The sequence below is a fragment of the Gopherus flavomarginatus genome, chromosome 6 (assembly GCF_025201925.1).
Source record: "Gopherus flavomarginatus isolate rGopFla2 chromosome 6, rGopFla2.mat.asm, whole genome shotgun sequence".
NCBI classification, from domain to species: domain Eukaryota; kingdom Metazoa; phylum Chordata; order Testudines; family Testudinidae; genus Gopherus; species Gopherus flavomarginatus.
The window spans coordinates 137174879-137245871 of NC_066622.1; the positions used below are offsets into that span (position 1 = coordinate 137174879).

The 70993-nt window shown below is 51.1% G+C and overlaps 1 protein-coding gene across 1 annotated transcript; it reads left to right on the forward strand.

Annotated features, from left to right (window-relative positions):
- The first annotated feature begins 6560 nt into the window (after nucleotides 1–6560).
- On the forward strand, nucleotides 6561–21865 carry KAZALD1 (Kazal type serine peptidase inhibitor domain 1). The gene is made up of 4 exons (XM_050958209.1): nucleotides 6561–7165; nucleotides 16255–16415; nucleotides 20527–20674; nucleotides 21583–21865. Exons 1-4 carry the CDS (start codon nucleotides 6664–6666, stop codon nucleotides 21672–21674), a joined length of 903 nt encoding a protein of 300 aa, XP_050814166.1. The 5' UTR covers nucleotides 6561–6663; the 3' UTR covers nucleotides 21675–21865.
- The last annotated feature ends 49128 nt before the right edge of the window (nucleotides 21866–70993 follow it).

The window sequence follows — 70993 nt, forward strand, 5'->3', positions numbered from 1 at the left end:
GGCTTCTTTGGGCCAGGCCCAGAAAGAAAAGCAAACAAACAGGCAGCCCAGGGCGTCTCCCCAGCCGTGTAATTAGAGCTTTGTCGTCTGGGTTTAAGTGCAGGCTGTGGCTGTGGCTCCAAGGTGGGGGCGAGGGGGGCTATTTCTGTGTGTGCCCCCCCCCCGCCTGCTTCTGTCCAGCTGTTCTGAGCAAAGTGAGAGGCTCTCATGTCTGGCTCCCCCGTAGGCTCCACCTCCTGTCTCTCTCTGCTGCAGGAATATTGACCCCCTCGGGGCCCCATCTTGCTTCCCCCACCAGGAGCCTTCATGATTCAGGCCTCTGGTCCTGGCAGGTGTCGGATCCCGCCTGGGGACGTGTTCCTGTCTGCCTCGCCCGTGGACGTAGATTATATAAACCCTGCCCTCTCTCCACCCCCAATAGCTTGGGAGCGGGATCCTGGGCAGGGGGGTGCATGGTGCATTGGGATTAAAGACACTGGAAGGGTTAGTGATTTCTCTGAGCTGTGGCAAGAAAACAGCGTGTGATGGACGAAAGGCCACTGGCTGGGCAGGCTGCCTGGGTGCCGGAGCTCATGGAGATCATTCCCCTTTTATGCATTTATCAGTGAGGCCCAGAAAATCAGCTGCTGAGGTTGTCACCTGGGGGAATTATCTGAGATGCCATTTCCTTCAGAGACTGCTTTGGCTGAAGAGGAAAGCCAGACGTTCCTGTCCTCCCACATGCGCTTTCATCTGCTACCAAACTTTTTCTGCACGGCCGCTGCGGGAACGTCTAAAATCCTGCAGGCACTCCTAGCATGAGTTGCTTCTAGGATGAGAGCGCAGCACTGCCATGTGTATACAGAGCACCAGATGGCCCCATTGTACAGATGGGGAAGCTGAGGCACGGAAAGGGATTTGACTAGAGCCAGGACTTGAATCCAGGACTCATGACACCTAGTACCCTGCTCTACCCACTAAACCATGCTGCTGCCCTGCTGCCTGGTGTTACATTTTAGGGGTGCTGTCTTCAAGCCTCCCATTTGCCATTGCAGCCATCTGTGTTGCCAAACTGGGGGCCTCCTGTCCCATCTGACATTACAGCACCGGGTGGAGCTGCTCCAAGCGCACAGCATGCGGGGACAGGTCTGAGTCGAGCGTTCGCTACCCGTGCATCTCAAGGGAGGGTTGTGCTGAGTGCCCAAGGGACTGGGCTGTGTTTAGCCAGGGGGCCCTGAGCCCAGTGCAGTAACTAGAGCTTGGAGGCGGAATGCAAAGTGGGTGGAAAAACACCTTTGTGGCTGGTGGCTTTTGTGGGAATTTTGGCCAGAAACGCTGGGATCGGAAGGCTAAAACCCTTATATTTTCCATAAGAAACCACGTCTGAATTCTCAGCCTGACCGAGCAAACCCACGGGAACGGGGAAATGTGGAGTGGGAGTTGGAGAATCAGACCAGTGCAATAAAAGAAACTATGCGACTCATTTTCCAGAAACCCATTCCACTCTAGCTGAAATTATCTTGTGAGGTGAACCCTTGAACTCTCTCCTCTTGGTACCATGGCAGGTGGCAGCCGGCCTGTGATATGTACCCTCAGAGCAGCCGTAGTGCCCGGTTAATGCCCGAGTGAGCAGCCAAAGAATCAGAGGAGCTGGACAAATAATATCACAACTTAGAACTGTTTATCCCTCGATCCCAAAACACTTTACAAAGAAGGTGGAATTCATCAGCCCCATTTTACAGATGGGAAAACCGAGGGATGGAGCCATAACAGGACTTGCCCGCAGTCACGTGGTAGATCAGTGGCAGATCTGGGAGAAGACCCCAGGTCTCTTCAGGCCCTGCCTAATGTCCCATTGCAGGATTGCTCCTAATGGTCCTGTTTGAAATGTCCCTCTCCCTTGGCAGACTGTTCCACAGATCTTCAGATCAGGACCCTTCCCCCATCACTAGCCTACATGGCCCCTTTCCCAATGTCACCGCTAAGTTCTGGATAGACTGCCAGGTGTCCCCTGAAGCAAGGCCTGTCCGTCCTTGAAAACCTGGATCTGAACTGCCCCAGACACTGGGGGAATCAACTCTGCCTCATGCAGCTAACACCCATCCCCCCTGTGACTGCCCTTGTCCCCACCTCCGGACTTCTCAGGCCTCGTCTACATGGGAAAGTTGCACTGGTCCTTTGAAATGGTTTTAAAATCAGCTTCATTCAAACAGATCCTGCGGGCTGGCTGCTCTGGTTTCATTCAAGAGCTGCTTGTTTCCATTTAGCTTGAGCCAATTCCTGATTGACCTAAAGTGACGCAAGCTGATCTGAAACTGGCAAAAGAGCGTCCACACACAGGTGTACGCTAGTCTAACCAAACTGGTTTAAAATCCCACCTGCAAAGTGGCCTTATGCTACTTTCCTGGCCCTCATTACTGTAGCGCCTGAGCACCTCATAATCTAGATTTATCCACCCCACCCCCGCGAGGCAGGCCTGGACTCTGGCTCAGGTTTGAGCCCAAACCCTCTTTCTGTCCACACACAAACCAGTCTGACTCAGGTCAGCAAGCACTCAGGGCCTGGTCCTAGGACCCTGCTTGGGGTGGGGGGGAGGGGAGGGGAGGGTCCAGAGCCCAAGTCCCGCTGCGACTCAGGTCCGAGCCCCATCAGTTTGCCGTGTGGACGCATCTCAAGCGGCAGCCCTGAGTCAGACGGTCTGCGTGGTGCAGGCCAGCGTTAGCACAGCCCAGCCCGGGGGCCAGCAGCTGCACACCCAGGGTTAGGCTGCAGTGCCGATGCAGTGCCCAAGCCCAGGGCCCACAGCCCTGGGGAGGGGACATACCCACAGCTTGTCTGGGGCAGGGGGGGGCGAGCAGCTGTGGCCTGCCATGGGCTGGGGGGCAGACTGAAGGATCACCGTCCCTTCTGGCCTGAGCCCTATGCCAACGGGGCCAGAGCCCCAGCCCCTCTTTAGCTCTCATAACCTCTCCTGGCAGCTTCCCCCGGCCAGAGTCTCCCAGCCCCAGGGGCTGGGCAGGTCTCCCCAGCCAGGGGCCGCTTGGCTAGCGGGGTGTCCGGTTACAGCTGGCGGGGCTCCAGGCGAGCTGCTGAGCGCTCGGGCTCCGGCCGGGGAGTCACGTTTCACTCTGACATCAGCGGGGCGAGGAGCCCGCTGGAGAAGCCACTCGGCCGGCGGGCCCCCCCCAGGTAAGGACGCGGGCTGCTGCGCCCCACGCGGGAGCGGGGAGTCCGGGGCGCGCAGCTCCCCGCCCCACCACGGAGATACCCATCCCCTTCCTAGCCCTGGAGAGGGGCCGATCTCACCGCCCGGCCGAGCCGGGACCCAGCCGGGACCCGCTCCGCAGCCGGCCCAGACCCGTGCCTGGCTGCCTCTCCGCTCCGGGGCGCACGGGGCGGACGCGGCTCCGCGCTCTGCCTCCCCAGCATCCCCGGGCGGGGTAACGGGGCAGCGCCCGGGGGAGCAGCAGGGAGTTCGCCCCCGACGGCTCGGCTCCCAGCGGGGCTCTGGTCGGGCCGCTGGAAGGGGCCGTGTCCGGGGGCGGGGGGCGCACAGCTGTGGGGAGGCTTTGGAGACCCAGGGTGTTGTTTAGGGCCGGGGGGATGGGGGAGTGTTGATAGAACAGGGCCCCTCCCCAACCCCAGGCCTGCCACCTGCGGCTTTTCACTGCCCTGCCCGCAGGTGGTGTTACTCGGGCGGGGGGCTCAGGAGTTGTGAGCTCTGTGCCTGGCTCCTGGAGGGGAGCGTGACCTAGTCCCAGCAGGAGACTGAGAGCCAGGGGCAGGGGCTCTGTTCTCAGCCCCAGTAGGTAAGTGAGGTCAGAGCAGGGGCCTGGGAGCCAGGACTTCTGGGTTCGACACTCCCCGCTTTGGTCAAGTGGTCAGAGCAGGGGCCTGGGAGCCAGGATTCTTGGACTCTGTCCTTGATGTCATCTTGCTGTAGGGCCTGGCCTACCTCCTGCTCATTGCAGTTTGCCCCTCAAGGGGGGACAATAGCACTTCCCCGTTGGAGGTGGGTTAATCCATGAACGCTTGGAAAGGGCTTTGAGATCCTCCCGGAGGAGGTGCTAGAGGAAGGGAAAGAACAGGTACTCGCTGGGGAACAGGAGGAAGTTGCTGTCCAGCCTGGGCAAGAGGGACCATCTAGAGTCTAGCGAGAGAGAGTGATTCGCACTGAGAGTTTTTTCCCTCTGAAGCTCTGGGCTGGGGCAAGTCGCCAGGCAGGACAAAGCCACCAGCAGCAAAAGTGCCAAGCAAAGCACAGGGTAAAGTGTCTGCAGCATCACTCATGCTAGCAGGCCCAGGGATCAGCTGTGAGGATGGCACGGGGGGAGCATGTGGCTGGGGTGCTGCTGGCGGCGTTCTGGCGACCCCAGGAAAGGCATTCGGGGGGGGCTCTGCAGCTGGCCTGACTTCGGGTGCCTCAGGGCTTGTTCTGTCTCCACATGCTCAGCCTCAGCACCGTGGCAAATGTCTGAGTGCCTCAGAGGCGAAGGGAGCATTTCAGCGCGGTCATCTGGCCAGCTGTCCAGGGGGAAGCACCAAGGGAAACTGGGGCACAGTGAAGTCAGAGCACAGGGGACCTCAGAGAATGAAAAGCCTTGCTCAGCTGGGAGCAATGTTCTGGCTTTGCTCCTAGTAGCTGGTTTTGTCCAGAGATGAACCAGCTCCATCCCTGCAGGACCAGCTGGCTCCTCTGGGTATGTTTGGATGGGGACAGAGGAAATGGTCATCGATTCTTGCAAGATCAGCTGCTTGTGGTGGACAAAAGCTCAGTCTGGCTCTGAGGGGTGCATCTCCCCTTTGGGGCTCTCAGCTGCTGCCCAGCAAATGCAGAGATCTGGGTTAAAGATCTCACTGGGGTGGGGTGAGTGTCGCAGAGAGCGAGGTGGAGAGATCTGCTCTATGGTCAAGCCCACACAGGGGGCTTGGCCGCCCCACATGTAGCTAAACCCAGCTAAGGACCTGCCTTCTGAGCAGCGCTGAGCCCCCAAAAAACTCCCACTGAAGTAAATGGAAACAGATGCGTGGCTCTGGGGAACACCTCTCTGCTCCACTCCAAAAACCACAACAGAAGAGACAAATTTAAGGCACTCATCACTGGGGTGGCTGGGCACCCTCCCGTGTCTCTGTGATCCTGGGGGAGAAGGAATTGCTTGTCCAATTTGCCATGTCCCAGGCTGGCAACTGCCTCCACCTGAGTAGCTGGGTCCATTGATCCTAAGAGAACATTGCAGTTCCTGAGTGATCTCAAAGCAGGCTTCGAGCAGCAATGCATCCTGGACAGGAGGGAGGTGAAGTACCCATAGGTAGGGTGACCAGATGTCCTGATTTTATAGGGACAGTCCCAGTTTTTGGGTCTTTTTCTTATATAGGCTCCTATTACACCCCACCCCCATCCCGATTTTTCATGTTTGCTGTCTGGTCACCCTACCCATAGGTCGCATTATCTCCGTGTCACACATGGGCAATCTGAGGCTCAGCAGGGACAGGCCCAGGTTGCCAGTCACTTGCACTAACCATTAGACAACACTCCCCCAGCGCCACAAATCTCCATCTATTTAGCCTACTGAAGGGAAGATTAGGAGGCAACTTGATGCAGCCACCTGCCATGGGCAGGGGCAGAGGGAAGATGGATGATGGCAGAAGATGCTTTCATCTAGCGGAGATGATCCAATGTGCACGAGATGCACATTTCTAACAGGCAGGGGGATTAACTATTGGAACGGGGACATGGTAGATTCTCTGTGGCCTGGAGTCTTTCATTTGAGGTTGGCTGTTTTTCTAAAGGACAAGCTGGAGCTCAGGCAGCTGTTTCTGGGCTGGAGATAGGAACCACTAGCTGAAGCTGGCCTGTGCGAGGCAGACGTCAGGTCAAGTGATTGTAACGGGCCCTTCTGTCCTGAATCAAAATAAATCTAGGACTGAAGCCCGGGGGTGGCCCGCATTGCTAACGCTGGCTGCCCAAACCATTTCAAAGAATTTGAAAGCCCATCACCCGCCCAGAAAGGAAATACACTATTGGTGGTTTCCTGAGAATCACTGGAACTGTGCTCCTGCTACAAGATTGGGAATAAGACCCATTTCCTATCATTTCTGTCTTCCCACCCACCACACTTTCATTTGTCCTCCCGTCGGGGCCCTTCCTCCTTCCCTCTATCCTTCTGGAGAAGACCCATGGGACACCGTGGGATGCAGGGGCGGCTCCAGGTGCCAGCGCTCCAGGTATGTGTCTGGTGCGGCAAGCCATGAGGGGGTGTCCTGCCGGTCCCTGCAAGGGCGGCAGTCAGGCTGCCGCCGGTGGCGCTCCTGTGGGAGGTCTGCCGGTCCTGCGGATTCGGTGGCAATTCAGTGGTGGGTACGCCAGAGCCGCGGGACTGGGGACCTCCTGCAGGAACACCGCCAAAGGCAGCCTGCCTGCCGTGCTTGTGGCGGCAAAAAAGCTAGAGCCACCCCTGGCGGGATGCTGATCAGACCCAAATGTCTGAATGGTCAGAGATCTGCTCCTTGCATTGTGCCATCCCAGGCGGGAGCATCTCCCTGTGCTCTAGTAACCCAGTAACCTAGCTCGCTTTCCTTGCAGGCGTTAATGGCTTCTTGGCTTTGAAGAGGGAGAGGCTGCCCGGGGTCCAGTGTCTAAGTGATGGTGGCGACCAGGCTCCGAGACCCAGAGAGCCCTTGAGAATGTCCGAACCTGCCAACCCAGCCCCCTCTCAACTCTTCTCTCTGTTGCTGTGTTTGAGCTGGGCCCTGCCATGGCCCTGCGGGGCACTGCCCAATGCCCCGGACTACCTGCAGCGTGGCTGGCAAAGGCTGCTGGAAGAAGGAGAGAGCTGCTTGGACTGTAGCCCAGAGGAATGCCCCATGCCCCGAGGATGCCTGGCAGGCCTGGTGCGGGACCCGTGCGAGTGTTGCTGGGAGTGTGCCAACCTGGAGGGGCAGATCTGCGACCTGGACAACACTAATCACTTCTACGGGAAGTGTGGGGACCACCTGGAGTGCAAGCTGGACACGGGGGACCTCCGGAAGGGCGAGGTGCCTGAGCCTCAGTGCGCTTGCCTCTCCAGCCAGACCCTGTGTGGCTCTGATGGGAAGACCTATGCTCAGATCTGCAAGTTCCAGGAGGTGTTTCATGCCCATCCCGAGGCAAATCTCACCGTGGCCCATGAGGGACCCTGTGAATCAGGTAGTACCTGGGGTCAAACCCCCTTCCCCTCCAATGCCTTTCTTTCAGCCTTCCCCTGCATGCCAGCCAAAGATCCAGGGGTACATTCCATGCACCAGACCAGAAGTCCCAAAAACAATGGGAGCTGTAGGTCTCTGTCAGATGGGAAACCGAGGCACAGAGAGATGAAGTGACACACTCAAGGTCACGCTGGAAGCCTGTAGCAGAGTAGTGATTTAACCATCCTGCTTTTCCAGAGTAGCATAGCAAATAGTCCCCAGTGGAAATCTGCAGGGACCTTTGCCAGGTTCTTCCCAGAAATTCTGGGAAGATCTCGGGGGGTTTTCAGAAGCTAATACACTCAAAACACATATGAAAATTCCAGGGAGTTGTTAGTGAATTCTTGGTTTTATTACTGACTAGTTTTAACTCAAGCTGACTTATTTCACCCTCACTTGTCATTGCAAACAGAAATAGCTGCTGCACCCCTCCGTCTTCCTGGGATCTTCCCATTGCTCCTGGAAATGGGAATTTGGGCTGCTTTAATCTGGTTTTCTGGCTTATTTGAATTTACTTTTTAAAAGCCACCTCTAGTTTGTCAGGTAGGTTCTGGAAGGAGACTAGGAGAAATATCCACCATTCCACACTATAGCTTGAGGTTAGCACTGTTTTTAAATAATATTTCCAGTATTTTCTGTCGAATTTGCTTTCACTAAAAAAATCAACATTTCTATCCTTTTTTATTGTGAAGAAAAGCTCCATTGAACTATGGCCTGCCTGAGCCTGCAGACAGACCCTGAAACAATCCTGCTAAGAGAAAGATGGGTCTGCCCTCATTTGGTGTAGTGGGGTGTTCATTCTGAAACCTAATGTCAGCAGCTTACACCTCCAGCTATGCTAATTGCTTCACAGCTTATTCCTGTCACAGTAACCTCCCTCGAACGTGCTTTATCTTGTGAGATCTGATTTCTTGGCAAGGATTCTCCGTAGGAATGTGGCTGCATGAGCCAAACTAGGCAAATAACTGACTCCTCTTCCAGCTGCTTGCAGCTGTGTCAGTCCTCAGCATGTTTAGGGAGGTAGTTTGAGTTATAATAATACTAATAAAGGTGCCGATCTGAAATTGTGGGAGCCCCTGACACAGGCTACAAAAATAAACCAATACCAGCAGCTAACCCCCGCACCCCGGCAGGCGCTTCCGAAAACTGCCCTGCCCTGCCCTGCCCACGCCTCGGCCCTTCCCAGACCCCTCCCATCGTATGTGGGGTTGGTCCTGCTTTGAGCAGGGGGTTGGACTAGATACCTCCTGAGGTCCCTTCCAACCCTGAGATTCTATGATTCTATGTGGCAGAGACAGGGCTGCCCGGGGGGTGAGGGGGGCAAGTGGGGCAATTTGCCCTGGGCCCCGCGAGCCCTGGCCTGGTGGCAGTCCGGGTCTTCAGCAGCATTTTGGCAGCAGGGTGCCCTTCAGTGCTGCCAAAGATGTGGAGCAACTGAAGGGCCCCCTGCTGTTGAAATGCCACTGAATACCCAGACTGGTGTTGGGTGAGTACAAGCGCCGCAGCTCCGCCACTTTGCCCCAGGCCCCCTGAATCCTCTGGGCAGCCCTGGGCAGAGACAAGCCCCCAATCCTGGAGAGATGCAGCAACCCCACCCTCGCCCTTTGCAAGGTCGCCTGGAGAGCTAATAGCAAGTGCACACACTAGTGGGTTCCAGGGGCCTGGTATGAAAACTGGGCTGTGGCTAAACACGTAACCCTGAGAGTCTCAGTTCCCCCTTTCCTGTGCTTGGAGCAGGGACAGGAGTAGGGGCCACCTTTGTGCTTCCTGCATTCTAGAGCCTGCTCGGTCCTGGAAGTAAGTTAGAGGAGCCTCAGGGCTGCTCTAATTTACATCTCCTTCCCAGGGCCTGATGGAGCAGAGAAAAGCTGCAGTCGAGCATGCTCCAGTCATGCCCCCAACCTGCTCTCTATGCCCGGGTGCAAGCACCATGTGGGCTGGGGGATTCGCCCCTCCTTTAAGCAGCCGAAGTCGCATGAAGGAGCCTTGGCACATCTGAGAGCCTGCACGTTATTGATCTCTCTCACCCCCCGGAGAAGGAACTTGAATTGTCCCCTGAGGGCTAGGAGGTGCCACCAAGACACAATTCGCCCCATTGGCAGATGGAAGCGGCATGAGGTTATGGCAGAGGGGCCATGCCCCCCTCACTTCCCCTGAGATAGCTGCACTGAGAGGTTTCTGGGCTGGGCAGCCTGCTGGGCCCTTTACTCTGTGGTCAGCAGGATCCCGCAGGGGGCTAGGGGGCCAGGCTGGCGTTTAATGAGTTCGCTTTCCAAACCTTGTGGCTTTGGAAGAATGGTGCCCTTTGCTGGAGGGAGAAGTGACTGAGAAGCCCTAGGCTGCCGGGGCTGCTGCTGGGATGTTATTCTGCCTCCAAATTGGCCAGACAATTTTAAAAACAAACACACCAAAAAAGCATCCGTGGGCATGTCTTCCCCATTTCCTGGCAGGAGCTGTTCGTGGTTTGATGATCTCATTTCCCTGGAGAACTCACACTACTAGGCCAGGCGAGGATGGTAGCAAGTGTGCTGGTGTCATGGTTCAGTCGGGAATAACCTTGAAACCCCCCCTTCCCAACCCTAACATATTGGAAGGAGTCATAAGCCAACGCTGAATTTTGCAGCTGTATTTTCTGCTCAGACTCTGCATTTTCAGTCTCAGTCTGACTAGTGCTGGAGATTCAGCAAACCAACAGCGAGAAAGAACCAAAGCACCATCTCTTGCAGCGAGGCCGAGCCCGAAACAGCGGCTGTCTCTGTGAGCGGGCGGAGCCCCCAGGACTGGAAAGGTGCTGCCCACATTGAACAAAGGCGCTGCAGTCTCAGAGAGACCCCCTGCCACGATCTCAGACGAGCTGTCAGGAGGCAGGACGCTTCTCCCCCGGGGCCTCAACCCCTCAGGTCTGGTGATCAGTTGAGCTTCTGGTTAGGGTGGAAAACACAGGGCAAGAGCAGTTCTTTTTGGTGACGTTTTTCGCCACATTTTCCCCCCTATCGATGCTGTAGCCAGAAAGGCCACCCACAGGCTACTGCGACTGTTATCCTGTGTTATATGTAGGGTGGGAGCAGCTTTCAGATGTGCTTGGAAAGGTCCGTGCACACAGAATCACAGAAACGTCGGACTAGAAGGGACTTTGAGAGGTCGTCTAGTCCAGCCTCTGCACTGAGGTGAGACTAAGTAACCCTAGAACATCCCTGATTACCTCCCTGTGACTGGGTGAGAGTGTGGACTAGTGGACAGGGGACTGGGACTTAGGAGACCTGGGGTCGTCTCTTGCTTCTTCCATTGGTTTACCAGGTGTCCTCTCAATGCCTCAGTTTCCCCAGCTGTACAATGGGGATAATTCATAGATTCATAGACTCTAGGACTGGAAGGGACCTCGAGAGGTTATTGAGTCCAGTCCTCTGCCCTTATGGCAGGACCAAATACTGTCTAGACCATCCCTAATAGACATATATCTAACCTACTCTTAAATATCTCCAGAGATGGAGATTCCACAACTTCCCTAGGCAATCTATTCCAGTGTTTAACCACCCTGACAGTTAGGAACTTTTTCCTAATGTCCAACCTAAATCTCTCTTGCTGCAGTTTAAGCCCATTGCTTCTTGTTCTATCGTTAGAGGCTAAGGTGAACAAGTTTTCTCCCTCTTCCTGATGACACCCTTTTAGATACTGAAATCTGCTATCATGTCCCCTCTCAGTCTTTTTTTTTCCAAACTAAACAAACCCAATTCCTTCAGCCTTCCTTCATAGGTCATGTTCTCAAGACCTTTAATCATTCTTGTTGCTCTTCTCTGGACCCTCTCCAATTTCTCCACATCTTTCTTGAAATGTGCTGCCCAGAACTGGACACAATATTCCAGTTGAGGCCTAACCAGCGCAGAGTAAAGCGGAAGAATGACTTCTCGTGTCTTGTTTACAACACACCTGTTAATGCATCCCAGAATCACGTTTGCTTTTTTTGCAACAGTATCACACTGTTGACTCATATTTAGCTTATGATCCACTATGACCCCTAGATCCCTTTCTGTCATACTCCTTCCTAGACAGTCTCTTCCCATTCTGTATGTGTGAAACTGATTGTTCCTTCCTAAGTGGAGCACTTTACATTTATCTTTGTTAAACTTCATCCGGTTTACCTCAGACCATTTCTCCAATTTGTCCAGATCATTTTGAATTATGACCCTGTCCTCCAAAGCAGTTGCAATCCCTCCCAGTTTGGTATCATCCACAAACTTAATAAGCGTACTTTCCATGCCAACATCTAAGTCGTTGATGAAGATATTAAACAGAGCCGGTCCCAAAACAGACCCCTGTGGAACCCTGCTTGTTATACCTTTCCAGCAGGATTGGGAACCATTAATAACTACTCTCTGAGTATAGTTATCCAGCCAGTTATGCACCCACCTTATGGTGGCCCCATCTAAATTGTATTTACCTAGTTTATTGATAAGAATTTCATGCGAGACTGTATCAAATGCCTTACTAAAGTCTAGGTATGCCACATCCACCACTTCTCCCTTATCCACAAAACTCATTTTCCTATCAAAGAAAGCTCTCAGATTGGTTTGACATGATTTGTTCTTTACAAATCCATGCTGACGGATTCCCTATCACCTTGCCACCTTCCACGTGTTTGCAGATGATTTCCTTAATTAATGGGTCCATTATCATCCCTGGCACAGAAGATAAACTAACTGGTCTGTAGTTTCCTGGGTTGTTTTTATTTCTCTTTTTGTAGATGGGCACTATAATTGCCCTTTTCTAGTTTTCTGGAATCTCTCCCGTCTCCCATGATTTTCCAAAGATAATAGTTAGAGGCTCAGATACCTCCTCTATTAGCTCCTTGAGTGTTCTAGGATGCATTTCATCAGGTCCGGGTGACTTGCAGGCCTCTAACTTTTCTAAGTGATTTTTAACTTGTTTTTTTTTTTAATTTTATCTTCTAAACCTACCCCCTTCCCATAAGCATTCACTATGTTAGGCATTCCTTCAGGCTTCACGGTGAAGACCGAAACAAAGAAGTCATTAAGCATCTCTGCCATTTCCAAGTTTCCTGTTACTGTTTCTCCCTCCTCACTGAGCAGTGGGCCTACCTTGTCCTTGGTCTTCCTCTTGCTTCTAATGTATTGATAAAAAGTCTTCTTGTTTCCCTTTATTCCCATAGCTAGTTTGAGCTCATTTTGTGCCTTTGCCTTTCTAATCTTGCCCTTGCATTCCCGTGTTGTTTGCCTATATTCAGCCTTTGTAATCTGACCTAGTTTCCATTTTTTATACGACTCCTTTTTATTTTTTAGATCATGCAAGATCTCGAGGTTAAGCCAAGCTGGTCTTTTGCCATATTTTCTATCTTTCCTGCCCAGCGGAATAGCTTGCTTTTGGGCCCTTAATAGTGTCCCTTTGAAAAACTGCCAACTCTCCTCAGTTGTTTTTCCTCTCAGTCTTGATTCCCATGGGACCTTATCTATCAGCTCTCTCAGCTTACCAAAATCCACCTTCCTGAAATTCGTTGTCTCTACTTTGCTGGACTCCCTTCTACCCTTCCTTAGAATTGCAAACTCTATGATTTCATGATCACTCTCACCCAAGCTTCCTTCTACTTTCAAATTCTCAACGAGTTCCTCCCTATTTGTTAAAATCAAGTCTAGAACAGCTTCCCCCCAGTAGCTTTTTCAACCTTCTGAAATAAAAAGTTGTCTGCAATGCAGTCCAAGAACTTATTGGATAGTCTGTGGCCCTCGGTGGTATTTTCCCAACATATATCTGGATAGTTGAAGTCCCCCATCACCACCAAATCTTGGGCTTTGGATGATTTTGTTAGTTGATTAAAAAAAGCCTCATCCACCACTTCCACTTGGTTAGGTGGCCTGTAGTAGACTCTTAGCACAACATCACCCTTGTTTTTTACCCGTTTTAGCCTAACCCAGAGACTCTCAACACTTCCGTCTCCTATGTCCATCTCCACCTCAGTCCAAGTGTGTACATTTTTAATATATAAGGCAACACCTCCTCCCTTTTTCCCGTCTATCCTTCCTGAGCAAACTGTACCCGTCCACACCAACATTCCAATCGTGTATTATTCCACCAAGTTTCAGTGATGCCAACAATGTCATAGTTGTATTTATTTATTAGCACTTCCAGTTCTTCCTGCTTATTATCCATACTTCTTGCATTTGTATATAGGCATCTAAGACACTGGTTTGATCTTGCCTCCCAGTTTCGCCCTGACTCTCTTTTCTCTCTGCCATTATAGCCTACGCTCCCTCTTGTTTCCGACCTATCTCCCAGGTCTCCATGTTCCCCACTTACCTGTCCCCATCGAACCTAGTTTAAAGCCCTCCTCACTAGGTTAGCCAGTCTGTGTGCAAATAGGGTCTTTCCCCTCCTCGAAAGGTGAACACTATCTCTGCCCAGCAGTCCTTCCTCGAATAGCATCCCGTGGTCAAGGAAGCCAAAGCCCTCCTGGTGACACCATCTTCGCAGCCAGGCATTCACCTCCATGGTGCATCTGTCTCTGCTCGGGCCCCTACCTTTGACAGGAAGAATCGAAGAGAATACCACCTGTGCTCCAAACTCCTTCACCTGTACTCCCAGAGCCCTGTAGTCACTCTTGATCCGCTCAGCGTCACACCTCACAGTATCATTTGTGCCCACATGGATGAGTAGCATGGGGTAGTAGTCAGAGGGCTGGATAATCCTCGACAATGCCTCTGTAACATCTCGGATACGAGCGCCCGGCAGGCAGCATACCTCCCTAGATGAAATGTCAGGGCAACAGATGGGGACCTCCGTCCCCCTCAGCAGGGAGTCTCCGACCACCACTACCCTATGTTTCCTATTCTCAGTGGTGGTAGCAGACGTCCCAGCCTTAGGAGTACGAGGCTTCTCCTCCTTTACTGTAGGGGGTGATTCCTTCTCTCCTGTATCAAGAAGAGCATAATGGTTACCTATTACCACGGTGGGACGGTTCGGAGCAGGGGTGGAGCACTGCCTGCTGCCAGAAGTAACCAGCTGCCAGTGTCCACCCTGAGCCATCTCTTCCTCTGCCAGTGGTGAGTCAGCAGTCCTGTGTACTGGGACAGCTACCTCAGCTGTCTCAACATGGACACTGTCCAGGAATCGCTCGTGGATTCGGATGCTCCTCAACCTAGCCACCTCCTCCTGTAGCTCTCCCACCTGCTGCCTGAGAGATTCCACCAGTAGGCACCTTTCACATTGGATGCCCCCCCCAGCCTGGGTATCAGTAAGTGGAAATTGCAAGTTACAGTCCCTGCAAAATCACACCAGGATCTGGGTAGAAGCATCCATGCTCAGGTGCTCTGTCTGGCTATAGGTGCAGGTGGAGGAGACAGAAGCAGTGCTGGCACAGGTGTTGCGGGTCTTCCTAACCATTGTAAGCTCCCTCTGTCAAATTCCCTCTCAAACTCCCCTATCTGCAGCTCCCTGTCTGCTTTGGGGAAGCACTTTCTAAGATCTAAGGCTGAAAAGCGCTAGGGATTATTATAAGCGCTCGTCTACTACAGCCAGGAGAGTCAGAGAAGTTCCAGCATTGCCAGCTCTCATGCTGTTTGATATCTTACCTAAAGCCTCAGCTCCTGGAGTCAAAGGATTTTGGGAGAATCTGAGCTTTCTTTTTTTTTTTTTGAAAGCAAGTTTCTAGCCCTCCTGGTTGCAGACAAAAGCCTGAAATCATGAAGCTTAAAGGCTCAAAATGCAGAAGGCAAATGAAAAACACCCAGCCTTGATTCCTGGTTCAAAATCTCATGAGCGTGTGAAGCCAATCTCCTGATTTTGGGAGAGGTCACTTAGGGTTTGTTAACCTTTGGGTTTGTTGGTGCAGCAGGAAGCCAGCCAGCATGTGGCGGGGAGTCGGGGGGAAGCGTAACTAGGGAAGGCTAAGGTAAGTGTCGGTCTCGAGGGGCTGGCACTGGATGATTGCAAGGGTTAAACGGCTTGCAATGAGGTAGCACGGTTGGGTGGGTAATTGAGTCTGGCCCTGCGGTCGGCATGTGAAGGGCGTGACTTTGAGTGTGCAGTGACTTTGCTGAAAGCCTCGTTACGGGGGCTTAGGCTGGGAAGACCGACAAGGTCTTTAACGAGAAAGTGGCACCCACTGAGCTGCCATCCTAACGAACGGCCGCTCCTCAAATCACTCCGCTTGTGTTCCACCCTGGACTATTGCCTGCTCCCTTGGCACGTTTCTGCTGAGGATCTCAAAGCACTTCACAGGCGTTCACTAGTGAATTAGCACCCATCCCCCCACCTAGAAAGGTTGGGACTTGCCTAAGGCCAGGCTGGGAGAACTGGGAGTGGAACCCAGGAGTCCAGACTCCCAGTCCGTTGGTCTAGCAGCTAGGAAAGATTCCCTTGCCTGTAGTGAGAACAATCATGAGTAGACCCTGATGCCTAGTCTCGGGAGATGAGTGGGGTTATTACGGCCTCAGGATCCAAATGAAATGCTCCTGAAGCCAGGAGCGGTGCATTGGCCTGGGATGGAAGCCATGGGCTGCGGCCGTCTCTGGAAGAGGGATGTTCACAAATGGTGCTTCAGGGCTCCGTTCCCCTTCCAGGCCGATGGAGGGAACACGGGCAGGACTCGAGGGGAAATGCAGAATGGGCAGAGTGCCGAGGTGAGGATAGAAGCGGGCCGGCCAGCCAAGGTGACAGGGGCTGGTGTTTGATCCTCGAGGTGAGCTGAGCTAATGAAGGGGGGAAGGCTCCCAGCGGCCGTGGGGTGGGTTGGAGGCAGCGATCAGGCCTGGGCCTGATTCACCTCCAGTGCAAATCAGGAATGGCTCTTGTGGTGTGAGACTGGAATGGGTCCAGGAGCAGCTAGCTCTTGGCACTTGCCCGTCCTGGTATGGCTGCCATCTGAGTGGGATGCTGGGCTGGGGCACGTCCATCTGCCCTGAGGAGTGCTACGGAAGTGTCTTTGTCAGCCTGCGATCAGACCATGCATCTCCCACCCAGACGATCTGCTGTGGGGCTGGCCAATTCTCTGAACCAACAGGTCCCTCATCTCATCTCTCTCTCCCCCACCTCCTTCCCCAGAGCCCCAGATCTTGTCTCCTCCCTACGACGTGTGGAACGTCACCGGGCAGGACGTGATCTTCGGCTGCGAGGTCTTTGCCTACCCCATGGCGTCCATCGAGTGGCGGAAGGACGGAGCGGAGATCCTGCTACCGGGAGATGACCCCCACATCTCTGTACAGGTGAGCTGCTGGATCAGAGCTCCAGGCAGTGGCTGGGGTGGGACGCTCGGTCATCAGAGGAAACCCCAGCTCGCTGGAGGGACGGCAAACCTCCCCTGAGCTGCAGGGTGGTGTTTTCTACCTCTCTCCTTGGCGTCTCGTCTCTGTACCTCCTGCCTGCAGATGGGCTGTTGTACCCTCTGTCCTGCCACATCCCCGGTTCCTGAACTAGGCAATCCCTTCCATTGCTCCCACCAGGCCCCTCACAGCTATCGGATTTCCCCAGGAACCCGGGTCCGCGTCGCTCGCTGCTGGTTGGCTCTTTGCCTTCTCCCGCAGCGGTGCTGCCCCTTTCAGGGCCCCCATGTTTTTGTGCCTTCTGTGGGCAAACTGCCATGTAATCACCTGGCCGTGATGCTTTCTGTCCCCACGGCTCCACTGGTGGCCCAGCGCTTACCGCGCCAGTGACATGTCTTCTGGGGCCCGGGGAGGGTGAGCAGCCGGCTGTTCTCCCTGGCACAGCAGTAGGAGAGCAGGGGGTGCTCAGCTTTGTTGAACCCAGTTATTAAAAGGGCCACAGGCTGGTCAAACCCAAGGCCAGGTACCGGAGTCACAGGGGAATGGACTGAGAGTGCCAGAGAGGGGGAATGCAGCACGGCTCCAGCAGGATGTTTGGTCGTTATGGGGAGAGATTGAAAACGATCCCGTTTCTGGGCACAGCTGAGCTAAGGGGCATGTCCAGCTAGATTGTTGGCCTGGTACATGGTTCCTCCGCTGAAGTTTTGCCTTCAACTGAAGCAACTCCCATTTGACGAACACGTAGGGCGCTGGCCAATCCCACAGGAAGCTTCGTTTCCCTCCCCGCCAGAGGGAGGGACCCTGGCTCTCTGCCACAAATCGCCGTGTTTAGCAGTGGCTGTGGCCTGATCGGGTCATAACTAGACAGCTGCTTCTTGCCTGGGAAGGAGAGAAAACAACATGCTCTAAGCGTGATCATGAGCAATCTCATCCCCGGGGCATCTGCCAGGTCTAAAGGATGGTTTTCATAGGTTAAGGCAGAACAGACTCTCTCCTGACAGACCACTTGCATTTCACCCAGCTAACGCCATTGGCTGCCCAATCTCTTGTGTTTGATTAAAGCATCTTCCAGCAGGCAGCCAGTCTTGATCTGAGATGGTGAATCCACAACTCCCCTTGGTAGGTTGTTGCAATGGTTCTTCACCCTCGCCGTTAAAAACGGGGCCGCGTTTCTCCTTTGGATTTACCTGACTTTCATTGTCAGATGTTCAGGTCCGAAGGGACTGTCATGATCTTCCAGCAAAGCAAAGACCAGAGCCCCTCAGGCAGTGGCTCCTGCACCGAGCCAGCGAGCTGTGGTTGAACCTAGCCCATCTCTGGAACGTGGCTGGAGCATGTTCTTTTCTTCCACCTCACGCAAGGGAAAAAACCCCAAACCCACAACCGGGCCACAAATGTATGTCACAGGCAGGTGAAATCGAGTCTTTTCCTGGAGTTGAGGTGGGAGCCGCAAAGCGGGGCCTTAGAGGGAGAGGAAATAGGGCCCAGCTTTGGGGATCGCAAGGGAAATGAAGTTCTGATTTGCCCCGTCAGCTTTGAATTCCGCACGAGCCTGTCTCACAAGTTGGCCGGCCGCAGAGAGGAGGACAGTGCCTTGAGGGGCTAGTTGCTTTCTTTAAAGGAGACGCGTGTTGGCCAGAGAAGCGTCAGATCACTGGAAGGCTGAGGAGACAGGGGCAGGCCAGATTCTGGACTCGCTGGCATTTTCCTCTCCTTGCTTGTCCAGTTTAATAGCTCAATTGTGTTAATGATGAGTGGGTAAGGCCCTCTCTGGCGAGAACAAGACGGGTTGCAATGGGTAGGCAGCCTGCCAAGGAAAGACAGCGCCACGCCATGTCTGGCCCAGACCCGTTTCCTCAGGGCTTCAGCTTTATTTCAGCCACATGAAGCTGGCGACACCGATGTCACCTTCCCCTCACCTGGGATCTTCTGCAGGGTTCCCTCCAGACAACACGGCTGCTGGTCACGTTGCGCCGGGGCCTGCCAGCCTGTCTCCTGGAGCTCTCCCCAAATACGCTCCCCGTTGGCTTCTGTAATCACTTGCGTCTCAGCTGAGAGCCAGCTGAGCCATCACAGGTGAGGCTGGGCCCAGCTCCCTTTGAAGGGCCAGCTACCCTGGGAGACTTTACCAGGCAGGGCCAGATCCCCAAAGGCACGTAGGCTCCTAACGCCCGTTGAAACTGCCCAAAGTCCTGCAGGGAGCCTGGGGCAGATCAGGGAGTCGAACCCACTCCCGGGTTAGCACTGTAAGCACTGGCCCATCTTTCTGATGTGAGGCCGTAACGGAGATCCGGCTCAGCTTTGTGCTGGGCTCTGGGCAGTGACAGGCCCTGCCCAAGCAGCTGACAGTCTAAGCAGGCAAAGGGTGAGAGAAATGAAGTAATGTTACAGATGGGAAACTGAAGCACAGAAAGATTCAGTGACTTAGCCAAGGTATGTGACAGAGGCGGGAATTGAACCTCATGAAACCCAGTGCAGAGCCTTAGACCACCTGTCCTCAGTTTTTAATAACCCCTGGACTTCAGAAAGTCCTCCTTGCGTTCCACTGACTTTATTTGTATCAGCCATGCACACACACTCCTGAATTTCCACCTCTGCCATGGGCAGGGAACCTGCTATGTCCACGACCTCAAGAAGCTGGTATATATGTGCTAGACGATAATAAACTGTGCATCACCAGTGAGATGCAGCCACTTCTGGGGTGGAACGCAGTGACCTTTCTGCATCATGAACAATAGAGGAGAGAAGACTTGTTTTAGGGTGGGCTGTGGAGGCAGAAGTAGGAGTCATGGGACGAAATTAAGCAAAGGAAAATCAAGTCCTGTGAGGAATTATTTGCTCTCATTGAGATGTTAGACCATGGGAGGGTCTCCAGAGATAAGTGATGGATCCTTGTCACTTGAGTCTTTCTTTGTACAAGGCACTGGAGCCCATGTGGCATGTCCGATCATCCCTGGCTGGTGACGGACTAGCTAGAATCTGATAGGAACCGGAACGCTGGTTACCTTACACCACTAACTACAGGCTAACAGCCGTCTGCTTCACTGGTCACCTACAGCCTCACCGAAATTGCTGCAGTTCCCATGTCTCGCTGGGATAGGACAGCACGAGGCGGGTGGAGGTGCTGTGTCAGATGAAGTTGGGGGAAGGGTCACCAGGGGATGCAGGAAGGGATGCTACGGTACAACAATGGGAAGTGGGTGAGGGGAGTGCAGGGTGGTTCCCCCATCAGATAAAAATGCTGGCTGGAAATAGGTGCCTCTGGACTGTCATGGAACTGGTAATCAAAAGCAATTCCAGCCTTCCATCTCTTATCCGCAGCGCAGAGTCCTGGAGGCAGCTCAGAGGCCCTGGGTTTACAGGCAGGGCAGAGCAGGGATGACACAAACGTTCGGCGATCGGTCAGTTTCTTCTGGCTTTGTGTATCCTGTTTATGGAAGGGAAGAGGGTAAACCCCAGCAGAAAACCAGACAGCTGGGTGGGGTTTGCCTAGGCCCTTTTAAGTGTTTGCAGGGTTTGGGTTTTTTTTAAAAGAAAGCCTCAGATTTTCACATCTGAATAGAAATGAGCATATTCCTGTGTGGATCCGGAGAGTCGCGTTTCCCAGCAGGCTGCGATGGGGGTCTCTGGATAGGGGTGTTGCAAGGGAGCTATTCCTGGAAAGATGGCTCCCTGCGTGGCCTCAGTTACCGTTAAAGAGCCCTTCCTTTGCCTACGTCCTCCAGAAAGCCCCACACAGCTGCTGCTGCTGGCGGCTGCCAGCCAAGGGCCCTGTGTTGTGTTAGTCCAGTTGCGTAGAGCCACCACCTTTACCAGGTCGCTAGAGGGAGTTAGTATCCTAGGGCTGCCTTCACCCTGGGGGTCACATTCCTGGCTGCCTCCGAGTTACACTGGGGAGGAGGCTGGCCCCAGGAGGCTGGTCAAGAGAGACCCCTTTCCCTCGGCGATGTCCTGGGGATGGCCTGGCAGATTCCCACAGCTGGACCCCGGCAGCCGCCGGCTTCTCACTCTGCCGTACGCCCAGCTGATGCTAGCTGAACGTCTTTGACCCCAGTTCAGGGGTGGCCCCCAGAAATACGAAGTGACTGGCTGGCTGCAGATCCAGGGCATCCGGGTGACGGACGAGGGCACCTATCGCTGCTTCGCCAGGAACAGGGTCGGGGAAGTGGCTGCGCTCGCCAGCTTGACTGTGCTGACGCCGGGTAAGTGAGACGTCCCCCGGCCAGCACCTGCGCTTCAGGGAGCTGGGTTCTGCTTTCCTCTGGACACTTGGCCTTCCCCAATCACCAACAGAGCTATGCTGGGGGCTCACTGCTCAGCTCCATGCAGCTTGGCTAGGGTTGCTGGTGGGGGAGTTGGTTGTGGGTCCATCCTTTGTGTGGTCAGCAGGGACTTCCCACACCGCAGCAGCACTCTACCGCCTGGGCTAAAGGAGGAACTCCATTCTCTGAGGCAGCAGTAGGCTGTTATCCTCTAGCAGCTCAGCCACTTGAGGGGGACGCCACAAACCCCTTGCCCAGTGTCTTACCCATTCTTGATCCCTAGAGACAAGTGGGGGCTCTGAGGCCAAACTACAGAAGGATGGAGACACATGGGGCTCAGGAGAGCTCGGGAGGAGCGGGTGCATGCGTGCTTGCAGGAAATGTGCACACTCACAGCTGTTGGTTCCATTAGACAAGATCAGAGTGAATACATTATATCGTTGTTAAGAAGGGCTGAAACCCACCTGCTTCAGGGCATCCCCCAACCACTCGCTGACAGGGGTCAGGAAGGAGCCACCCTCTGGGGCAAGTTATTCCATCGTTGTCCATTGTGCGGGTTTCTTGCACCTTCTTCCAGCCACTGGGCTGCTTGGACCCATTGCTGTGAGTTAGCAGAAGCTGCTTCATATTGTGCTTGGCTTTGGGCACTAATTGACCCCGGTCCAACGTCACTGATGGCAGCAGGATTAGGCCAGGGATGGATTTGGCCCATTAGGATTCAGGGTGTTGATGCCACTGAGTGGTTGGGTTAATCATCCCCAGGGGCAGGGAGAGGCAGAGGGGCCTGGGGCGCGTATGGTGGAGATTAGGTAGAACTGTACCCCTTGGCTTCTGTGCTGTCTTTCCAGATCAGCTGAACATGACGGGGTTGTCCCTGCCCAGGCCGCGCCCGGGGCCTGAGGACGACGTGGAGAGCGAGGAGTTGGATGATTATTACTAACAGCTGCAGTGGGGAGGTGGGACCAAGTTTGGGATCCAGGAGGGAGACGTCATCCGCCATCCTTCCTCCTCTACGGCAGTGCGAGGTGTGGACACCTGGCCCCCTTCCTCGGGAACCTCTGTGGGTGGAGTTTGGGGAGATCCCCTGAGCAGACCCCTTCCCCTACATGGAAACTCCTTCTGCTATAAACAGTTTTGGGTTGAGATCTTTTGGTGGGGGGAGGGGGGTCCATCTTTCAATATATCCCTTTGCAGGGTGAAGGGGGCAGCAGCAGGCTGGGGGGAGGGAGGGATTATTAGGTGTCTAGTGGCTCCCAGGAGAGGTGAATGCGAACGGCACCTGGAGCCGTGCAAAGAGCATCTCCCCATTCAGAGCAGCTCAGCACAAGTGGCTATGGGGCCCAGCAAACAGGGGCTTGGCTAAGCTCCTTTCTGGCTCCCCTGTTACCAAGAGACCTTGGGGATCCTGGTCAGACACACCCACCCACCCACCAAGCGAGCCTGGCCGCTAACTGTTCACTCCGATGTCCGGTTACCAGGTGGTAACCAAATCAAGCCCTGACGGGCCTAGCCGGGAAGTGCTCTTTGGAAATCCTCAGGTGCAACTGGTCCCTTGGTCTTGGGGAGATTTGGAGCCACCTTCCTAAGATGGGGAGCCATCCTCGAGGAGCGGAAGGACTTGCTTCCCAGGTTAGGGTGCTGCCATAGTACGGACAGACTGGCTAGGGGGTCGGAAATGGGATTCAGAATCCAGCCCCTGCAGAGCGACACAGAGGGCTTGTCACTAACACGTGAGGACGACCACGCCCCATTCCCAGCAGCCTGCATGTTACCAGCTCTGTAGCCCCCCGCTGCAGCACGGTGACAGCCAGGCCTGGGGCCATGCTGGTGCCTGCAGCTGGAACGGCCTCTCGGAGCACTTTGATCAGCCTCCGGGGTTAGCACCCAACCGCAGAAAGGTTCCTCTCTCCTGACTCCGGGTGAGACTCTCACTCCAGTTTATTAAACCTTTTCTCGGCTCCTCTTGTGCATGGATGGATTTTCCTCTCTTCCAGCCACACTGTGGCTTCGGGATGGTGGGGCAGGGAGGGCCAGTCCACTGCACCAGGGCCGTCCCTAGCCTCAGTGGTCAGAGGTTCCCGTGTAGAATGGCCAGTGCAGCCCTCCACCCTGTCCTTTATAGAACTGGGCCCCCCTTCTCGTCCTGGTAGAGATACTATAGCCAATCGCGACACTGCGTGGCCACTGGACCACAATGCAACATGCCCACTGGGCAACACTGCTGGAGCAGAGGGATACAATTCCCGTAGTATGGGAGAGTCCTGCACACCAGCCTGCTGGCTGCACATGGTACCAGTGTGACACAGGAGCACAACCCAGCATGTGTTTATTGCATTTACACGCCTAAGGAAACGTGGGTGCTTCGGCTCGTTCCACATAAGGTAGGGCTCAGGGTCCGGGACAGGATGGGGTGAGGCTGCTCTCTGGAGGATCTTCTCCCCTCCCCAGAGAGGTCACTGGCCAGGGGTGTCTGAGGGCTAGAGACAAACTGGTCTGTGCTGGGCTGGTCACTTCAGGAGTTCAATGTCCATTGACATCCAAACCCGCCTATTTCTGTTCACCCCAGTCCTGAGCTCCTGCGCTGACACATCGCTCCCAATAAATTGTGAACGGAGATGCTGCCTGAGCGAGGACTGAGTGGGCAAAGGGGACACGATGGCCAGCTGTCCACCCAGCACCCACTGACTTGCAATAGCAGTGAGGAGCCGCTCTGCGCATGGCCAGCCCCAAGCGTTCACAAATCATGAGTCAGGCCATACACACAAAAATCAGGAGATCAGCCCCAAAATCAGGAGATTTTCCTAACAGTTAGGGGTCCTTTCCTTTGCCTTCGGAGCACTCAAGGTCGTACCCGGGTCACATCTTCCACCTTTTCTTTGCTACCAGCAAGGTTAGAAACCTGTGGTTTTTGGGGGTTAAATCAAAATAGAGATTCTCACAAGATCACATGACTCCGGGAGCTGGGCTTTAAGCAAAACCCCCCTCCCCACATCGTGAGACTTACCATCAAACCGCGAGACTTGGTAATGCCCCAGCCCCTTGCACTTATGAAAATTTGCCCCTCCCTCTGACTAGCGCCTTCGGGCAAGGTGCGGGAAGCCGGGCTGTGGCTGTCACGGCAGAAGACAAGCAGCAGGGGTGTGAGGCCTCAAGTTTCCAAACAGCAGAATCTTTTGCCCGGCCAAATTCTGTCCCAGTGTCCTCCAGCCAAGCTCTCAGGGACAGGGCACTTGCCTGAGGACGACTTGAGTGAAAGCTCTGGGCCAGATCCGGAGTCCAGCCACAGTGGTGTAAACCTGGAGCCACTCCAGAGCTCAGGGGAGTTACTCCGAATTGACACCAGTCAGGACTGGGCCCACAGTCCTGGCCCGCCGCAGGGGCTGGCTCCACAGTCTCCCCCTGGAAAGCGACTCAGCTGCTGGTGCTGGTTGGAGCTTTGCTTTTCTCTAGCACCTTGGGAGGTTTTTCAAGCCGAAGCAGATGACAATTCCGGAGTCAAACCCGCCCAGGCAAATAAAAGGGTTTTGTGTGCAGCTGGCAGGGGAACAAAATTCCTGCAGTCAGAGCGGCTGGGCCAGCCCTGGGCCTCTCTCCTCATCCTGGCTGGGGGGGCCAAAGTCAACAGTGACTGCAGTTCTGCATGACGGCTGGACGCTGAACAACGCCACAGCCCCCTGTGAGTTAATCCCCCACTCCCCCTCTGGCCCCCGCCTAACAACCTCATGTGATTCAATCTGAGGGAAGGCAAGGGCTGGAAGCGAGGGTCAGTGTGCACAGGTGCTCTGCAAGATTGTCTTTGCACATCTAGCCCTGCCGGGCCTCCCATCCCAACCCCCCCGCCCGCTACGCCAGCTCTGGACTCCCGCACACCAGAGTTTGCCGATGCCCCTCGATCCCAACCTACAGCCCCCCGGCTCCTCCATCCCAGCCCGCAGCCCCCCAGCTATTCCAGCCCTGGGCTCCCCCCAGAACCTTGCCTCACCCCTCTGTGCTGCCAGAGCCCGCCCCAGCTATGCCAGTCTCATGCCCTGGAAACACACCCTGTATCCTGACCCCAGCTCGGATGTTACGATCCCAGGCAAGGGCCATGTGACGACCTAGGGAGGAGACATTCCTGCTGGTGGGCCATGCAATGTTCCCACTGGGGGGGGGGGTGTTACAGGCCCCCCCGCCCTCCCATGCCTGATCCGCAGGCTGTTCCAACCCCAGCTGACGAGCCTTGGCTCTTTAGCTCATGCTTTTAGCTCGGGTTTGGTCCCTGGTGAGTTGGCCGGGAAGGTGGCCATCAGCTCTACTTTGGCTGAGAGGCCCAGCACCACCTTCCCTCTGCGACTCAACCTGCTGGAGGTCGAAGGAAACCCAGCGCCTGATCGGACATTCCCTGAAACCCTGGGGAGACTTTCCCTGGACTTGAGCAGGTGCCGGAGCGGGCTGACCTACTCTGAAGTGAAGCGGCTGGGACGAGGGGAAGTGACTGGCTCGTGAAGCCGTCTGCCGAGCCTGTGACTCCCCGAGAAGGAGCCAGCTGGAGCGGGCTGGGCCTCTCCCCCAGCATTACATTGCGGAATGGGCCGTGCGGAGGCGCCTTTCATTAGAGGGATGGCTCCAAAAGCCTCCCTCCCTCCCCCCGATTCCCAGGCCTCTCTCCAAGCCGTCAGGAATAACGGGTATGATTAATTGACGGGTGGGGGAGGAAGGGGAGGAGGGAGCCAGCACGGTGGGCCGGAACTGGAACAGAAACCCAGATTAAAACAGTTTGATCCATGGCTGATGGCAACAGCTCAAGGCTGGGCCTTGCGGTGAAGGGGAGGCAGGGCTGAAGGAGCAGGGAGAGAGGAGTGGGAGGATGGTTCAGTGGTTAGGGCTCTGACTTGGGACATCTGGGTTTAAGTCCCTGTTCTGGCATAGGATTCCTGTGCAGCATCTCACTGCTCTGTGCCTCAGTTTCCCCCATCATAAAATGGGGGTAGTGACACTGACCAGCTCTGAGAGCTATGGATGCCAAGCACTAATATAAGAGCAGGGTGGGTGGGTGTGTTACTATTTCCAGAGGTGGTGCTAGATGCACCGTGGGTTGTGATGCAGGTTTCTGTGTCTCCACTGACATTCTGTACAGCTGCTCTAAGGCTCACACTCGATTATTCAAGCTGGCTGAACATTTCCCGCCGGAAGGGACGGGTTGGATTTTTTGGATGGAAAATGGTGCTTAAAGAACAATATTCCATTTTCATCCCAAATGGTCAATGAACCCTACCAGGCGTTGGCAGATTTGAGGTAAAAATTTCAGAGCTGGGGATTTTTGCAAACCCCAGACCACCTTGTCAGAGCTGTCCCCTCACTGCCTCCCACGGAGGAAAGGATCATTTCCCACCCAACTCTGCTCATTACATACAAAGGAGGAACGAGGGCCTGGAGGCTGGATCCGATGGACCATCACATTCTACCACGACCAGGAGGTTGCCATATTGATTAGGAACTGCCAGACACTCAGAGTATATTGGGGCACCACCAGCCCTTCCCACCTGCTAGGGAGGAGGGAGAGCCTTGGAGCCGTCAGGGGACCAGGGCCTGCAGCAGAGCCAGGCTCTGGATACTGGGCAATCTAAGTGCAGCTGGCCTGTAACAGGCAGCCAGACTGACTACCCCACCTTCCTGGCTGCAGTTAGGGATAACTCAGTGGTTTGAGCATTGGCCTGTTAAACCCAGGGTTGTGAGCTCAATCCTTGAGAGGGCCACTTAGGAATCTAGGGCAAAAATTGGCCCTTCCAATGAAGGCAGGGGGCTGGACTCACAGACCTTTCAAGGTCCTTTCCAGTCCTAGGAGACTGGTATATCTCTGATTTGTTTTTTTTGGTGCTCCTGCTTGTTTCCAGTCTCGCTCCTGACTTGCCTCACTCTTTGTCCTCGGATTCCGGCTCTGACCCCCAGGAGCTGACGCCTGCTCCAGCCACTAGGTCTGACCACCCAGGTCCCACTCATGTGATAGGAACCATCAGCCTCTGTAGCTATTCAACTTCCTGGGACACGTGTGTCTTCCTCCGCCAGCCCTGTCACACACGGCTGGTCTCTCTCGCACAGGAGAAGAGGCTTGCCGTGCCTTGGCCAAGTCTTCATTGGGAACCAGTGTCGGGCTGAGCAATGTCCCAGCTCCTGTGGGATGGGCTGGCAGGGGGGCACTGGAGCAGGATCTGAGAGAGCTAGGTTCAGTTTTTGGTTCAGTTTTTGCCTGTGCTGTGGATGTCCAGGGTGACCTTGGGTAAGTCACGCAGACTAGGTCTGCAGTGCACACCACGCCTGGGTCTGGGAGATTCAGTGTTTCCAAGCCCGTGTTCGAGTGTCCACACTGCATTGTTAACCCTGGTTTACAATTGCTGGACCTGGGTCCCACACCTGGGCGAACATAGCCATGCTGCACTACAAAGACCTGACTTGGGGCTGAGGCCTGAGCTGCATCCACATTGCAAACTGACAGGGTTTGGACTCACGTCACAGCGGGACTCAGGCTCTGACCCACCCCCCCAGAAGGGCCCAAGGTCCCAGGCTCTGAGTGACCTGAGTCAGACTGACGTGTGTGTGGACAGACTGGGGGCCTGGGCTCAGACCCGAGTCAGAGTGTGGGCTTGGGGAACAGGGTAGACATCCCCTGAGTCTTCCTTGTGGCTCAGCTTCCTGTCTGTAAGGTGGTGATAATATGTCCCAGCTGTGAGGATAAATCTATTAGTGAGTGCGTGGGGCTCAGATACTACCGAGGCAAAGAGCTGCTAAATGGAAAGGCATTGGGAGGCCTGTATTATAACGGTTTGTGATTACAACCCTTCCCGTCACACCAGCTCTTCTCCTTCCGCCGTCCCCAAACACACGGTGTGCAGCAGTTACCGTTCGCCGCGCTAGCCTGTTCCTGGGGAGCAGTGGAGAAAACATGGCTCTTTAATCTTCCTTATTGCTCCATTGCCGTCTCCGGCCCAGGTCCTTTGCAGAGGGCATTAAAAAGCAATGAAGGAACCCGAGCACTTTGTATCCTTCGCAGACAGGCCCGTCAGCCAAAACTGTGGCATTGGTGGGTCCCTCACTGGGGTTGTGAGTCAAAGGCAGTAGAAACATAATCCGTTACCGAACGAGGGTGAATCAAAACAAGGGGGAATTGTCATTGTCTCCTGAAAGGAGCTGCCGCGTGTCTTTGATCCTCATGGAAGGATTGTTCTCAAGTCACCAGTTCTCTGGAAGCGATCGGTTTCTAAACAGGCCTGAGACACCAGACACAACGTACCAAGCAGACGAAACGTGCAGGAGGAACACGCCAGCTGAGTCTAGGAGATAAACATTCCTCCTGCAATTATTTATTTATTGCTTGTTAGGTGCTGAGGAAACAACTGACATATGCCCTGTGAGTCACAGGTGCTGCCGGCCAGCTATGCACTTAAGAGGGCAGGGGAGGGGAGGTGGAATTTTTTCCACTCACAATTTTTCACTCAAATCCAGCTCAGGTCGCTAATGACCAAGGGTTGGCCCTGGCGTCACAGACGGGGCAGCTGGGTCTCAGGAAAGGCTGGCGAGTGGATGAATCCTGATCCAGTGTAATGTCCGTGTAACTACAGCCGGACTGGCCCGGTATTAGCCAGGAGCTGGAGGCTCGGAGGGTGAGGAGAGGTGAATTACTCCGTCATGCCCAGAAGCGACCCCTGGTGGGAAGAGAACTCAGGTGCATGATTTGTGCAGGGGGAAGGTGGCATGCAGTGCACAGAGCAGGTCGCAGTCCCTGTCCTTAGGTGCCAACGCCAGCCCCTTTCACCAGCACGAAATTCACTTCAACATTAAAAGAGCCAATAACCTGCCCCGTGCCCCAGATCCAGGGGCCGGTGCCCAGAATCAGTCACTGCCACGGGACTTAATTAAAGTTATTTGTTGTAACTTTAAAAAATGGTTGTTCAGCACTCGCCTGGGATCCTGTCCAGACTTTCCTGTTAACTCTCCTGCTGCTGGCCCTCCCCATGCCTGTGGTACTGCTACTGCCCACTGAGATGCCGTTGCACACTTGTGCAGCAGGGGCAAGCCACCTGGGCAGATCTAGAACACTCATCTGTCACCAAGTGGCCAATGTAAGTTACACAGGGAGCCGGGGCGGACACTTCTCATTCTGCACCTCTGGGAGGCCTAGATGTGTTTCCTGCCACTGGACCTTCTCTTCACATCTCAGCTGAGTGACAATTTCCAAAGGTGCCCGGAATTCTCTAGCTCTGGCCCAGCACCTCTCTAGGTAGAGCAGTCACCTCTTCAAAACTTCCTTCCCTGGGGCCTAAAAGCCCTGAACAGATCCAGGCTGGCTGGGGGGTCATCCATGGCGGCAAGTGAAAGCCAAGCACCCAGCTTGCCAGCCCAGCAGCCTGCAGCCAAAGCAACAGCTATATCCAGATGTTGTGATGATGCAATGGACAGGGGTCAGGCTGGGAGCAGCCTGGGGGGAAATCAATCTAACTCCCCATTAGCACTCTGCCAGCCAGTTCTTCAGAGCAGGAAAATCTCCCCAGTCGGATTCAATCATATTTGCCTTGATCATAGACAGATGGCAGAGAGCGAAGTCCTCTGTCTCCCTGGGGCTGATTAACGGGGTCTGAGATAGGCCTATGTGGATCTAGATCATGCCAGGGTTTGGGGAAGACCCATTTCTAGGTTGCATCTCTCTTTGCCTGAAGAGCGTGACTACCCCAGTGACAAGGTTCCTGCAAGACATGGGTTTAAGCCTCGTGGGGTGAGAAGGAACCAAAGCTGTCAGAGCTGGCCCAAGTTTTGCATTCAAAATGTTTTCGCCCCGAAAATGGCTTTTTGGTCACAATGAAAATTTCCACTGGAGATGTTGGTTTTCTATGACATTTCGGCGGCTTTCACTGAAAACCCCAAAGTGACCAAATATCCCAACTTTTAGGGCCCACCCCCCAAAGGCTTTTTGGTTTGGGAATTTTCAAGGGAAACCCAAAAGCTTTGGAAGACAATTTTTGATAAAAAGCAAAAGAAAAACATTGTCACTTCCATCAAAAATGTTCACAGGAACAAAAGTAACTTCCCGAGTGGGTCTCTGGATGGAGGCTCGTCTGGGCCAACTGAACCTCGTGGTGCTGGAGAATTCACCCAGGAGACAGGAAAATCAGGGGAGGGAGGAGGTTAAGCCACTAACAAGCCTCCCGAGGTGTGACTTCAACAGCAGCATGCGGGGAACCAACCATCAGAGTGTATCAGAGACAGCAGGGGGGGAAGTCGTATGCTGAATAAACACGTAGCAATGAGCCAAATCCAGAAACTCAAGTAACCTCCTCTCACCCATCCTCAGATAATACGGGACTCAGATCCAAGGCACCCCATTTTTGCAGACATCTAGTAATTAACAAGGAGGCGAGCAACTGCAGGAAAGACAGATGAACAATCCTAGTCAAGAAGCGTCTGATGAGACGCAGAGCGGGACAACCACTTCCGAGGCATCACTTAGCCTGTGATAGGCAGGGGCTGCAAACCCACCAGGGGTTAGAGCCTGACCTTGCAGCCTCAGTGGGAAGAGGAGTGCACTGCGTAACGGCTGTGCCTGATCTGGGCTTCGTCAGCCACTCGCTCTAACAGGACAGTGTCACTGATGGGCAAGCCACTGGCCAGACATATGGATGGGCTCTGGGGCTGGGAGTCAAGAGCCGCCTTTCTGGCTGCTGCTGCCTGTCTTCTCCTGAGGATGGAAAGACTATCGATTGGGGCAGGGGGTCATTGCTGTGATTGAAATGCCAGCACCTGCCAAATGATACCCCTAACCAAAGGGCACTGTGAGAGTCGCAGAGAACACTCCAGCCCAGCAACCCAAGAACTGTTTCTGGTTTCCTTCAGGCCACAACCTCAATAGCTAGGAGGGATTGTAGGGCTTGGGGCCACCTGGGCTGCTGAGGAACGTACGCATTGCCCAATTGGATTTGAAGGAAGTGCCAGAAACCTTGCAATAGGCAGATGGGAGATAATCTACCCTCCTGAATAGTTCCTTCCTGACCCCATGATGAGAGGTTGGTTTATGCCCTGAAGCATGAAGGTTTGTTAGGCTCTTTCTTTATGTTACCTTGGACCTGTATGAGTGCCCCCAGGGAATTGGGGAAAGAGGATTTGCTCCCCCTGGTTGAACACACCAAAAGCATCAGGCAAGGAAATCCATGCTCTCTAATTTACATCAGACATTCCAACCTCAAGAATCCCAAAGCACTTTATAGCCTATGGACCCAGTTTTCCTCTCTCACACACTGGTGTCCATCAGGAATGACTCTGCTGAAGTTAACTGAGTTAAACCATGTAAAACCAGGGTGACCGCAGAATTAGGCCTGGAACTGAAATATGTTAGGATCACTTACCCCGCCAATGAAATGCAGCCACCTCTGGGTGAGAGCAGCACTTCTCACCCTGCTAAGGTCTTTTTGGGCACAGAAAGGCCCGTGAGAATGGTGCTGGACGCCTCTGCAAATTCCTGGCTTCTGTTCAAGGGCTTGAACAAAGCGACCCCTGGAGTGACCCCTAACAGCTCGACATTCGCTCAGCTCGCAGCACCACCTGGGGTAATCTGTAGCCACGGCCCACGTGAGGCATGCTGCCTTGCAACACAGCACAAGCGGCCGGGCAGCTGACACTGGAGCAGTCAGCAGTTCCGTCCTCAGCTGCAGAGACAAGGCCGGGACTTGGAGAGACGCGTGGGGACGCTGGGATGCACAGGTTAGTCCCTCTGGGAGCAAGAAATCTGTGAGAGCTCCCTGGTTTCTCTGTGTCCAGCAGCATCATCAAAACATCCCCTAGTCATGAGTCCTACTGTACCACCCGGGATGCTACAGTTGCCATGGAATGTAGGTACTGGGAGGATGGTAGGTCATAGATGGATGGTTCTTGAGGTGGTATCTAAAGGAGGAGAGATCTCACCTACCTGGCCTTTTCCATCGCTACCCATTACAATTCTGCGACAAATCCTATGACTTAAGAAATATCTGTAACTGACCGAGCAGGTCTCCCTGCTGCGGAAGCAGTCGCTTCCCATGTTGGATTGACCAAAGGCCGTGTGTAAAGCAGCTTCCCTAGGAGGATGGATTCTCAAGACCTCGCTTACCTCCACCTCAATGTGAAGGACTGCCCTGCGTGGAGGGCGTGACGCCCGAGGGATGGAGAGGATCGTTGTCTATGGTACATCGGAGACAGGGCATGAAATGGAGCAAAGAGCAATGCAGGCCATACATCAGGATAATCTGAACGCTGAGAGCTACGAGCGTAGGGGGCATTCGTTCTCCCCAGGGAAGTGCTAGGCCGGCGAGCCTTACCGGAGTCATTTGAAATCGAACAGCACTGGGCATGATACTGTAGGAGGGTGATCCTGCCTTGCAGAACTCACAGGCCTGTTCTCCCACCATCTTCTCTGCTCCACAGCTCGGTTCTGACCTGGCTGGAGGCAGGAAGAAGGAGGGGACACTGGTATCCTGATGCCCAGAACACAGTGGTTGCGGTTTTGCAAGATGCATCTGGGGCAGGGTGGATGCTATTCTAGCCCTGTGGGGGAAGCTCTGTCTGTGGATTCACACGGACTTCAGTCCCCAGCAGGGATCCTAAACAATGCCACCAATTTTGCTCCAACTTCAGTTTTCCAACATTTTGGAATTTGTGCCGCTGTCCGAAGGCCATGGCACGACCCGTCTCCTACACGGACACGCCTGGGGGATGGCTCCCCTGCTAAGGAGACCCCACGTGTTCCCCCACCCAGGGGATTTGCATGAGGAGTCAAGGAGGGGAGGCAAATTTCTATTGCAGCCATTACAACAGGCCTAAAACCGCCCTTCAGTTATCGCCTGCTGCTGGGATGGGATTGGCCGTTAAATAGCACCACCTACTGGCCAAGTCCCCACAGCACACTGAAACTTCATAGCAAGGGGGTGTCTAGAGAGCACCCCCCTTGCTCTCCGGGTCTCTCCCAGCACTTTACAAGGCAATGCGTGGGACACAGACAGGGCCGTGACTGCCCGGGCAGCTGCAGCAGCCTTTGCGTTCTCATCAGGAGCTCTTGCACACCCTGGGGCTGCAGCGCCTATTTCACGGAGAGGGTGAATTGCCACTCAGGATTATCCTCAACGTGCTGGGGGACCCTTAACTCCCACTGGGCCTGCACTCGAGAGGCAGCACGCAGCTGGGTTGATGGCTCCTGTGGGACCTGGTACCTGGGTGGGCGTGCTGCACCTGGCCATGGGGCGGAGGGGCTTTGTTTTAGCAGCACAGCAGGGGCACTCCACCCAGATGTGCCTTTTCGTGGTGTGGCAGGGGAGAGTCACCTGGATGCATTCCTGGAACATTCCCCCACGTGGCGTGTGCCCCTGCCATGCTTGGCCGCACAGGGGCAGTCTGGCTGAAGGTTTCTATGGTACAGAAGGTTGAGGAAGAAACTCCATAGATGGAGTGTGAAGGAGCACCCTACCCCATGGGGGATAACCTGTGCGGGGTTAGGGTGACCAGATGTCCCCATTTTATAGGGACTGTCTCGATTTTGGGGACTTTTTCTTATTTAGGATCCTATTACCCCCCACCCTCTGTCCTGATTTTTAACACTTGCTATCTGGTCACCCTATGTGGGGTGGATAGGCCCCTTGGCTAGATCCACACCCCCATTCCCAGCCAGAAGCCCTCAAACATCACAAGAAAGGCCCTGCACATGTTATTCCAAGCCAGAACGGAAACAGAGAGAAAAAGAAATCTTCCGAGGAAGGTTCCTCAGCTCTCCAGCCCTGAAACACAAACCCTGAGGCTCTCCCTGGCTCTCCAGTTCCCAGAGAGTTTGGAGGAACAGAGCAAATTTTCGGTGCTGATTTGATGCCAACGTGGACCCTTCTGCAAGTTGCTCATCAATAGCAATGGGGTGAAATGTACAAGGGCAGGCTCAGGCAGCCAGGCACCCCACCAGAGGAGGGAGGGCCCCATGGCTAAGGCTGAAGAGACCCCTCCCCACACAAACCAGGTGCTTTCAGCGTGAGCAACTTTTTAGATCAAGGGACAGGCAATGAGACAAGATAGAGCAAAAATAAAAATCAGAGAGAGAGACACACACACACACAGACAGGCAGACACGTGTGTGCAGCTCCTCCGGAACATACTTCATTGCCTCTGCCTCACAACAGGGCAGCTGCCCCACCAGGCCCCTGAGGAACTTAGAGGAGTGCTGCCCAGCAAACAAAATCATTACAGCTGCATACACCACAAGTTCTATTCCTGCCTCTGCTGCCCACTTCTTGTGAAACCTTGGGCAAGACATGTATGGGCCAGCCCTCCAGCCTTTCCTTAGACGAGTAGCCCCATGGATTTAAATAGGGATACTTTCCTGAGTAAGTGCGGAATGCCTGAGGGGATAGTCTCTCTGTGCCTCAATGTACCCATCTGCAAAATGGGGCTAATAACACTTCTCTGCTTTGCAGGGGGTATATGCGGTTAAATTCACACACGAGTGTAAAATAATTTGGGGTCCTCAGGTAGAAGGTGCTCAAGAACTGCAACCCCTTATCCTCCATGTGTCTAGCACTCACATGACATGGCCCTATCTGTGGGACTTGTCTGAGCACCTCACAATCTTCAGCAGATTGATCCTCGCACACCCTGGTGAGATAGGGCAGTGCCATGAACTCAGAGTTAGAGATAGGAAACTGAGGCACAGAGAGACTCACCAGGACATAATCCCAGATCTCCCAAGCAGAACACTCATGCTCTAAGACCCAGACCACCTTTGCTGGCTAGGGATCATGTCTCAAGAGGTGCTGCCTATATTTTAAGAAGGGGGGGGGAATCCCCCAAAATGTTCCCCCCTCCCTCCCCTCAATCTTCCAGGGAGACAAATGACACAGAGAGGAGTGTAAGGAGTAGGCACTTGCATCTGGGTCTCCCAAGTCCTAGCATAGTGCTCTAACCACTGAACCATACTTCCTGACAGTCACTGCCCCTGATCATTCCACTGGTATGACATAACCCCTGTAGTTCAAAACTAACTTACTTCAGCTCTGCCTCCTCCCTGCACTTATTCCATCATATGAATAAAATGGTGGAGGGGGAGAACCCCCCAGACCCTCTTGTTTTTGAAGCACGCAGGCCCCTGTCAGGGCACCTGCTTTAAATAATTCAGGCACGGTGCTGCCGAGCAGCACAGAGGCATTTTAATAAACACAGCCATAATGTGACATGCAATTTATTATTAAACTTAAAGCAGAAAGAGGTGGTGAAGAGAGGAATTTAATAAAACCGGCCAGATTCCCAATATTAGTCACAGCAAAACAGATGAGGGTCTTCGGGTTTGGCTGGGCTGTTTTAATGAAGAACAGCTAAGTTGGTCTCCTGAGATGCTGAGGGCCGGGATCCTGCATTGGGGAAGGTGAGCTGGTGGGGTCTGGGTTGCTGGGGGTTTCTTTGCTAGACCATCTGTTTGCAACGAGCCCCTTTGCTAATTCCCCCATTCAGCTCCTAGAGACGAGCATGTACCAGGCCTTCAGCGCCCAGGGGGGCCCAAGGGAGTGCCCCACAGGGGATCTAAACAGCACAGGCTGGTTCTCCAGGGCTAGAGAGAAACTCAGGGCCTGTCTGTCTCCAGCACCCTCAGTAAAGTCAGCCCTGTGTAGTAATCACAGCTGAGATGGGCATGTGCTTTGCAGTGCAAAATAGCAGAGACTCAAATCCCAGGATCACCCCCCAACTGTGATTTTCAAAAGTCAGATCTAGAGAGTCAGGGGGGAGCACTTCTGCTTATTGCAGCAATTTTCTCCAGCATTGCAGGGACACCCCCAGTCAGCCTAACCCTAGCTGCCAGGACCTCCATTCTCTAGGGGGTAGAGAAGGGATTTTATAGTCCTTCTGCTCCCACAAAGCCTTGAGCCTCAGGCCAGCAAATGCAACTAAACCACCTGACCTCCCCTTTATTAAAAAAAAAAAAAAAAAAAAAAAAACTTCCCACTTTAACCTGTCCCCCTCCCAATCAGTGCATTTATAGGCAGGACAATAACAGGAAACAACACCCACCCTTCAAAGCTGCCCCCTTCATTCAGCTGAACCAGCCCTGCCCCTGCTAAACCCAGCCCCACCCACCTTTATTCCCACTGAGCATGCTCCAGGAAGGCTTTAAAAGGGGGAGCATGAGCACCCACAGCCCCTTAAAAAAATCCTGAGGGCTGAGTGTGCAAGGGGGGGAGGAACTGGCTTCTTAGAAGGGGAAGTTATTCCTTAGTGAGATCCTGAATTTAATTCTCTCTTCCCTAAAATTAGCTTGAGCAGTGGGGGTGTCTCAGCCTGTTTCCCTGTGCACGTTACAAACTCACCTGCAAACACTCACGTGCTCCGCTCTGCACAGTTGATCATGTCTGTGGGGAAGCGGTAGTGGGCTGGAGTAGCAGGGGGCTGTGGGCTGGGGTGGAGGGGCAGCTGCAGGGTAGTGTGTGTGGAGAGCCCAGGACTGAAAGAGCTGGTCTTAGGGGATGTTGGCTGGGCTGCAGGGGCCCAGAAGGCTCTGCAAACTAGAATTGAGAGAATGGCAAAACACGCCATGGGGCAAGGGATAGCATATAGGGGCTGCTTCAGGTTCTGACTGCGGTGCCTTGGCAGATTCTGTAGGCTGCAGAGCAGGAGTAGTCAGCGTGATGCAGGATGGGCTTGAGACCCAGGGGAAACTAACACAGTATCTACCCAGCAGCGCACATCCTGTCTGCTGAGTCCTAATCTGTCCACACAGGTAAGGAAATAGCATCACTCAATCACTTTCCTCAGCACCATCCCAGCCCATCACACACTCTCTCAGATGGCTTCAGGCTGGGGATTAGCTGCCAGGTGCTCTTCAGTTGAATGGACAGTGGGGTGCACTGGTGTCTGACGGCACCGTAGCTGCTGCTGTTATGTGTACCACTGAAATGTGACATTGGCTGTTTCTTGGTACGCTAGTAGGGTGACCACAGTTGCTGGGTCTCCAACATGGGGGTAGGAAGAGTGCAGGTTCCCCCCTGTGGGAGCCCAGTGTGATTCCAAATTGTGCCCCAGGCCTCAGGAGGGTTTCACTTAATAAGAACTGATGGTGCGCTCGGTGCTGTATGGAGACATAGAGGGGGCCAATCCATGGCCTGTAGATAGTACAGGGAAGTAGCACCATCCAGTGGACAGGCTATGGAACTGGGAATCAGGAGGAGAGGTGGGTTCTAATCCCGGCTCTGCCGTAGGCACACTTGTGTTCCTGGGTATGTCACATTAAAGTCTATCAATTGCTCCCTGCCTCGGTTTCCCCATTGATATAAATGGGGATAATGCTGCCTGCCCTTGTGATCTGCTTATGTTTTTTACAATCTCTACTCCCAGGGGAATTCTGCACCAAAAAGTTAAAAAATTCTGTTTACCCGATTTTAAAATTCCTCCTATTTTATTTGACAAAATAACACAATATACTCACACCAGTCTCAATTATTTTGGTAGTTTATTTCAAAATACCCACCAACAAGTCTGTCTGTAACAAGACAGACACAGAGAAGATTCAGGGAATGTGTTTTGACAAATAGATTCCTTAGCAGGTATATTAATACAGAACTTTGAGTAATAATTCATTTACACTACAAGACAGAACTGTATTTCCTGCACCCCTCAGAAGTAGTGCAAAGGCTTGGGGAGTCAGGAGCAATGGAGGAGCTGAGGGAGCGGGGAGTAACTGCTGGAAAGGAGCCTGGGGTGAACTTGGATAGTTTTGGGGCGTGGGTGGGAGAAATATAGAACAGTTTTTTGGAGGGGGGAGGGATTGTCAGGGAGCCTCCCCCATGCAGACCCATGGCTTACTCCTCTCCTCTCCCATTCAGCTGCAGACAAGAGGAAACCACCACCGCATAAGCCTGTTGTAGCTTTGCACAATTGGCCAGGTGTGGTGTGGGTTATATTTCCAGAACTGGCCCGCCTCTCCCTCCCCCCCAATCAAAATTCATTTGGGAGCAGGAGGCAGGGTTGGATTTGAATCTCCACTGCCAGTCCCACCCCTGGCGGTGCCAGTTCTGGTTCGCTTGGGGCTTCAACCTCCAGCTGAACAGTTGAGACAGGAGAGTTTCCATCATTTAAAAGAAATCCTTCATTGCCAACATTTCAGGTCAATAATTTGAGGTTTTGGTGTCACTGATCCTGAAATATGAACCCTCAGTCTGTTCCCTCCTCCCAGCCCAAACCCCACCCATTGGCCAGTGGGGGAAGGGGGATTCTAGGCTAGCTGGGTGGATAGTGTGTTCAGAAAGCTGGGAAGATAGGCTCTGCAGATACAAAGAACTGTTAGGGTCCCATCCAGTCCATCTTGCTGGGATTGTGCTGTGTTCATGGCATACAGAGAAATTAGATTTAAAAAAAATCTCCCCCTCTTTCTGGAAGCTTGCAACATCCCAGGACTTTTATTTCTTAGAATCTAGAGCTCCTAATATACAAACCCAAAAGAGGGAGCGAGACAAAGCAGGCTGCTCCCTAAAGCAGAGGCCAGACTTGCCCGCCATGCGCTAGGCTGGCTTTTGCAGACCGCTTGCTGACGCCTCAGGTCACATGCTTCCCTAGGACGCCTCCTCCCCATGAGCAGAAAACCCTGGAGAATTAAAGTGATCGCCTTAGGCAAAGGCAGGGCTGTCTTGTGCCATCTAATGTTCCTTCCAGCGAGGACTCTCAGACAGTGGAAGCAATTCTACTGAGCAGGCCTCATCCCATAGCTTAGCCAGGGCTCTCGAGCTAGATAAAGCCACGTAAATGGCCTTTTCCTCCCCTCTTATCTGAAGGGCTGGTGGTGTTGCCTGTGAAGTGGGTTTTCAATATTTTCTCAAGTGGGTTGACAGCCGATGTGTCAAGACTGGAGTTTGCTTTGCGCATGTTGTGTGTTACATACGGAGACTGGGCAATATAGGTATTGATGTAACCACCAGCCTGAATCAGTGCTCAGATGCCCCAGGAGGTTTACTTGTGAGTTTGTTATGAAGGGACTTATTTTAATATAGGGTTTTTTGGCAGATTCCCCCTTCTCCTGCCCCACCCCATCATCTACAGCCACATCCCCTCTAGGTGTGATGGGGCGATTGTCCCTGAGATAGCCTGGTATGGGTCCACTAAGGGATTTGAAGACTAGGAGCAGGACCTTGATTCTAGGGCCAAAAGGGACCAGAGGCCTTCCCCAAAATTCCCATTTGAACTAAAGAGGATCTTTTAGAGAAAACAGCACAGCTTGATTTAAACATCGCCAGTGATGGAGGATCCACCACAATCCCTGGTAAATTGTTCCAATGCTTAATTACTCAGTTGGACCCAATGAGACAATGGAGGAATCAAAGCACAGCTGGGATGTGTTCCCTGCCACTAGGTCTGCTCAGGAAGTGGCCAGCTGTGTGTTGGACCACCTAGAGTTTCCGGCTGGTTGTGAGTGATAATCCAAAGTAGGGGCTCGAAGGGACAAATTCCTGGTTCAGGGTGGCTTAGGAGCCTCATCTCAGAGGAAGAGGAAGTCTCCTGGAAATTGGGCAGTAGAAATCGTTCTGGTCAGTTGTTGGTTGAGTCTCAAGAATCAGGGACATGTCTAATAGAATGCCAGGTGCCTCCGGTACAGGGCCTGTATCCTAGTCTTTGGAAGCAGATCAAGCCACTTCCATCTTCCTACAAGCGTTGCTCCTTTCTTGCCAGCTGCTTATCATCCCTCGCAGGCATGATGACACCCGTGAGAGGTCGAAGCTGCTTGAGGATAAGTGGTACAGCCTGGAGATCTCAGCAAATCGGTGGCAACAGAACACACTGCGGGGGGGATGGGACACTAACGCTTTCCCCTAAGGGTCTCCTGCATGTCTTGAACAGGAAGGGACATGATAGAGCCCTGTAGGACACCACATGTGAGGGCTCCTGGAAATGAGATGCATTTTGGATCCGTTGGTGAGAAATGACTGGTTCCAGGACTTAGCGGTGCCCACAAGCCCAGCCTGGTCACGTAGGCTGGGTCAGCACCCCTTGGTGGTCTGCAGAGAAGTTCAGCCTGATTGTGAGCCATGGATGGGATCTGTCGGTGTGAAGTTCCTGATGCCCTTTCTATGACCAGAGAAGAGACACTGATTTGCAAGACTGTTGCTTCCCCATGTTGTGTGTGGACAGCCTTGTCTGTAGGGCTTGTGAATGGCAGCTGTCAGTAACAGTCCTGTTATCAGTTTCCACTGGCTGCGATTCCGCAGGGCTTTGACTCTCACTGGGCATCCCTGGTACGTGGGAGCTCGTTCAATGAAGTAAGCAGAGACCTGTTTGAAGGGCAGGATGTGGGTCTGAGAACTGAGTAAGGCAGCCTTGGTTTATGGGCCGGTTTGTTTATTCATGAAACAAAAACAAGTACACTCACAGACAACCACAGGGTAACACACCTGGGCATAGGGTTACCCCAGAATTCAGGAATAACCTTAAAAACCCAAACCAGCCCTGAAACAACCCTACAAAAATGATGACTTTGCATAATCTAGAGTGTGTTTCCTGAACCACCTGCTGGGCCAGTAATGTGAGAGGACGCCACATTGGTAAAACTAAACTGGCTCTTTATTCAGAGACCAATTTACAGAGATGTTGCAACGCTAGCATTCCAGCCATGTGCACACAAACTGACTTCCTGGTACCTCCTCCAAAGTCTTTCCTGCTGCAACCCGTATTCCTCCCTCTAAGTTCCAGGCAGGTTGCTACATCCTGCCCACTACACTCACCCAAAAAGTCCAATGAAGCAGAAAGTAAACAAACAAGTATTACTTGCCAATCCGGCATTCAGAAACACTCGTACAATAGCAAATCAATGTGCTCTTAGTTCCTAGCCAATAAAACATTTAACCATGTGCTTCAAGTTAAACACATGCTTACGTGCTTTCTGGATTGCGACCTGAGCCAGCTCATGAAGATCGCTACAAGGAAGATGTCCAGGATCATGGGAACAGTTTTTTAACTCTCTATGCTCTGTTTCTATTAAGGGAGTGACATTAATACTGGTGAGGTAATAAGAGTGTAGGACACGGGTTGTGGGCCAGGTCCTTCTCGGCTGGAGGCACTTGCCCTAGAAATGAGATGCTCTCAGTGAATGAACAGTCAGTAAGTGCTGAGAGTACAGTTAGCAAATGAAATTCCATCGCATGGCAAAGTTTTCCCCAAGGACCTGCCGCTGCCTCTTGGCTCATCCACTTCACGTTAGTGGGGAGGCTGGAGATAAGATATGGAGCTGGTGTCTGTTCTTCCCGGGGGGAATGGGAAATGCGGGGACAGAGCTGTCGACGGGACCAGAGTAGTCTGTGTTTGTGTGTGAGCTGGCAAAGAGCACAGGTAGCCATCCGTTCATAAAGCCCCCAAGAGTGCTGGCTTCAGTCATTTCTGATACCCGGCTCTGGGTTATCTCCCTGAGCTCTGCGTGGTGAAACAGCTTATCAAACAGCAGCTTAGCTGGCTGCTGTCTCTCTTCGCAGCAATTCCTAGCCCAGAGCTGCTCTCTGTCACCCTTCTCCTTTGTGACAGCCAGAGGCAGGCGGAAATCAGAGCCTTGCTTCTGCTCTCTCACAAACCAAAGGTGATTTTGATGCAATGGATCCAGGTCCTGCTAGCCCAGCCTTTGGGTCTGCTGCCCCAGAAAGCGACCTCTGTAGCTTCAGAAAAGTATAACCAAAATCCCAAGGAACCTGAAGAATCCTAGAAATGTAGGGCTGGAAGAGACCTCAAGAGGTCACCTGTTCCAGCTGTCTGTACTCAGGCAGGCCAAGTCAACCCAGACCATCTCTGACAGGGGTTTGTCCAACCTGCCCTTAAAAACCTCTGATGATGGGGATTCCCACAACCTCCCTAGGAAGCCTGTTCCAGAGCTTAACTAGTCTTAGACTTAGAAAGTTATTCTGAATATCCAACCTCCATCTCCCTTGCTGCAGATTAAACCACACCTTCTTGTCCTACCTTCAGTGGACTTGGAGAACAATTGATCACTGTCCTTTTTGTAACAGCCCTTAAGATATTTGCAGACTGTTTCCAGGTCCCCCCTCCTCAGTCTTCTTTTCACAAGACTAAACAGGCCCAGGTTTTTTTTAACCTTTCCTCACAGGTCAAGTTTTCTCAACCTTCTATCATTTTCATTGCTCTCCTCTGCACTCTCTCCGATTGTCCTTGTCTTTTTATAAGTGCAGCGCCCAGAATTGGACATAGGACTCCAGCTGAGGCCTCACCAGTGCAGAGCAGCGCAGGGCAGTTGCGTCCCTTTATTCTTGCTAGTATGCCCCAGAAGATGAGCCTTTTTCTCAGCTGTGTCACAGGTTTGGCTCAGGTTCAATTTGTGATCCACTGGAACGTCCGGATCCTTTTCAGCAGTAGGACAGCCTAGCCTTTTGGGTTTGTGTATTTGATTTTCCCTTCCCTGGTGTCACACTTTGTACTTGGCCTGGTTTTGGGATGGGAGACCTCCAAGGAAATGGTGCTGGTTATTCACTGGGTGGCTCCCTTCCCTATGGCTCAGTACTTGGGGGTACTGTGCTGCTTGATTTGATTGACATAAAACCAATTTCCCAAAAGGGTCAAAGGGAGGGATGCTGGTTCCCATCTCCTAGTTTGAGTAGTTACTTTGTGGCTGCCTAAATTTCCCCTGCAGCTTCAACTGGAAGAATAATTCTTCACTTCCGGTCCTTACCACTTGGTGCAGCATCACTGTGTATTGTTAGAACAGCTGCCCTGCTCCACCCCAGACGTGGCTACATTGCCATGTAATGGGTGAAGTGAGTCCTGTATGTGGCTTATAATTCATCTGGTGATCTTTTGAGAGTTTAATGTACACTGTTTGGAGTCACAGCTGAAATGATTTTGCAGTCACAGATTTGATGATAATATTTCATCATGGCAATCACATGGGCTGTGAGAAGGTGATGTGGGGAACAAAAAGGATTAGAGGGATGGACCAGCTTCCATATAAGGAGAGAGCAATAAAACTAGGATTTTTCAGCTTGGAAAAGAGATGACTAAGGGGAGATATGACTGAGGTCTATAAAATCATGACTGATGTGGAGAAAGTAAATCAGGAAGTGTTATTTACGCCTTCTCATAACACAAGACTTAGAGGGTCACCCAATGAAATTAATAGGCAGCAGGTTTAAAACAAACACAAGAAAGTACTTCTTTACACAATGCACAGTCAACCTGTGGAACTCCTTGCCAGAGGATGTTGTGAAGGCCACAACTATAACAGGGTTAAAAAAGGAACTAGATAAATTCCTGGAGGACAGGTCCATCAATGGCTATTAGCCAGGAATGGTGTCCCTAGCCTCTGTTTGCCAGAAGCTGGGAATGGGTGACAGAGGATGGATCACTTGATAATGCCCAGTTCTGTTCATTCCCTCTGGGACACCTGGCATTGGCCACTGTTGGAAGACAGGATACTGGGCTAGATGGGCCTTTGGTCTGACCCAGTATAGCCGTTCTTATCTTCTTAACTAAGGGCTGAATTAACTAGGAGTGTGAAGATGGCGGGGTTTTTATTTCTGTACTGAAGCAGATTGTCTCAGGGTCTTTGGGTGTTCTTATGTCATGTTCTTATGTGGTAACTGTATCTACCAACTACATAAGGCAAGGAGGGAAGAGTCCCACCTGCAATCATGCTGAGTAACCATGTGTGATGAGCCCCAGCATGGGTAGATCATCAGCAGGCAATGAACTTGGGCCTTCAGCACCAAAGCATCTCCCTCTATCACTTGAGCTAAAGGAATAAACTCCCTTAACAGTTAGCAGTAGAAGGCTGTTATCCTGGAGCAGAGCAGCCACTAGGGAGGAATCCGGCACGCACACTGCCAGCGTGTTACACACAGTGTGCAGCATTTTGACAACTGGGAAGACCTAACTGGGAAGGACATTCCCATAACCTCTTACACTTCTATAGCACCGAAGCCGTTCACAAAGGATGGTAACATCCAGGAATTGTTCCACTGGTGACTACTGGGAATGGAGGGTTGGGCAAAAGTTCTTATATTAGCCAAACATTCGTCCTTATGTTTAAAGGTCCCTAGTGGAATTCGATGTGTCAAATCACTTCCCTTCCTTCTTTCTTACAGCAACCGAGAGGCAGAACAATAGGCAGAAAGCTGCCCTGGTTGTTTCATCACCGAGGTCAATAGGATGGGGAGGGGGTCAGGAGACCTGATTCATAGATTATTCCAAGAGTCTGAGAGTTTAAGGCCAGAAGGCACCATAAAGATCATCTAGTCTGACCTCCTGTATACCTCAGGCCAGAGGATTTCGCCCGGTTACCCCCCCTGTTGAACTCAACAACTGGTGTCTGATGGAAGCACATTGTACAGTCTGGATTTGAAGCCATCAAAAGAATCCACCACTTCCCTTGGTAGCCGTGGGGGTTGATCGACCTCCCTGTTCAAAGTCTGCACCTTATTTCCAGTTTGAATGTGTCTGGTGTCAGTTTCCAGCCGTTGGCTCTTGTTCTTTTTGCTTTAGATTAAAGAACTGGGTATTTTCTCCCCATGAAGGTATTTCTACACCATGATCAAATCACTGCTTGATCTGCCTGGGCTGGTAAGGCCCTTGATCAGAGCAGTAGATTTCCCAGTTTGCCTTGGGCCACAGTTGTGTAGAAATGGGCTCCCCTCCGAGCCTATCCATGCTGGGCCAGAAAGAGTCGCTCAAGAGAAAAGTAAAGAGCCTTTCTGAGAGTTGAGTGTGTTGCCTCCCTAGTGAGCTTAGCTCCTTCCAGCCTAGGAAGAAAGGCCCCCTGGACCTCATCCCCTCCCGTAGTCAGATACTGCAAACAGCTGGACTTGGGGAATGAAGGGTTAAGCTTTGCAGGGTCTCAGAAGATCAGATTAAACCAACAGCACTAAACAAAACCCAAACATCCCGCCCCCGCCCTTATCCACATCTTTTATCTGCAGCCCTGAAGTGGAGGGAAGTCAGGGCACTTCCCTTGTTAGCATCTGATGGGGAACAGAGCTAGCGCCAGGCGGAAATTGGCCATGACCATGTGCAGGGATGGGGAACTGGGCTGGTCAGCGCGGACAGATAAGGCTGAAGAGTAATGAGCCCAGGCAAGTCCTGCACCCTTGGGGAGGTGGTTTTCCTGGTGAATGCTGCAGGATGAGCCTCTCGCTCTTTCAATGCATAGTGGTTGTGTCATAGAGACTTGGGAACCCAGAGGATCAGGTGGGAAAGGGTTAAAAATCGTTGTTCCTTCCAAGGTGATTTTGGTCCAAATTCTGCTCTCAGCCAGGCCCGGGCGATCCCACTGTCTCCCAGTGCAAGTCCAATGAGCTCTTTGGTTAGGGACTGTGGATTGAGGGAAACAGGACACAGAAAAAGACATCTGGTGAGAAATGGTTGATTTCACTGGAAATACAATTCACTGAGCATCCAGGGGCTGGCTGTCTTGGGTTATAGGGAACTGGAGCCTTCCTCACAGAGCCGCCCTCACACCAGCAAGCCACTCCCATGTGTTCGGTAGTCTGCTTGTCTCAACCCCTCCTCAAGTGTGCTAAAAGTTGGGAGTCTCTGCACAGATGCTAAGGGTAGAACAGGCCGTGGAGTTTCAACTGCCCTGTGCCTCTAGAATGAGCCCTGCTGGGGCAGTGCTGCCACTCCCTCTGCCTGCACTTGGACCGGTTCTGTGGCTGGAGAGTTTGCAGATGTTAAAGCCCGAGGGGAGTGTTACGATGATCTAGTCTGACCTGCAGAATGCAGGCCTGAGAACCTCGCTCAGCGATTCCTGCCCTGAACCCCATCACTTGTAATGCGAGGGCATCTCTCTGTGAAAGACAGCCGCCTTTTCGGGTTGTCAATCTGGCGCTGTGTTTGAGGGATAAAGGCTTGCAAACATGCCGTGGGTTTTGGCTCCGTGTTTAATTAACTTTGAAGAGCACCCGCTGATCTCGGGCTCTGCAGCCTTGAGTGACTTTCTGAAAAAAAGAAAAGGAGAATCCTGGCTCTGACATGCTGCATTTCAAATGGGAATGTCATTATTCCAGCTCGTTTGTGTGCGGGGAGGGAAGTGAGCTCGTGGAGGTCTTAAATGAGTCCAATTTAATAGATTCATAGATTCATAGATTCTATGAGTCGTCTGCATACCGGGAGCGTGTATGTGTGATGATCTGTGATCAAACACATGAGCACTGTGATGGATCTGGAGCTGCTGTGTAGTAATTTATGAATGCTGTTGTATACAGACCTGGGCATTGGAATGGTCACTCTATGGCTATATTGCTTTTGTTTAATAGGAGCCTATCATGAAACAAGCAGGAAGGAAAAAACAGCTCAAGATAGGCCACCCCACGCTAAACACTTGAGGGCTATTATGGGACTATGGCTCTCAGGAGTCTGGCTCGACCTTCTCCAGAACCTACCAAACTAGTTTGGAAGAGCAGTCCCGGGAACGGACAAGAACAAAGGGACAGCTGGCTTCAATGGGCTCTCTCTAGGGAGAAGGTAATTTGTTGCTGGGGAACTGGTCCAGGAAACCAGACTGAGGCAGGCACCCACTGGGCACTGCCCAGGTTAGCATCAGGGGTAGGTAAGAGACACGGGTGTGCAGCCGGATTGCAAATCCTTTGTTCTCTCTGATGCTTGGCTCCTACGTGCAAATAAACAAGGCTTTGGTTTAGGGCGATTGGTGGGTGTTTCTAGTCACGGCTCCCAAAGGGATGAACGGCAGGTGCCGAAGTACTGTAGATATGCAGGGGACGGTAGCCTTGGGCTTGGTCTGGGTGGGAGAAGTGTGTCATCCCAGCCCCTGGATTCAAGCCACGGCAGGGTGAAACTTGGCTTCAGAATGACATGGGCACAGGCTTCTGCTTCCACACCCCTTCAGCCTGCCCATCTGATGAGAGCTCATGGGCTAAGCAAGGTTGGGCTTGGTCAGCACTTGCAGGGGAGACCTCCAGAGCGTGCCTAGGCGTTTCAGGCAGAGGTGCTGGTGCACTGATTGGGAGAGCGATGCACCCTTGGGGCTCGTATGCCAATAGCAAACTGTGAGAGCCACTGGCCCCGCAGAGGGGATGAAAGACCCCTGATATAGACTTAGGTGATGACTAGCCTTGGACTCAGAGGGCTGCAGTTTCCTGTGATTTTTGGCTCCAAGCAGCCTCCTGGTTGCATGGAGGGATATGCAAGTTGGAGCAGAGCTGAGGCCGTAGCATCCCCTGAAATGAGAGGAAAGAATCACTGAAAATAAGAGGAACGCACCTGGAAATGCTGAAGTCCCTCATCGGCAGGAGAGTAAACGGTCAATGCAGGTAGTCAGCCTCCTGCTCCTCCAGTGCTGTTCGTGTCACGCTCGTTTTGCTGACACGCTCTTGCCGGGTAAGTCGGCATGGGGGCTTTAAAGCTGCTTTGCAACCAGTATTTAAGAATGTGGGAGAGGCAAGGAGCTTGGGCTCTGCTCCAGCTCACAGCTCCCCCGTTCATATTATGCTATTCAGCAGAAAGGAGGTTTGGGATCTCATGGCCTCCCACAATCAGCCCATGTGGAGATGGCTTCTTCCTGGTGCTCATGAAGATCCAGCCGTTCTGCCAAGTATTTCCAAATAACTTCCCTGGGGGAAGGTGTCTCCGGTCACCTCCTTAGCCCTTCCCTGGCAAGGCTGCCTCACTCATTTCCAGATCTGAGCCTTTGCATCCAACTGCACTTCCTAGATCTCTTTGCCACATGGGGCGGCCTCCCTCCTGGCGTCTGCTCAGGCAAAAGTCTTTTTATTTCAACGGACCAGCAAATGAATCGATTCCTCAGACAGACGTCCCTCCTGACCCCCACAGCACCTGCATCCCTGGGGCCCTCAGGTTATTCCGGGTGAAGGGGAGTGTGTGTGGGGACCCCTTAAAATATAGGTAGCACATCTCAGGGGATAACCCCAGCAAGGAAGCATAATGCAGTGGTTCCAGCGCTAGCTTAGGACTTGGGAGTTCCTGCTCTGGCACAGGATCCTCTGTGTCCTTGGGCTAGTCAGTTAGTCTTCCCGTAGATCGGTTCTTCATCTGCAATGGTGGCAAGAGCCCTGCCTTGCAGTCCTGGGGTGCTGTGGGAGTAAATACATGGAAGATTGTGAGGTGCTCGGACACTCCAGTAAAGGACCAGAGACATGGCAAAAAGTGGGGTTAAAATTAAAGCCTGTCACCAAAAGGCCCTGGCTTCCCCTCCTGTTCTGAAGCAATAATGAAGACAGACACTGCCCTGTGCTTTGGCAGGCGTCATTGACATCAGCCCCTCCACACAGGCAAGAGCTAAACCAGATCCCAGCCGGTCTCCTCTGAAAACACCACGGGGAGAGGAAAGAAACCATCTTCCTGAGCGTGGCCCTTGGGATGATGAACAGTTCCGAACCGTCCTGGAGCGGAAAACATGGGCCCCCGCTACCGACGTTACTGGGAATTCCAGAGTGGGGAGGGGGAAAGCCGAGGGAGGAAGGGAAAACAATCCAGGCTAAACCAGGGCGAATGGGTTTGAGCAAAACCTTTTTTTTTTAATATTGGAAAACGGCTTTTTTGGACCAAACAAACGCTGATGGAAGAAATTCCGTGGTTGGTGAGAAAATGCAAAATTTCATGGTGGGTTTTGACAAACATTAAAAAAAATTCTGTTTGAGGGGTTTCCAGGGAAACTCCTCCCATGAGTGGAAGCAAAATTGGACGGACATGAAAATATTTTTATTTCATCAAAAATTTGAGTGGGAGAATAAATCATTACCCAGCCTGCCCTAACTTCACCCTACAGAAGCTGGCCAGGGCCACATGTTCAGAGTGTAATTTTTGCAAATAACTCTTCCTTTTTGCACATTCTACAGGCATTAATGAACCAATCTCTCTTAGTTCGAGCTCTGCATGTATCCATAGCCAGCAATTTATTAGCCATTAGCCCTATGGTTCTGTTTGGAAATTGTCTGTGAACGGTCATTTTGATGAAAGAGCGGCGTGAAACTGCTTCTCAGCTGATTGTATTTCTACCTGTGAGTCAGTCGCTCATGAGCTCTTCGCCACAAATATTGCTTTTAAGGACCAGATAGTCACAAGTCAACCCCGATGTGTTTTGATTGGCCCTGTAAGTCACGTGGTACTTTTCTGTTTCCCAATTGGAACTCTTAGAATGAGGTTTCTGGCAGAGGCACTCACCATTATGAGTCTGAAATTGGATTTCTACAAATATTCTCCAGTGGCCGCTCGGAAATGTGTGAGTTTTGCAGCCAAGGACTAGACACTAGAAAGTTAGCTCAACCCAGCTACATTGCTCAGGGGCGTGAAAAATTCACACCACCTGAGAGCTGTAGTTAAGCCGATCTAGCCCCCTAAATAAATTCATGGAGGACAGGTCCATCAATGGCTATTAGCCAGGATGGGCAGGGATGGTGTCCCTAGTCTCTGTGTGCCAGAAGCTGGGAATGGGCGACAGGGGATGGCTCACTTGATGATTCCCTGTTCTGTTCATTCTCTCTGGGGCACCTGGCATTGGCCTCAGTCGGAAGACAGGACACTGGGCTAGATCCACCTTTGGTCTGACCCAGTCTGGCTGCTCTTATGTTCATTGTACACAATGCTAGGAGGATGGAAGAATTCTGCCGCTTACCAGCTATCACCTGTCAGAGAGGTGGATTTACTGCCTTGTTGGTGAACCCCTTCTGCTGCTGTCTGCACTCCAGCACTGTAGCATTTTTAGTGTGGATGTAAGTGAAAACAATGGGAGCGGCAGATGTTCAGTACCTCTGCAATACAGGGCCATGGTGTCTCAGGTGGGGCACCTAAAAATTGAGCCGCCCAAAACCAGTGGCTATTTTGGAAAATGTTGGCCTAAGCAACTTTTCAAAGGTGACTTTGGAAGTCTGTGGTGGAGTTGGGAAAAGAAACCATGTCAGCTGATTCTTGGTCCTGTGGCTGTACTGCGGCACCACTGTTCATCCAGCTTGCATTAGCATCTTAGGATAATTCAGCACATAAATATGGCAATGGCACGCGCCCAGCTTCCGCTGCTCCCATCTACACAGGCATAACTAGGAACTAGAGCTGGCTGAAAGTTTGCTGTCAAAACATTTTTTGAACGACAGATCTTCTTTGGACAAAACAGCAACTTACAAAACCCACAAGCCATGTATCCCGTGTGGAAAATCTCTCCCATGGCCTGTTCTCTGTCCGCCCTGAGCTAATAGAAACCTTTTATGCATAAGCAGAACCTTTCCCCAAACCGCTGCGGCTCTGAGACCATTGCAGGGTAATGAGTTTAATCATGGCATAGAGCAAGGTCTGCATACAGCCCCCACGGAATCAATTATTTATCTGATCAGTGATTCCTCTGGGGGTAAGGGAGGGGGGAAAACCCCTTGAATAAAGGAATGTAAAACGAGGCTGTAGATTAACTCCTCTCCCTAGTTAATTCACTAGCACACATGCAAGGGTTAATGCTCTTATAGCTCAGAGCCGCCTCCCCCCACCCTCCCCACGCTCCCAGCTGCTCTTGAATGATATAGTCAGGCCCAGAGTTCATGGGAGCTGTACCTGCACTTTGTCTTCATCTGTCACCCCTCCTGACAGTCAGATCCATCTTAAATTGGGAGAGAAGGAGGGGAAAGCAATAATTAACCTCTGGGCAGCCTGCTCCCGAAATACCGCAGCCCGGTGATGCACAAGGAGACATCCCTGACACTTTTATTGCTAGGCCGAGCCCCCGTTCTGTGTGGAGGAGTGAATTCTGCAGGGCTGGGATACCGGAGCCTCTCATTCCTGTCGGAGAGACGCTGGCACTTGCAGCCTGTCCCAGCTGGAGTGCATTAATGAATGTTCACCACAGCCTGAGTCCTCTGGGCCCAGGCGTACCGAGGAGGGATCGCCCACAAGCAGCAAGGTTTTCGGACAGATCCAGGTTTTTTAACACCCTCCCAAGTTCAAGGTGTTTGGCTCTGGGTGTCTCTTTGATACCCAAATGGCCAGGATTAGGAGTAACATTGCTGTCTTCAAACAAGCCATTCTCCAACAGGGCTCTGGATAGATGTAAAATTGTAAGAGAATTTCGAATTTGTTACTTGTTGGTATTTGTTATTACCATAGGGCCCAGGAGGTCTCAGGATGGAGCATTGTACTAGGCCCTGACGGAACAAAAAAAATCCCAACCCTACAAGTTTCCAAGCTATATTTTTAATACCCAGTTTCCCTTTGTATTGCACCACCAGTGTCATTCCCCAGGACCTGAAGGGTTTTGCTCTGCGGAGCAAGGGAGTGTTCGTGACCCAGTCAATCCAGGGAAGATCAGGACCCAATTGTGTTTGGTGCTATCCAAATGCACAGTGAGAGATGATCCCTGTCCCAAAGTGCTTGCAATCTAAGCACACAAGACAGACCGGCACTATAATTTTCATTTGCATATGAAGAAGAACAAAGGAGCAATGAGATGATCCATCTGGGTATAACGCCAAGCAGGGAATATTTCTCATAGAAGAAAGTGAGATGTTAGCCGATCAGGTCGTGCCAGAGTGAATTTGGGCCAATTCACTTGTGCGTTAGTAAGGATCAAAGTGATTTTCACAGGTAGACGAGTTTATTTGGTGTTTAGACTTCGTAAAAGGAAGGGGCTGTTACTTGCATTGTTTTCACTTCTCTGTATCCTGTTATGATGCAGCAGCAAACATTGACGTTGTGTATGCCCCTGTCGATAAATAACCCACTCGAGAAGCCTTGTGGGATGCTAATGAAGGACGTTAACCAAAAAATGCAAATTTCAAAGCAAGTGGCTGTTGTGCATGAGAACCAGAGGTCAGAGACTCAAAGTGCATTCCTCACTCGCTGTCGTCAAAGGCAAAGCCCACATGGACAGAGATGCTGTCTCAGAAGAAGCTGTAAATCTGGATTCAAGGAAAGAGCCTGGATCTCTGGACTGTCTGGACTCTTACAGGGAAATGTAGTGGATGCAAAGCAGAGATCCCCAGAGGCAATCCAGGTATCATGCAAAGACTTTGATTACATCACTGCCACCATTGGGAATTACAGACTGCGACTCACCTGTGCATATATTTCACCTGCTTTAACCCCTCAGTAACCCTCATTTCCTTTTCTTGGGTAATAAACCTTTAGTTAGTTTACAAGAGTACTGGCTGCCGGCATTGCTGCCGGTGTTGCCTTTAGTGTAAGATCCAGAGGACCTATTGATCTGGAGTAAGTGACTGGTCTTGTGGGACTGGGAGCAACCTGACGAGTGTGATTTTTGGTTTGTGACCTTTTGGCCCAAAGTTCAGTTTGTCTGGGTGGGGAAGACAGGCTGGAGAGCCACAGAGGACTGTCTGGGACTGCATGGCAAGACTGGTGCAGCGATCCAGGAATTCACATTTGTCACTGGCTTGGTGAAATCAAATTACAGAACACGCCACCAGCCTGGGGGTATCTGCCCTGGTTTCTGCACTCTGGTCTGAGGCAGGCACTCCCGGCTGTGAGCCATTCCAGACAGTGTGACAGAGGCTTCGTTATTCTAGCAGACAAAGGCATAACGAGATCCAGTGGTGGGAAGCGGAGGCTAGACAAATTCTGACAGGCAATAAGTTGCAAGCTTTTTACAGTGACGACACCTAATCATTGCAACTGCTTACCTGGGGGCAGGATTCTGCACCACTTTGAGTCCTTCAGTCCAGACTGACTGTCTTTCGAGAGGAGATGTTCTAGCTGGGCCAGAAGTGATGGGGCTTGACACAGTGGCTGCTCAGGAGAATTCTCTGGCCTGGGTTCTGAAGGAGGTCAGACTAGATGATCGCAGTGGTTGTCTCTTGTAGCCTGTATGTGTGTCTGAATTGAGGAAGTCATTGGACCAAGATCTGCGGCAGAGCTAAGCATGGAACCGAGGTGTTCTGAGTCCCAAACCAGTGCCTTAGTCACATGACTTCCAGCAAGAGGGCTAGTCTGGGATAGGAGAGGGTTTAAAGAGCAGCAAGCTGAGCACTATCAATTCATCTCACATATGACATCAGTGTGGCTAGTAATTACCTGTGGTTGCTACTAATCTTGCCTTAATTTGAGGTGGTGGCTTAGAGGTTGGAAGGCTACAGATACAGCCTGGTCCACCTAATGACATGCGTCCTGAATAGCTAACTGCATAGCCATGGAAAAGGGCAACACAGCTAATGACTTGGATTCCTAAAATCGTTTGGCTTTTATGGCCAAATTGTTTTCCCACAATAAAACTTTGGCTAACGATGGGTGATTTACACAGCGCTGGCCGCAGCCTGAGTCCCTAACAGAGCTGCCGCCGCAGTTCTTCAATTTCAAAATAGTGCCAATTTTGAATTAAATTTTTTTAAAAAACTAGGAAAAATGTTGGCAATTTTTGTGAAAATCTCTCCTCCCCCAAACTGCTACAGATCTGGTTGAATTTTTTCAGATTTTGGACAAATTTCAGATTTTTACTTTTTTTCTAAAGAAAAAATTAAAAATTTTAAAAGATTGGGCAAAACACATCCCCATTCCCTCCCCCACCCAGCTGCGTCTTTTGTGCCAGCTTTGTTCCCTCGGGGCTAGATCCTGGGTTCTCCACTGAGCTCTTACTCCATTGCCTTTGCGTGGAGTGAGGGATGCCGAATTTGGCCCGATGAAAAACATGTATTTGTAGCTATTTTCAGACAAATGTAAATGCCATGGCACAAGTGTCCTGTGCTGTTTGAACAGGTTTAATCCTATTGCCTCCAGTCTACACGCACAGCATCTCCCAGCCTCCTCTCTATGGCGAGCCGCGGGCTGGCATTTGCAGAGTTGGGGTTCTGAGTTTTCCCTTGTCCTTCAGGAAAGGGTCTTTTGTCTCTACAGCTGAATAATAGGGAGGACGCTGTAGGTCAAGGCTGAGGTTCACTGGCAGAGCTGTCGAGGGGAAAGGGTGGGCTTAGCAGGGACAGAGCAAGGGGTGCTGCTGTTCAGGACCGAGGTCAGTGACAGAGCTGGGGGGCAGTGGAGGTAGTCCCTAGGACTAGGAGAGCAGGGCTGTTGCGGGGCAGGACTGAGAAGCAGGTCCATATTGCTATAGCCAGTATATGCTATATTCTTATCTCCATGTTCCCGTATAACCCGCTTTGGGGACTGGTCTGATTGAGTCCCAGGTTTTCCTGTATATGTTCCATTTCATAACAGCAGAGGGGGACATGTGACACTATAAGTTTCTAGGCATCTAGTCCATGCCCTGTGTGCTGACATGGGGCACCGTAAGACATTAATACGCACTAGTTATTGCACTGGCTGCTATCAGGTTGGCGGGTTACCTTGCATGTGCGTGAAATGCAGTCGCTGTTTAACAGTGCACTACAACTCAGCTGGGGCTTGGAGTGGTGGAAATCCCATATCCAAGCAAAACCGTAGGAGGAAACAGTGTGGCACAATGGGATTAGCTGCTTTGGAAATTGGCCCGCATTCTGGGTTTAACACCATCTTGTGGAAACCATTCGGAAAGGGACAGACAATAATATTGAAAATATAACCATGGCGTTATACAAATTCCTGGGGACACCCACACCTTGAATCCTGTGTGCTGTTCTGGTGGCCCCATCTCAGAAAGGATTCTGCATCGTTTCCAATTCTAATGAGAAGGGCAACAAAAATGATCGGGGGATGGAACAGCTTCTGTATGAGGAAAGGTTGAAAAGACGGGGACCGTTCACCTTGGAAAAGAGATGCTTGGGGAGAGATGGCAGAGAGCTATAAAATTGTGAATGGTGTGGAGAAACTGAACAGGGAAGTGTTATTTGCCCCTGGTATAACACAAAACTTCATCACCTGATGAAATTAGTAGGTAGCAGGTTTTAAACAAACATAAGGAAGTACTTCTCACAATGCCCCGTCAACCCCGTGAACTCGTTGCCAGGGGATGCTGTGATGGACAATGATATAACTGGGTTCAAAAGAGAATTAAATATGTTCAGGGGGGATAGCTCCATCGATGGCTATTAGCCAGGATGCTCAAGGAAGCATCCCTTGCTCCAGATGTCTGTAAACCTCCAACTAGCAGAAGCAAGGAGTGGGCTATAGAGGATGGATCATTCGATGATTGCCCTAATCTGTTAATTCCCTCTGAAGCACCCGGTACTGGCCATTGTCAGGAGAGGATACTGGGCTAGATGGACCATCGGTCTGACCCAGTGTGGCTGTTCTTATGGAAATTATCATGAGATTTTATTGGCCAGGGCCTTGGGATTTGCACTTTATCGACCTTCTGCAGCAAAGTTTCCTTTGGCAGGAAAATTGTTTATTTCGATAGTGACTCAGAGAGCAGAGAGCAGCCTGCACAGCCAATTACACAGCTCCCTACAACACAGCACTTCCTGGCATGATGATGGGACATGGGATCAGGACTGCCCTAAGAGGGGGAAAGTGCTCCCCCTCCTGAGTCACTCACCCCACTCCTTGCAGCACAGTCCCCAATTGCCTCTGTGCTGGGACTTTAGGATAAGCATTGACACACACTGTACCAACAGAAAGGGATCTGGGGGTCAGAGTGGATCACAAGCTAAATATGAGTCAACAGTGTAACACTGTTGCCAAAAAAGCAAACATCATTTTGGGCTGTACTAGCACGAGTGTTGTAAGCAAGACACAAGAAATAATTCTTCCACCCGACTCTCTGCTGATTAGACCTCAGCTGGAGCGTTGTGTCCCATTCTGGGTGCCACATTTCAGGAAAGATGTGGACAAATGGGAGAAAGTCCAGTGAAGAGCAACAAACATGATTAAAGGTTCAGAAAACATGACCTATGAGGGAAGATTGAAAAAATAGCCTGGAGAAGAGAAGACTGAAGATGAGGTGGAGGGACATATCAGTTTTCAAGTACATAAAAGATTGTCACAAGGGGGATGGAAAAAAATTGTCCTTGTTGACCTCTGAGGGTAGGACAAGAAGCAATGGGCTTAAATTGCAGCAAGGGAGGTTTAGGTTGGACATTAGGAAAAAACTTTCTGTCAGAGTGGCTAAGCACTGGGATAAATTGCCTAGGGAGGGGTAGAATCTCTGTCACTGGAGATTTTTAAGAGCAGGTTGGACAAACACCTGTCAGGGATGGTCTAGATAATACTTAGTCCTGCCATGAGTGCAGGGGACTGGACTAGATGACCCCTCAAGGTCCCTTCTGGTCCTACACTTCCATGATTCTGATTCTATAAACCAGTGGTTTCCAAACTGGGGTTCGTGAACCCCTGGGGGTTCATGAAATGTTACAGGGGGTTCTCAGGAAAAAATTCCCTAATGGTGGATGGAGCTGTCCCTAGGAACCCTGGGCAGCCTGGGGCCAGCAGCCCAGAGCCTTGGGGACTTCCAAGAGCTAAGCAGATCAAAGCAGGCATCTCTATCACACTGAGGAGATTTAAACTTCAAGACTCCTTAGACGAAATAGAAAGGGAGGTGGATATTTTTTGCTGTTTTTAAAATTAAATAGGCAGCTAGTGCTGTTTTTAAATTATTATGAAGAAGAAGTTTAAGCTTGGTTGTAACATGCGTTGTTTGCCTGGGCTGCTCAAGACCTGAATGCTTGTGTAGGAGGAACTCTTTGAGTTGGCTTCTTAAATACCTTCCTGCTGTTTCACATCTGTTACTCCTCGGTGAAACATAGGAGCCAGAGGTGCCAGTACGGGCTGGCGATGAGGGTCACATGCCACCCCTACATCTGTGTGGCCCCCCAGGTCCTTCTCTTTTTTTTCTGGCAGCCCCCACGGCCCCCCATTTTCTGGCAGTGCCCTCCATGCCCCCGGGGGCTTTGCCCCTGCACCCCTTTTTTCTACTGGCACCTCTGATAGGAGCCTTTTCTTACAACAGGCTTAATCAAAATTGATACAAGCTACAAAAGAGAGCTCTTGGAAGAGTGTTGCTGTTTTCATAATGTAATAAAAATACAGTGATGATAAATACTTATTACACACCACTTAATAATTATTATGACATAAAAAACAAACTGTATATTTCCAAGATCACTGCTTTTATAATTGATGCTGAGGTAAGGGAGAAAATCCCTGGAAATATTCATTTTTAGGAGGGGGTTCACAAGACTTGACATTTTAGTGAAAGGGGTTTGTGGGTTGCTAAAGTTTGGAAACCCCTGCTATAAACCACCAGCACCCCACTCTCTGCAGCACAGCACCCCCTAGTGTTGCATGCAGGCATTGGGGTCAGTCCTGAGTCAGAGGCAACCTCGACAGTGAGTAATTGACAAATGCAAATACATACCTGTCTGCTCAGGATCCTGCAGAAAACAAAAGGTTACATTTGTTTGGCATTACTGGCCAAACTCCAATCAGATGTGAAGATAATGGCATGTTTTCAATAACATAACAGATCAGGTTGGCAGGTACATTCCAGCCATATACAGCTGCATATCTGTTTATGCCTCTGGCTTTATATATATATAAAACTAGAAAGAAATCTGAAGCCTGTTTTCAGTTCTTCCTGAGTTCTATTAAGTAAGATTGCTGGGACAGTCAATCACAATGATTGCATTTCATTGAGGGCCATTTCCCGTTCAGCAGATGTTGCACCCTCATAGCATATGAACAAGAGAGAAAATCAATGCCAAAACAGTTCAGCAGAATCCTAGGTAGTGCTGATGAAAGGTGGCACTCCACTGTAGTGAGGAGAGATGGGGATTTTGTATCAAGCAATTGTTTCATCCCACAGGGGAAAACACATTTTAAATATTGAAAAGTTTGCCTTGCAAGCCTGCCTGAGCCGAGTCTGGGGTTTTCTTTTCAAGGGAATTAACTGTGAAACGTTGTTTCTTTCTGGGAAGCGCTAGCCATAAGGGATGAAATCCTGGCTCTACTGAAGTCAATGGCAAAACTTCCATTGAGTTCAGTGGCACCAAGATTTCACCCTAGTTGGCGATCAAGGCAGCTGTCCAGGGTCCTGAAATATGAAGCTTGCACGTTGTAGGGAAATCAGAGGGTTCTTTGAGTGAGGCTCATTTTGAAGGGTCCAAGGTATCTCCATTTTCTTTGGAAAGGCAAGTGAAGTGAAGTTGTCCTGTCATTGTCCTGTGGAGTAGGAAGCATGTTTGCAACAGCCCTGGATAACAGAGCAAATCCATAAGAACAGCCAGACTGGGTCAGACCAAAGGTCCATCTAGCCCAGTATCATGTCTTCCAACAGTGGCCAATGCCAGATGCCCCAGAGGGAATGAACAGAACAGGGAATCATCAAGTGACCCATCCCTTGTTGCCCATTCCCAGCTTCTGGCAAACAGAGGCTAGGGACACCATCCCTGCCCAGCCTGGCTAATAGCCATTGATGGACCTGTCCTCCAGGAATTTATCTAGTTCTTTTTAAAACCCTGCTATTGTCTTGGACTTCACAACATCCCCTGGCAAGGAGTTCCTCAGGTTGACTGTGCATTGTGTGAAGAAATACTGCCTTGTGTTTGTTTTAAACCTGCTGCCTACTCATGTCATTCGGTGACCCCTAGTTCATGTGTTATGGGAAGGAGTAAATAACACTTCCTGATTTACTTTCTCCACACCAGTCATGATTTTATATACCTCTATCATATCCCCCCTTAGTTGTCTCTTTTCCAAGCTGAAAAGTCCCAGTCTTATTAATCTCTCCTCATATGGAAGCTGTTCCATACCCATAATAATTTTTGATGCCCTTTTCTTAACCTTTTCCAATTCCAATCTATCTGTTTTTGAGATGAGGTGACCACATCTGCACGCAATATTCAAGATGTGGGTGTACCATGGATTTATATAGAGGTAATATGATATTTTCTGTCTTATTATCTACCAAATTCTTAATGATGCCCAATCTTCTGGTCGCTTTTTTGACTGCTGCTGCACATTGAGTGGATGTTTTCAGAGAACTATCCACAATGACTCCAACATCTCTTTCTTGAGTGGTAACAGCAAGTTGAATTCAAGCAAATTTCAGCCCCCGCAATGGTCTGGCATCTGGCTCCATGACACAAATCCTCATTGATTGGCATCATGTATATATTAGGAAACATTGATGGGGTGTGGCTTTTAAAGATGCTGTGCTACCCATGTATCACAGAGTTCGCGGGCGATGCTCTGGAACTGCTCCCTACAAAGCCAGTCAGGACTCTGGTGAAGTTTCCTCTCTGTGAGCAGACTGTCTTCAGAGCAAGAAGCTCACATGGCTTCACCTTCCTGGGTCTGACCTTGGAGCATTCAGCATCCTTTGCCCCTCTGTGCGCTTCCCACAGCGAGCCCGCCAAGGCAGGATCCTGGGGAAGCCAGAGGGTCCTGCACCCCAACCCTGCAGTCAGATGTGACTCTTAGCCAGCCAGTAAAACACAGGTTTATTAGATGAGAGGAACAGGGTCTAAAACAGAGCTTGTAGGTACAGAGAAGAGGACCCCTCAGCCAGCTCCATTTCGTGGGGCAGTGAGACAGACACCTACGTCTGCCCCTTACTCCATGTCCCCAGCCAGCCCCCAACTGACTCTCCAGCCCGTCCTCCTTTGCTTTGTTCCTTTCTCGAGCCAGTCGGTCACCTGATTCCTTTGTTCTCCAACACCTTTAGCTATCACCTTGCAGGGGGGAAAGGCCCCAGCCATTAGTTGCCAGGAGACAGTGTGACCATTTATGTACACTGGCCCTTTGCTCTGCAACAATTACACCCCCTTATTCCACCACCTAGAGACTTAAGAAATGCATAGGGGAAACTGAGGCCCCCTTACAGTACTCAGAGGAAACATTAACAACAGTCCCACTTTGTCACACCATGACTCCAAGGGACATTAATTAGAGCTGCAGGCCCTTGGCATCTCTGTAAAACAGGCCCACAGGACATTCCCGTGGAATGCTAGAAGTGAATGTGCAGAATATTTACCTCAGTGGCTGCTCTTTGGGCTTTTCCCATCCATGAGACACTTATTTTACCCTTGGCTAGTACATAGCATTGGTGAGGGGGATCCTGGAACGCCACGTCCAGTTCTGAGGTCCACGTTTTGAAAAGGATGTTGAGAAATGGGAGACAGTGCAGAGAAGAGCCACCGAAATCAACCAAGGGCTGGAGAAAGTGCCGTGCAAAGACCTCAGTCTACTTAGCTTATTGAAAAGAAGCTCACAAGGTGACAAGGATGGTGCAGAAGTACCTTAACTGGAAATAAATATCAGGTCCCAAAGTCATAAGAAGAATCAATTTGAAGCCCCAGACAAATTCAAATTAGAAATAAGGCACAAGGTTTTAATGAGGGTGGAGGGGATTCTCCCTCTTTTGATGTTTTCCGATCCAGCCTGAATGTCTTTCTGGAAGATCTGCTTTAGTCAAGCACAAGCCATTGGGCTCACCTCAGCGGTAACTGGGTGTAATTCTGTGCTTGATATACAGGACGTCAAACCAGATGATCGAATGGTCCGTTCTAGCCTTAAAATCCAGGAATCGAGCCTGAAGTCTTCACTGGCTTTCTCACCTCTCTTTCAGGCACCTAGATACCACAGTGCTGGGTGCTTTAGGAATGTGCACACAGAGAAGCTGATTGGCAGATGACCTCCTAAGGATTGGAACAGCAGCAAACCCGGCCCTGCTACCCTCAACATAAGGTTGAATCCTGAGGGTAGCAATTTGTCCGTTTTTTGTAGAGAAGTAAAGCAGTGACCTGGCGCTAAGAACAATAAGCTTCCAGATCCCAGGAAAACTGTAGGGTGCTAATGAGCCCATCTTGCCTAATGAGAGAACTTGAAAACCAGGGGTCAAGGATCATTTCTTCTCTCAGAGGTAAATGGAAGATCAGCACCATTGAAAGATGCTGGGTTGACAGTCTCTGGAGACTGGATGCTGTATGGACTGCAGCAATGCCAACTTCCGTATCACCGTATCAACCCTATCTGGAGTGGAGTGTCTCTCTAGGGATTTATAAGGGGGTTTGCATCACTGCCCCTTTAACCCACAGCCTCTGTGCTCAGATTGCATCCAACGGGGCTGGGTTTGGTGGACTGAGAACCACCAACTCAGCTAAGCCACCAAACACCCATCAATGGGGATGACTTTTGGCCCCCAATTCCATGGTCTGGATTTGAACCTGTAACCGAGAGATAACATGCACTCATTCTGCCATTACCCAGCCCCTGAACCATGCAGTTCACTTGAATTAACCAGGATCGTACATTCACAGGTCACCCTGTTCAAAGAAATATGCCACCCGACCGCCCAATCAGCTAGGGAACCAGCCATCAAACAATGGTGCTTGAAAGAGAAGGGGGATAGCCTGGTCTCGGACTGAAATGATTCTTCAGAATAAAAGGGCCAGAGGCTCCTTTTACTAAGGAGGAGAGAAATCAGACCTAAACCGGGACTATCAGAAGGAGGGACATTTAACTAGCAAAGCAGAGCCATTAATTGCTTCTGAAATGTCGGGGGAGGGGGATCTAGAAGTGCTTCCCCCCAGAAAACATTCAGTCTTAAACATACATGATCTCTTCTTATCTTTCTGCCAATCCCCCATTCCAGCCCCATTTTCCCGCTTTTCTCATTCTTTCTCCAGAAGAGCATCATTATTATTTTCACTGCAGCATTTCCTAGAGGCCCTAACTGAGCACTGTACAAATTCATGAGCAAGACACAGCCCCTGTGACGAATAGCATGGCTGAGCGTGAGGTGGTGTATAAGACACAGTAGGAGAAACGTTTCAGATGGGAAACGGAGACACAGAGATTAAGTGATTTCCCCAAGGTCGCACAAGAAGTCTGTGGCAGAGCTGGGAAAGGACTGAAGGTCTCCTGGCTGTGTGTGTCAGTTGCTTTAACCACACAATCATCCTTCAGAAATGGCAAAACAAGGCTGATGAGAATTCCTGCCATCAGTTAAAAGTTGTTCAAGATGTCCCTGCTCGATATGCTGGGGATTTTCTTTGCTTTCGAGAGAAAAGGTATCTATCCTCTGAAAACGCCTAACAGGCTGTAGATAAAATAGTCCATGGTTTCCTCCCACCTCTCTGCTAAACTCTAGTCATCATAAACCCTTCAGAGGCTTGATCGGCACAGATGGGGGTTTAATCAGGCATAGTTTAAGCACATGGGTGTTCAAAGTTAATTCAATTTCCCTCTGTTCATTAGGGTGGATATTCATCATTTGAAAATTGATGAAAGGCCATGAGTCAAGTGTCTCCCTGTTGGAATTCATCAGACACACACACAGGCCAGAACTACCAGGCTTGGGTCACTTCTTCTCACGGAGCAATGTGTTGGATGAACTTAGTCCTGTAATAGTCATGAATTACCCATCAGCAAGTTGTGATTTGTACAGATGGTTTGTGGTTTCTTTCTCTTGGCTGTTTAGATAGTGAGCTTTCTGGGGACAGGTACTGTCTATTGCAATGTGTACCTCGCATGATGAGGCCCTGACCTTAGCGATACTGTATAAAAACAATCAATAATAATCCAGGATGTTGGTTCACACACAGAACTCCTAAAGTAAAGATGGACATGTTAGGACACTACCAAGATTGTACTGCAAGGACAGGTATTTGTACGTTTCCATCTAGCCAAATGCTTTGGTGATACAGTTTAAACTCCCCTATGTGCTAAGGCCAACGGAATGGAAGTGGAATAGTTCACCTACCTCAGAACCCTGCAATTAAGAACATAAGAATGGCCATACTGGGTCAGACCAATGGTCCAGCTAGCTGGTATCCTGTCTCTGACAGGTACCGGTGAGAGTTTACGTTACCTGTCGTCTAGAGAGTTTCAGATCAATTACAAGTAATGAATCCTTCCCTGGAATCTTTCCCAATATCATGCAATGGCAGGAAAAAACACAATCGACATCAGCCTTCTTCGAAGTATTTAAGACTTGACCTGATCCTAATCTATGAGTACCTCCCAGGGCAGAAAATTTTTGCTTGTAAGTGGGCTCTTTAAAACTAGCAGATAATGACAGAACAAGGTCCAATTGCTGGAAGAGGAAGATAAATAATTCAGGCTAGATATAAAATGTGGGTGTTTAATAGAGAGGGTAATTAACCATTGGAACAATATCCTGAGGGATGAGTGGCTTCTTCATCACTTGAAGTCTTTAAATCAAGATTGAATGCCTCACTAGCTCAACCACAAGATACAGGCTTGATGCAGGAACCACTAGGTGAAATTTTCTGGCCCGTGCTATGCAGGAGGTTAGAGTAGGTTATCAAAATAGGCTCTTCTAGCCTTAAAATCTATGTGAAAAAATCTGTAATACCAAGGCTAACAATGAAACAGGTATAGGCCCAAATCAATCCCCTTCCTCCAAACACTCTTACATCTTGTGTGTGTGCAGAGGAAATGGCACATTGAGTCCTGGCCTGTTCTGCTCCTGTGCACAAGGAATGAGACATGCACTTTCTACCTAAAATGATCTTGATTTTAGGTGAAGGAAAAATGAGAACAAAACAAATCTTTCAGCGAGAGCACACTGTATGTATCTCCTTTATTACGTGCTGCGCAGCTCTGAGCACAACATGGCTGCCGAGCTCATGTTTGAGGAGAGTTGTTGGAAATGTAAAGGTGCAGGGCACAGAAAAGAAAGCATCACAATTCCATAGTCACACCAAACAGCTTCTGTTGTTGTATAATGGGCCAAACTAACACCTTACATCCCTTTTGCCCCTAAACTTGGGGGGCATTCAAAATTGGGAGGCACAGCAGAATTTTGAATCTTGGGCCCATCTCTAGTGGAATCTGGTAAGTCCCTCCTTTCACCTCTGCTCCGTAAGATGAGAGCAGGGAGTCACTTGATAGAGCTAATCATAAGTGCATATCAAATAAACACAGCTAAATAGTCCATCGCACAGCATGTAGTCTGCCTGCTGCAGTCACAGCTGCAGGGAGCCACAGCATGAAATGCTATTGCAGCTGGATTCCAAGATGGCTGGGAAGTTTCATGATCAACAGCAGACTGATGTGAGCTAAGAGAAGTGGAAGCAAATTTCATGCTTCAGGGTATTGAATGATCACTACAGAGAAAGGGTCAGGAAGGAAAATTGCACACCTTACAGCACTGCACAGTTGACCAGGTGTAGTATGGGATTCGGGGTTCACCATTCCCTTTAGCATCAATGATGCTACTGTCAGAGACCGATGAATTCCTCCGGTATGCAAAATCCTAGGACTGGTGATCTGCATCTGCACTAAGAGGAGGACAGTCACTAAACCACCTTTCAGCTCTGCTGACCTTGTAGGCATTAGGTCACTGGGTGTCAGATGTTCTGGCTTATCTACAGTGGGTGAAGGAGCCTTGGATGCTGGAATGGTCATGGAGGTAGCAATCAGCAGAGCTGTGGGCAGCATGCTCAGGAGGAGAGGAAGTCAATGCTGTGAGAAGAGCTGACCATTTAATTACATGGTAATTACCCTGGAGCGGCTAGGGATTTGCATGGTAATTACCATGCAGTTAGCAGGTGATAGTTACTGGGGGGATATTCTGTGTAAATGTATCACTTATTTGAGGAAGCCGGGCAGCCACTTGGAGGATCACAAATTTGCTCATTCCAGATTTACTCTGCGGAGGGCTGGGCCAAATGCACCTCCACCCCTGGGCTGCTTGCAAGCCGTTGCTTTGTGACTGTGCTAGGTGTAATGCACTGGGGTGATACTCGCTCCACCAAAGCTAAGATGGCAGGGCGGGCGGGCGGGCGGGGTGGAGTAGTTGGGAGGCCCAGGCTGCTGCACCCAGGGGCTGGAATTACGGCTACACTTCTTCCATGCCATGCCTATGCGGTGGCCATGGCATCCAAGGAAAAGCAGGCAGATCCCTTCACCTCGTCCATTCTCCTCCCTCCATTGGCCCCTACATGAGGCTTAGTAGGGGAATTTCGCCTTAGTTGTGCTGTTTGCTCACATGATATTCTTTCTGCTTCCTGACTGGATGTCTCCTGAACCCCAAAGCGATTTCAAGATGGCCACATAAGCTCTTTTGGAGCGAGTGATTGTGCAGCTCACTATTCGCACGAGTCTTTCTCTCGCCGGCCAAGAAACATGCTCAGTGTCTGTGGAAAGCAAACGACTGCAAGTGAATTTCTGTCTCCTAATCAAATGTATCTTCATGAAGACTTTCCCGCTATTCATTCATCTAACCCTAGTGAATACCAGGAAGCGGCCTGGCTTATGCTGGGTAAGAATTACTATCCCATCCCCAGGGATTTACAGGGAAAGTACCAATTAGTGGCCAGAGATTTATTGGGTAGCTCTAATTACTGTGGTGCACTGGGGATTTACTGGGCAGGGATCATCAGTTCAGAGTAAATCAACATTTCTAGTTGCTGCTTCTGTTTACATTACAGATGGTTACGTCCTAACTCGGGAGAAACTCCCAGTGAAGCTGGGCCCTAAGAATGTGAGCAGTGGGGTGTCGGATGGTCCTTGGGCAATGGGGAGATGAGGAGAGGAGAAGGGGGTTCCGTGTGCTCGCTGTACCCCCAGAGCCAGATATGTGCCCGTTCCTCTGTCTGCAAGGGCCCCCCTCCAGACCCAGCTGCTGATGCTCATCTTTGGGGCATCTGCCTGTGCTTTGTATGGGGAAAGTGCCTCGTGATGGCCATAAAGGGACCCCGGCTCTCTACCACCCCAGTGACTCCAGATCTCCTGCCTGCCTGTGCGCAATGGTCTCCCTTTCTTCTCCTCTGATTCCCTTTTCCCGTCCTTTCTTCAGGACCCTCTTTCTTTTCATTTGATCCCTCACCTGCTGCCTCCGGCTCACCAGGTCTGCTTTGCAAAGCAGCGTTTTGATCCCCTCTCTGCATCATTTTCCCTCCGCGTTCCATCTCCTTTGCAGTGCCCAGTGAAATCCTCCCCCCGCAGACCCACATCCCGCTCTGAACCCTTCCTGCATGCACCCCTCCTTTCCCTGGCTGATTCCACCCCCAGCCCAGAGCTCTCTTATGAAGACTTTCACACCAGGGCACCCCGCTACCCTGCGAAAGGGGATGCCGGTGGTATCTTGATGGGAGCAATCCATCTCCATCACTGTAATGACCATCCCCATTAATCGGTGATAAACTAATAAAGTAAGCACTTTCCCCTTCCCCCCCCAAACTTCATTAAGTCTTTAGTACATTAATATGTCTCACTTAGTGTCTGTTAGGCCTCCTTTTCGGGGCAGCGTGTGGAATTACCCGATGATGTATTCCCCACCGGCTGGCTGCACTTGACAGCTCAGGCCTTTGGACCCGTCGCCCAGCCCTCCTCATTACGGGACTGCCGCATGCGCACGGGAAGAATAAGGACAAGGGGGGGAGAGGCTGAAAAAGATCTCCCACCTCCTCCAAATTAAATTTATGATGCCAGGCGTCAGATGGGCCCGTAGCCAGAGATTAATTCAACTGATCAAGTTATAAAGAGCGTGGAGGCTGGTAATCAATCTTGGAGCTGTCAGGCAGATAGACAGCGGTTTTAACCTGGCAGGACTCACACAAACGCAGGCCTTTTTAATTCCTTTCACATGGACTGTTATTTCCCTGGCCTGTTTGTTCGGAGGGGGGGAGGCGGTGCTGCTTACCTCTCTCCCCATCTACCAGAGCAATCGCCCTCGAAGGCTAGGCTTTCCGGCCCGCCCTGTGTTCCATCGACCCCCTAAATTGGAGGGGCTGCTTGTCACGGGCCCATCGGGAGCAGGGGATGAGCCGGGTGATGCCACTTTCATGAGCGAATCATGGTTATTTGGAGAGGAGAAGTTAGTGGCAGGGGTGGGGTATGTGTGTGTGTCACAGCAGCTACATGGGGTTAATTAGGAGCTGTAATGAAGTATGTGGCTGGAGTGGGGAATTGGGGAGTGCTATGGAATGAGGGAGCTGGGGGACAGTGGCCCATAGACTTGGAGCCTTTGGGATTAGCAATCTGAGAGGAAGGATGGCCCAGTGGTTAGGGCATGGCCCTCAGATTTGGGAGCTGTGGGTTTGATTCCTTGCTGTGGCACAGAGGTCCTTGGGCAAGTCATTTAATTGCTTCAAGCCTCAATTCTTGGTCTATACGATGGAGACATCAGCCCTGCTGTACCTCATGGGGATGTGAGATAAACACATGTAGGAGTACCATGTGTTCAGATATACAGGGCCAGATGAGCCCTGACTCCCACCCATCTGATCTGACCGAGACACCTCCCTGAGACTCCTTCCATGAGGTCTTCAGGGAGTGATCTAGACAAACCGACCAAGCACACCTGGCTGCCTGGTGTTACTCCTGCTTTGTCTCCACTGTGTCCTGTCTGTTAGATTGAACTCCTTCTGGGCACAGACTGTCTTTGTTTTATGCCTTGCACCGGACTGGGTAGGCCATCCAGGAGGGGTGCAGTCAATTGCATGTTTTGGAGGTGCATTGGTTTGCTAGGTGACATAGCTAGTCGGGAAGCAAACCAGTAGTGGGAGAATAATATAAGCTTCTCTGGCCAGGGATTTGCTGTGTTATGTGTTTTTGCAGCTCCTAACACAGTGAGGCTCTGATCTAGGATTGGGTCCCCCAGAGCAAGTCATGAATAGTCAGTTCGTAACTTCGCTAGTTAGACATGAAGACAGATATTTTTATAAATGGAAATATTAAGTTTTGTTTGTTATTATTCATGGGTATGACAAGGTCACGTGTGCTTGTATAATGATTCCACTTTGGCAGGCTGACAACAGCATTTGAACCTGTGACTTTCAGTGCTAGAAGCATAAATCTCTACTGCTTATATGCAACAGGTTACTCCATTAGCCTGCTGTTATCTACTTACATGGGTCAGCCACTAGAGGAGGACAAAGATCACAGTCTGTTAGGGTGGGTTGCACTAGAACACTGTGCAGGGGTGCAGAGCTCTTTTGCTGACTCACCCTCTCATCCAGATTAGGTGGATCCTATTAGCTCCAATCCAGGAGTATAAAAAGCCTTGGAGTGCTTCTCTAAAGAAGAAGGAACTACAGGCAAGGACAGAGATGATCCTGCATAGAGAACCCTAGGAACTACAAATGGCAGGAGGAAGGTTAGCTTAAGACCAAATTTTGGTGGTGGTTAAAATTAGAGGAAAGTCCCCAGAAGAGGAAAAGTTTGGGACATTAACCTGGCATGTCTGTGCTGTGTTGAGAGTGGGTTGGTGGACTCTGTCCACACCACTGTGGGGTCATTATTTGTTGTCTGTAAATATTCAGACAACTACAGGGTATTCAGGAAAATGTTCCCAAGCCCAGAAAGTGTAGCATAAGAGACTGATCACCTGTCTGGAAAGTCATAGCGGGGAGTGATCTTCATCACCATTGTTCCCTGTTCAGTCTTCTTCTGCTGGAAAAGCTGTAGCCAACCAATCAGGGAGCAGAATCAGCACATAACCGATGACTTAAATGACCAGCCATGCCACATGAATAACAAACAGCGAGTGGTTTAAGCTTAACAGTTCGAGGGCATCCCAGGGCATGAATAATTTCCTGACCCAAACCACTTGGCAAATACTTCCAAGTACTGAATGCATCTGAAGGTCACCAGGGCTCACACACTAGAAAAGGGGCTAAATTCATATTTAATTTTTTTCTATTAAAGCTAATGTTAAAATTACACAATACACAGGTTAAGGAAAGAGTGTCTGTACATCTGGGCATAATGCTTAAATTATCCCAAAGTACAAAGTTTGGTTTAAAAATAATAAAATGCATATAGTACATAATCTGCAATATCCCAAATCAAAATGAATAAATTCAGTGACGCAGTTAAAGTATTAGTATCCCAATATTTGGGTGCATCACTCGTAAAAGGTTACACTAAGGGTAGTTTGTGGAAAGCAAATACAGCAATGAGGGTTGATTGTCCCTCAGTAATTGAGAATTTAGGGCAGGTTGTCCTTCAGTAAGTATAATCCATCAGAGAAGCATTTCAGTTATTTTCCCCACTTTGCTTCTCACCGGCACTCCAGCTCATCTCTCCTGGGATTGCCCATGTCCAGTGATCTGTGCCTCGACCACCTGATGGCGTCCGATACCGTGAGTTGCCACATCCGCCAAGCTTAGCGCTGGCTGGTTCTGCATTTCTGCGACACTCGCTCGTTATATTTTATTAGTTGATCAGCTCTAAGAAGGTCAATTTCCATGGCCTCTGGGGTACTTGGCCTTTCTCTTGAGACGAGGGGCCCAGCGACTGTTACCTGTGGTGGGTAGTATGCGTTTTGTAACTGTGATTTTAATGGGGTTATTGGGAGGAGGTTGGGCTCACGAAGAAAATTTTTTTCATGGTCACTCAGATCCCATCTGGGAAGGAGCCCCCCAACTGACAAGAAACCCCTGGAGGCTGCTACATTCCACTGTCCCACTGGGAGGTAGCATTGCAAGTCATCACCATCACATGGAGCACAATGGCCCACTTGGGTAACTGGACCAATTCACCGGTGGGCTGGAACCGTGACTTTGACCTACTGTTCAACAGGGAGCTATTGGCTGATGTGCTCTCCATGACCTCGGTTGTTTAGCTTGTGAGCAGGGATTGTCTCTAACTAAACCCAGGGTTGCAAGTTCAATCCCTGAGGGGGCCATTTAGGGATCTGGAGCAAAAATCTGTCTGGCAATTGGTCCTGCTTTGAGCAGCAGATTGGACTCAATACCTCCTGAGGTCCCTTCCAAACCTGATATTTTATGGTTCTATTTACAACTACTAGCGTAACAGCTCCCTAATGTCAGCTGGGGCCTCTACTTGCTACCATAATGCAAACGATGAATAACCACGATGAGCAAACGGGCTGACGTGTTCAGAACCATTTGGAGCCTTTCTAAAGGTACCTTGGAGCGGAAACCTGCATGGAAATCACTCGCTTGTTAGATACCCTGCTCATGGATTTAGTAGGGTTGTTTTTTTTTCAAGCTCCCATAAGTTTTTCCATCTTCTAAGCAGCAACGCTGTCCCTATGGCATAGGCAAGTCAGCGTGGGCTGAGCTTGTGGGAATGTGGAGTCCTTTCCAAGCTGCATGATTCTGCTTCAAGTGGGTCCTTCCAGGCTGGAACATACTGCGGGGGAAGGGGTATGTTTTCTGAGAAATGTTTTAGGGAGAGGGCTGGGGTCTTTGGGAAAGGAGCCAGTTTCCAAGTGAGGTCCATTGGTGAATCCTTTTAAAATCCTTTCCCCTCCCACAAGTTTCCCTTCAATTAACTCCTAGGAGCTGTCACTCAGGCTATTACATCCCTTCTGGGATTTTCAAGCTACGAATCCCTAGGCACGATAAACACTGGGATACAAGAATTTGAGCTTGCAGGGCACGGTTTATCGCTCTGTAACTGTGTGACACAGATTGGGTACCTCTAGATTGATTACACGGGTCTCTGGAATTCATTGAGATGCATCGTAGGAGCATCTGCATCACGGGGAGCTGGTTCTGTTACCAACACTAACATTGTGGCCTCGGGCAAATTGCTTAAACTCTCCAAGCCTCCATTACTTCATCTGTAAAATGGTGGTAAAAATATTCGCCTCACCCTTTACAATGCTGTTTGTGGCCTCCCTGCAACTGTAGGAGACTGATGGCTGCTCAGCAGCTGGAAAGGGTGAAGGAAGTGGGCAACGGAGGCTGGCACATTTTAAATCATGCCACAGGGTGATAGAAAAGTTTGATCCTTTATTGCGAGCAACTGATAGCCATGTGCAGACAGGGGCGGCTCTAGGTATTTTGCCTCCTCAAGCACGGCCGGCAGGCTGCCTTCGGCGGCTTGCCTGTGGGAGGTCCTCAGTCCCACGGATTTGGTGGCACGCCTGCGGACGTCCGCCGAAGCTGTGGCAGAGTGCCCCGCGTGGCTTGCCGCCTCAGGCACTCGCTTGGAGTGCTGGTGCCTGGAGCCGCCCCTGTGTGCAGGGCATGAAAGGGGATAGCAGACGGGTGAGGGGTGGTGTCAGTGCCTTGAAATCTGTAGGTATTAAGTAGCAAAGGGCCCAAAGTGCTTGTGGAGCTGTTGGGATCTGGATTCAAGCTTTGCAGCTGGTCACCATATCTCCTCCCAGGCTGACCCAATACCCTGGATCCCAGACACTCCTGAGCTCTGGAGAAGTCCAGATCTGGATCCAAATGTTCGGTTCTTCTAGCCTCCCTGTAGTGCCTGTAGCAACATTTCTAATCTTCGTCATGATTCCACACCCAGAATAGGCAGAAAGCACTAATTCCAGAATGAGACTGTATATGCCCAGAGTAAGGGGGTCACACCCCTCACATCACAGAGTCCAGGCCCCTGTTACTTCAGGCCTCCCCGTCAGATCACCCCATTCATAAGGGTTTCATTGCAGCACCCCTGGAAGATGGAGAAATAACATCCTCTCCCATTGTACAGATTGGAAACTGAGGCACAAATTCTGTGACTTTCCCATGGTCACCCAGG

Excerpts from the sequence above, each read along its gene's own strand:
- KAZALD1 (XM_050958209.1), top strand. The coding sequence starts at position 6,664 with ATGTCCGAACCTGCCAACCCAGCCCCCTCTCAACTCTTCTCTCTGTTG. Across the intron at positions 7,166-16,254 it reads TGAGGGACCCTGTGAATCAG|AGCCCCAGATCTTGTCTCCT; the intron begins GTAGTACCTGGG and ends CTCCTTCCCCAG. Across the intron at positions 20,675-21,582 it reads CTTGACTGTGCTGACGCCGG|ATCAGCTGAACATGACGGGG; the intron begins GTAAGTGAGACG and ends CTGTCTTTCCAG.